Genomic DNA, 72,089 nt, shown 5'->3' with positions numbered 1-72,089 from the left:
GGTGTAGGCAAGGACTTTGAAAACAGAAGCCCAGTTCATAAGAAACAACACCAAAATTCAACAAATGGGATGACATAAAACTGAAAGGGTTCTTCCCAGTAAGGAAAACAGAGGAACACCAGCAGACTGAAGAAATAACGTAGAGGAGGAAAAAAAAATACTTTTGTCAGCTAGTTCTTGGACAGAGAGGACTAATGTCTAGACTTCCCAAAATAAAAGATTCAGTAAAAATGGGCAATTGAAATGAGTGGGCAGCTCCCAAAATAAGAAGTATAAATGGATCATGGAAGGAATAAATTATGAGTGATTATTCCAAATACAGAGAAGGTGAGCAAATATTTCCTTCCCCATACTTCCAAGCGCAAGTATAAATGGGTACATGAAAAAAAGTGTTCAGCATTTTCAGCCGAGATATACAAATAAATGATGGATTCCATCTTACGCTGTAAAAATGGCTGTAAAGAAACAGAAAAACACAAATGCTGGAGAAGTTGTGGGGAAAAAAATTCCCTTCTACATTGCTGGTGGGAATGTAAACTAGTGCAGCCAATATGAAATAAATATAGATATTCCATAAAAACCACAAAAATAGAAATTCCATTTAACCCAACTACACCTGTTCTCAGTATATTTCTACAAGAATAAAAGACATCATGCTACAATAGCTAACTGTTGAAAGTAGCTTATGTGTCCATCAACAGATGATTGAATTTTAGAAAATGCAGTCTATGTGCATGATGGAATATTACTCAGTGATAAAGAGTATAGTTTAAGGTCACATGTATAGAAATGGAATCACTCTGAGCCTATTAAATACTGCATAATTTCACTCATATGAGGAAACTGAAAGTATAAACAATTTAAAGAACAAAACCGAAGACAGAAAGTAGGGAAATAAACTTTGTGGAAATAGGAAAAAGGCTCTGGTGATAAAGAGAGTGGAATAAGAGTGGAAGTTAAAGGGACCAAGATGTGATATCCACATGCACCAATGCACCCAGGATGAACTTATTTATTGTACATTGCAAATATACATTTAAAACAAATAAAACATTTTTAGCAGAGTGTAAGACTCAAAGAGAATTAGCTTATGGTATAACTGGAATTCATTTCTTTCCTATTTCTTGGGTTGACCCACCTCTAATAGGTATTCCTTCTGTTCAGTGACACTTATTTAACTGCACTTACGTGTACTTGTGTTCAGCTGTTTGTGTGCATGTGCATTAAAGATTTTTATCTGTCTGAATTATTTTTATTTTGTTCATTGTGAGGAAAGTTTGGGATACAGAAGAGAAATATGGACATCCCATCTTACTCTTAGCATCTTACACTGACTATGACAGAAGAAAAAATGGAGCTAAAATACCTTAATACCACTCGTTGGATACATTTACACATTACACTCAGGATCCTAGAATTAGACTTGGGCTTTGATTATTGCTCAAATTAATAGTAACTCATTCAATCTATTCTTTAACTTTGAGTAATGAGTAAGATGAATTTCTTTACAAATCTGGAAAAATTGTCACTTATTCTCACATTTGACCTCAGTAAAATTTCCTAATTAAAAGTCCCAGCACTAGGAGGTCTGGGGATTTAGCTCAGCGGCACAAGTGCCCTCTTTCCAAGCGCATGATCCTGAGTTTGATCCTCGGTACCAATAAAAAAAAAAAAAGTCCAGCACTACGATTGATAATGTAATGTGAGAAGAGGGTAAATAGATTACCTGGATAATTTGATTAGTAGAGATAGCTGCTGCAGGTACTTAACTCAGCCTTCCATGTTTTGTGGTAAGTTTTATTTGCCTGCCTTGCCTGGTTAATTACATCAAATTTCCACATCACTTGGCTTTGTGGACATAGTGAAGTTTTTTAGCTCTTGCTCAGGAAATTAGGAAAGCCTGACTTGCATAATTGGTATTTTGTCATTAAAACATCTGTCCATGAGTGCTTAGTTGAATAATTTGTCTGAACTTGTCTTCTTATGTGGTTTATATTTGCCTTCTATGACTAGGTAATTTTATGAACTTATGACACAGAAATGCAAATCCTTGTCTCCTTTTTCCTCCTCTTTTTTTCTTTCCATATTTCTTCCCTTCTTTTTTATTCCTTCCACTTGTTTTTCACAAAATCCTATAATGCTAGACCTAAATGGGATTATAGCAATCATAATTAATCTTGTATTTCTCTAATTTATTCCTATACCAGACTCATAGGTTTTAAAATATCTATTATTTGATAATTTGAAAAGTACTTAACAGATTCTGTTTGGAAAAAAGATCTAAAATATTCGCTTTAGATACCTTCTGGAAAACTATATTTTTAATTTAGTATGCTAGTTATTGTTTCCTGCTAATACATGTATAATATATGAACTGTAGGTATGTACCACCTCAAATCATGCCACTTGCCTTTGAGCGAATATTTTTCTAATCTTAGAATGAGAAAGCTAGGGTTCAGAGAAGTGTAGTGATTTTTCCAGAAGGACACAACCAATTAGAAGTAGAATTAATAGTCGAAATCATGATTTTGGACTTTTAAATCCAAGCCTTTTGTACTAACTATACTGAATTATGTTAGAACTTACCTGGTAGGGCTATAAGAAATAGTTACTAACTAAATTATAGAAAACCATCAGTAGCAATGCAATGAAGTTTCTTCAAATTAATAACTATATTCAGTGTTATAGCAGGATACAAATAAAAACATAAAAATTGATAATCATGAATCCATTTTGAAAAATAACATTAGGGAAAAATACCATTCCTAATACTATGAAGAAAAATTAAATACCGAGAAATTAATCTAAGGAAATGAAAGAACACTACAATGAAAGCTATTGTACTTTGAAAAAGTAAATTTAAAAAGACATTAGAATATGGAAAGATATCCCATATTCTTGGATAGGCAGAACAAACATAGTCAAAATGGCCATATTTCCAAAACAGATACATAAACTTACCACAATCCCAATAAAAATTCCAACAGCATTCTTCATGGAACTGTAGAAAATGATCCTAAAACTCCTATGGAACCAGGAGAGATCCAAAATAATAAAGGCAATCTTGAATAAAAAGAGGCAAAGAGAAGCCAATCCTAGACTTGAAGTTACAAAGATACTATGATAAAACAGCATGGTACTAGCATAAAAACAAACCTGAGGGGAAAAAAGAGGAGGCAAGAACCAACCCCAAGTACATTAAACTGTTTGATATTTGACAAAGGGGCCAGCAAAACACACTGGAGGGAAGATAATCACCACGGGAAGCTATCCAGTTCAGAAAACTGGCTACCCATATGCAAGAGTGAATCCAGGTCCATCTATCTCACCATGCACTGATTCAAAATCAAAATAGATCAAAGAACTGCATGTCAAAACAGAAATGCTTAACCTACTGAAAATCAAAATATGTAAAACTCTTGAAGTCACAGGCTTAAGCAAGGACTTTCTGAACAGAATAACAGTTGCACAGGAAATAGTTCAAGAATCAACAAAGGAGATCACACTAAATTAAAAAACTTCTGCACAACCAAAGAAAGAATCAATAGAGTGAAAAGACAACCTACAGAATGAGAAAAAATTTTATCAGCGATCCTTCAGACAAAACTCATATCTAGAATATATAAAATACTAAAAAATGAGACTCTCCAAAACAAAAGATCCAATCAGAAAATTAGCAAGCAAAATGAATAGATACATCACAGAAGAAGTTCAAATGGCCAATAAATACATGAAATACTTAACACTGATCACCATTAGAGAAATTCAAATTAAAACAACACTGAGAGTCCATCTTACCCAAGAAATAATAGCCATCATCAAGAAATCAAATAATAGCAAATGCAGGAGAGGCTGTGGGGAGAAAGGAACCCTTCTACACTGTTGGTGGAAATATAAACTAGTTCAATCCCTATGGAAGTCAGTATTGAGATTCCTCAAAACTGAAACTAGGGATTCTATTAAATCCAGATATTCTCCTTCTAGGTGTTTTCCCGAAAGAAAGACATCATATTATAACAATACATGCAAAGCCATGCTTACAACAGTAGTACTCCGAATAGCTAAGTCTTGAAAGCAGCCTGTGTGTCCATCAACAGATGGATGGATAAAGAAAATGTGGTATTTACGCACAATGGAGTACTACTCTACCATAGAGAAAGACAAGTTTGAATCATTTGTAGGAAAATGGAAGCACTTTGAAACCATAATGTTAAATAAAATAACTTTAGACACACAAGCTTTCATAGCATATGGCTTTTCTTATATGGAAACCCACAGTAAAAGTAAGGAGGAAAATAAAAGATAACAGGAAATAGAAAGATAGATGTTTCTCAAAGGAAAGGGCCTCAAGAGATGGGAGGGCAAAGATGGAGGAAGAAAGAAAAGAATTGAGATGTGTTATGTACTGATATCAATGCCACACAAGGAATGGAAACATTGTACATAATAACTGCAAGCATGTAAAAAAATAAAAAAGTTAAAATGGAAGGACATCAGGAGATGGGGAGAGGAAGGGAGGGAAGGGAAAAAGGGTGAAAAAGGAATTAAGATGTGTGATGAATATGTACTAACCTCCCACCAGGACTGTAAATATTATGTACTATATACATGTAATAATAATCTAAATTTTTTTAATTTTTAAAAATAATAAACTAACTCATTCTAGCAATGACTAATATTTTTATGCACTTATAAGAAAATAAAACAGCCCTATCTATATCACTGAGCTCTTTTTCATTGCTTTTAATATATTTATCAATATTTTAACATTAACTTAATCATATTACGCATAGTTTATTTTGATAAAATCTTTACTGCTAATAATTATATTACTCAAGAGATATATATTTAAATATTTAGAATCAATTTTAGAAAATTTAGAATTTAAACTCAATTGATATTTTTACTGAAAATAGCATAATAACACAACTAATAAAAGATATTCAGGAAAAAAATAATACATTACACGAATAAAATTTTATGAAACTAAGAAAAATCTGGTGAGAAATATAATGAATTCAAGAGATACAAAAATAAAGAAAAATTCCTTTATCAATATTTTAAAAAACATTTTTGATAGAAAATCCAATCAATTTGGTACTTATATAGAATGCATTTAAAATCACAGAACAATTCTATTGTAAAAGGTTAATACTACTAGAATTATCTGGATTATAACCACAAAAACGGTAACTATGTGAGATAATGGATTCATTAGACTTAACCACTCCTTAGAGTGTATATACTTCCAAACACCACGTTGCACATGATGAAATATACATTATTATGCTTCAATTAAAAAATAAACAAAATATGTTGGAGATTCTCTACTTTGAGATTACTTACATTTTGGAAAATGTTAGGTGTTATTTGTCGCCATAAAGTATTACATAGAGACTTTCAAATTGCCTTGGGGAATATACAAAGTTTGAAAACTATTACCTTCAGGACTGAAATAAGTTTCCCTGCTTTGAATGCTTCACAGAGAACCTTAACCTGTATCAGTTTCGCAGGAATGAACTCACTATCTGAAGAGCGCACTCCTGTATGCATGCTGCAGGAACCCGGGACAGACTTCCAAATAATCAGGACCCTGGTGAGTCTGGGTGTTCTGTAGCCCTTTTGCCTGTCAGACTAACGTGGACAGGAAAATCCCAACTTTCTCAGGAAATACTGCAGTGGTTATAAAGAAAACTCTAGTTTTCCATACTACCATAGAATCTAGCTTTAATGTTTACCAGATAAATAAAATCATTGTTTTCTAACTTCTTATAAAAGTTAGAAAAATTTAAAGCCAATAACCAGTTTAGTACTTATCTGAATGAGAAAAAAGCAGCATACACTTAAAAGTAAAACAAGCATGCACTTTTAAAAATGTATAATCATGATATTCTTCTGAAAATTTCGATATTTAGTTTTGTAGTTTTAGTTCATGATGAGGTTGTTTTTAAAGAAAGATAATTAGGACTGTAACATTTCACTCTAGTATATATCAGTTTTCTCCCAAGTAATTATCAGTTATTTATTAATATGTTTTATATCACTAAAGCTCAAAACTACAGGATATACACAAAGAACCTTCAATTTTTTTCTTTTTAAATGAGAAAGCATGGGCAAAATTTCCTATGCTTGTTTTGTTTTGAGACAGAGACTCACTGTGTAATTCAGTCTAGTTTTGAACTGACTTTGTAGCCCAGGCTGTCCTCAGACTGGTGGTGTTCCTTCTGCCTCAGCCTCCTGAGTGATAGGATTACAGTGTGCACTACCATGTCTTGCATCCATGCATTTTAAATTATTGAAATTTTTTTTAAAAATTGTGAAAGCACAAAATTATTTAAAATGATCTTGTTCAAATGATTAATATTTTGATTGATACAACAAAAATATTACCACTCAGTTGTGTAGTAGAAGCAGCTTTTGGCTTCAACATTAAAGTGTTATAAAATATAAATTTTTCTTGGTTCTATTAAGTCTTGATTATATGCAAAAGTAGTTGACTTTCATTTTTAATAACATTTATTTTCATTTTGGAAGAAACAAAGCAAACAATCTTGAGCTCTAAAAGTACATGTGGACATTCATACTCAAAAATCTTCTACAGAGCTAAGAATCTGGAAATAAATTAAACATCAATGTTAATGCACTACTTTGTAATATCATTTTATTCTCCACAGTCACAATTTTGCTTTGTGTCACTCATATTTCACTCCTGAAATGTTTTAGAGACGCCCACAGAAACTATTATAATCAGAAGAAAAATAATAGAAAAAAATACTTCTATTTAGGAGAATTTGCTTCTGTGCTAGACTTGTAAGAGATTTATTATATATACCCTATTGCTTGGAAAATCAGAAACCTGGTAAATTCTTCCAAGCAATCAGAAAAATAAATCATGTGCAAGTATAAATTGTTTTTGCAAACTAAAACAAGTCATCAAATTCTGTCAATAGAAATACCGCCAAACCAGTCCATTGTTTCATTAATATACTTACCTAGGTGATGAGGAAAAAACCCCCAAACTGCACTCAACGTTTTTATTGCTGTCTCAATGATGAAACACTTTCAAGATTTGCCTCGATCCATTTAAAAATGTATAAAATCCATGCAAAAGATATAATAGAATGACTTGGTAGAGAAAATGGACTGCTAGGATGCTTTATTTTGGATTTAATCTTTGAGTGGGTGGAGCATGGTATTTGGGTCATTTACTTAAGAGGAAGGAAGAGATGAGTTGCACCTCGCCTTTGATAAAAATCATAGTTACTCATATTTTATTCAGTTTAACTCTGTACATTTATCTATTATATTTACAATAACTCTGTTTCAAGTTGATTAAGGTTTAATCACACCTGACTAAGCAAGAAAAAATGACAGTCATAATTGTTAGTCACTCATACATATTCTTACAATATTTAGAGACTCAGCCTCAATGCAATTTCTAGCCCTAATTTTAGCCTATATGGAAAGTAAATTAACTTTAAGACCAATAGAGAAATAGAAAGTGAAGAAAATATTTATTTTATCGTTTCTCAGGTGTGTTACCCAGTTCTCTGCTAAATTTTCACATAGGTTAGGAAGGTTGTATTGTCCCAATAAATTCTCTGATTTATGTATTTATGACTTCTCTATGTACATAACCATCCCAGAACCCACATCAAACCATGCCTTGCTGTGAAATTTTGGTCTAAGGTAAAAGCCCTTATCCCTGGTGAGTGTGGAAGCTGTACACACAACTGTGTCTCCTTCCTCCATTCCAACCAGAATAAAAGTGTGCCCTCGAGCATCCCTGTGGAATCTTCTGACTTCTGTGGATTTATGCAAGTCTAGTCTTGAACCCATAGTTACACAGGCTGTGGGATAAGGGAATTTAACAAACTTAGCTCTTACATAATGTGCAATGGAGTACTATCTCTGAGTATGAATAATAACTAGGTCACTCATTTGGATGTCTTGCAATGCAAATAAAATATTTGTTTAAATATCATTAACAACAATATATAATCTTCAGCTTATTTATAGCAAGGAAAAGAAGAAAACAGTCTTTTTACACTTTGATGCTTCACTTAAATTTCAAACAATTTTAAGTAAAGTACTGAAATGTGTGATCCTTTGTCCAATTCTCTTTTGCATACAATCAAAACAATGCCGTTTAATGTTGCTTTTCTCTGTAAAGTAGTGGTAAGTGGAAAGTGTCCCAAAGATTATATTCAGGGCACACAATGAAATGTATGAGAACACTTTCATCCAAAGTCACAACTGAGGGCTCAGCCTTATGAGTTTTCTGTAAGATCTGACTGGTTCGAACCCCTTATAGGAATGGATTCACAAATAACAGAAAAAGAAAAGTGTCACTTTTTTTGTAAAACAACAATAATATTAATACTAACTCATTCTAAGAGCTTTACTGGTTTAAGCACAAAGAAATTAACTTGCAAAGATCAGGTTCAACTAATCATAAAGGAGAAAATCCAAGTCGTTTGAAAACTGAATTCACAGGTAAGTAAGAGAGGGTAGAGGAAGGTGAAGGGAAAGGGAAGTAAAAAGAATCAGGACATGCGGTGCACACATACCAAGTTCCCAAGATGAATGCAGTCATTGTGGACTGCAAGCATGCACTAATGAAAACATTCATTTGTCTCTCTTCCACCCATCCATTCCTCTTTCTTTCCTCCTTCCTTCCTTCCTTCCTTCCTTCCTTCCTTCCTTCCTTCCTTCCTTCCTCTCTCTCTCTCTGTCTCTCTCTCTGTCTCTGTCTCTCTCTCTGTCTCTCTCTCTGTCTCTCTCTCTGTCTCTCTCTCTCTCTCTCTCTCTCTCTCTCTCTCTCTCTCTCTCTCTCTCTTTCTCTTTCCTTCCTTCCTCAAATATAAAGCCTATGTTCCCTTTATTCCTTGATTACATTGTGGACAGAATGTACTACAATTGTATCATTTTCTCATATATGAGAACTATGTATGACAATAAGTTTTGTTATGGTATTTAGTAAATGCCCACGTAGAGATTTGTTTAAAAGAGCAGTTGCTTCTCAAGTGTGTTTGATTTTATGTTTAGCATTCTATTTAAAAGTATTTCTCAATGTAGAAGCATTTCTAGAATCTTGCTGACCTTGGTGATGAGTGTTCTACCTCATTTATTCTGTTTGTGGTTCCATCTTTTTACCCAGTGATTGTATGGGAAATATTTTCATGAATACTTTCAGTCAAACTGCAAAGCACTGTACTAAAAGCAGGGAGCAAAAAAAATGATTTCTTTATGAATAGGCTTTATTGGTCAGTTAAAAGAACTGTGTCAGATTAGCAAACTGGTTAGTATTTATGAACTTCAATAACTGACATGTTTCATCACACTGTACAAGCTTTATTTTATTGCTAAGGACTCTTTTTTAGACACCTTGGAAAGAATAAATACCCAATGTTCATAATGCCTATTTGGATCATTCACACAGTAAATCTGAATTAACACCTTCCTATTACTTGAATTTGGGCATCTATTTTTCTTTTAATGTGAGACGATGATACTAAATTAGAAAGCAAACTGTGCCACAAAGTAAAGCACATGGGAAATTTTTATTTTCTATCTCTCAAAGGAAATCATATGCGTGTATATATATTACAGAGTTCTGAAGACTACAGGGACATCAGCAATTATTTGGCAGGATTCCTTCATTTTATACATGAGTTACCTGAAGTGCAGGGAGCCAGTATGATGTTGTATGAGGGCATGAGTTTATGATCAGATGAAATCCTATATGAATTTTGTTTTAGTAACCATGTAAGCTTGACTAAGTCACTTACATTGTCTGAACCTAGGTGTTCTCCTTTGTGGATTGGAAATTATAATTCTCAACTTGCTAGGAATGCAGTATAGAATTAAATGTCTATGTTTGCATGCCTGTTTGAATGGTACATCTCAGTCCTCTTGCCCTTGGAAGATATCAAAGTAAATCAGAAGCAAACTTGCTTTAGGTTTTGAGCAAAACAAACTTCCATTTTGTGCTGTCTCTATCACAATTTGCTAACAAGCTCCTAAGAAAGCTTTAGCCTCTGTGATTGAATCCCCCCACCCTACTCTATTTATAACATCTATCACTTGAGGCATCTCAATCTAGGGCTGTAGCCTTTTTAGTTTGTCCAAGTGGATGCAGGAGTTATATAAATCATTTTTCAGTTCCCAGTTCTCAATGGCTCAAGCTAATAATCTTAAGTAGTCTTAAACCAAAGGCGAATTTGATTGTATCAGTGACAATAGATTAATCATCAAGTGATCTATTCTAAGTTGATACACAAGCCTTCTTTACGGGCTTCACTATCTCAGATGTGTTTAACTCATATTCTCATTAGGCCACGTCTATAAACAATTTCCAAAGGTCACTTTCTAAGCCCAGTGGACCTTTATTTCTTTTCTCTACCAAATAGTTTGGAAGCCATATTTAATATCGTGATTCATTTATAAATAATTTATCCATATCCACTGTTTTAGTAGGTTTTTGTGTGAAGGTATTTTTGGAACCCCATTTTCTTCTCCCCAAAATTCAATTTTTCTGAGTTTTTCTTGGTTCTTTTATAGTATCTTAGCATGTAGGAACACCTTCTATCCTATTGCTTGGCTCAGAGGTTGAAAAACTGTAGCCCTACAGGCCAAATCTAACCTGTTTCTATGGTTTAAATATTATTAAATGTAAATGGTTTAAATATTATTAATGGTTTTATGGTTTAATTAATGGTTTAAATATTATTAATTTTTCTTTTGAAAAATAAAATTTTATGATAAATATTAAACAAAATGCAAACTTTCTTGTATATAGATTATTGGGAAGTGGATATTTTCCTCAGCTAACTATTGACAAAACCTGTTTAGCACTGCTACGGTGGAGAGTTAACGTAGTCATACCAATGCTTTCCCTTTATTCTCAGGTCTCATAAGAAGGGCTAAATTCTTACCCTTCTGCTGCCTTAAGACCATTTTCTCGATCATCTCTCAGTAAGTTACTCTCTTGTAAAGTTAATTCAAGGTGAGACTTTATATTTCAAAGAAAGCTGGAAGATACTTAGTTCAACACTTTTACATCAAGACTCGCACGGCTTTGATGCTACTTCTCATGCTAGTTTCCACCTTTTCTTGTCACAGCCAACCTTCGGCTCTATGTGGTGCCACTCTCCTCACTATGATACACGTGTTCCCAGTAGGGTGTTGAATTATTTACATTCCTCTACTTTAGGAAAATTGTCATTATTTTCCATGCCAGTGTCTTTCTAAATGTTTATTTTATACTTAACTATTTCAGTTCATGATTCCCAATCCTTTTCATTTCATCCCTAGTCAAGGTGATCACTGCTGTACTTGGTCTCATTATTTTCTCTTCCCAGAAGCATTCATCACCTTGAAGCTCTCAGGCTCTCACATCCCCCTCTGGAAGCCTTCTGTCTTTTCACCTGTCCATTGTTACTTCACTCTGATTAGTTCTTCAGCCTCACTGTAATTTTACTTTTGAACACTGCAAGTATCACTTAAATTCTCTAGTCTCATGGTGCCTGTATTGATATTTCATCCCAAATGACCATGTTTTATCAAGGAGCCACAGTGTAACCATGACCACAGCACCAGCCACGAGGTGGGGAAATTCAGGTGCCTTTGTTTCTACACAGCCCAGAGAGCCAAACTCTGAATGCATACAGATTCAGGTTCACTAATCTCAGCAGGGGATGCCTAGTGCTCAGAAAGGATATGGTGAATCACCATTTTTTTTAACCTTGAGGAGTTTTAATTTTCTCTATATGAACTCATAGTGCCAAGGGTTTGTCAACTCAACCTCTGCCTAGAAACCTCAGGCTTTTGTAAATTCCTTTAACATCTCTTCACTCCCCTTCAGAGATCTTTGGATCTATGTTTTCCATTGTCTCTACCTGATTCTTCCTCCATTTCTGACACAAATGAGGTGTTTGTTTGTTTGTTTGAATCAAGGTCTCATTATGTGGTTCAGGCTGGCTATGAACTCATTATATAGCCCAGACTGGCCTTGAACTCATGGAAATTCTCCAGTCTCAGCCTCCTGAATGCTGGGATTACAAGCATGTGCTGAAATTTCTTCTGCCATGGATTTCCTCCATCTTCACATAAAAAAGTATTAAGACTTTTTTCCTCTAATATTTACGTCTTCAAACTACTTCACCTAATTCTTTTCCTTTGTCTTCTAACATTTTTATTTTTCAACTTCACTACAGTATTTCCCTTAAATTCATTCTCTTAAACACTACTGCCTCACCTTTTCCTGTCTCATGTTTAGAAGAGAAGCCTGCTTTTCTCACTATCAAGGACCATACATGACTTCAGACTAACAGATAAGCAAAAGTACTCCATAAAAGAGTAACAATGGTCCCAAACTGCAGAGACATTTCCTGAATTCTAATTGTTTTCAGTCTCTCTGATGTGTTTGACATATCTAGCCTTCTTTAAATCATCTTCTTCCTTAGCATGGGTGACAAACAATAAATCATTCACTTTCTGTCTCATTGACTGCATTTTGCCATTTCTTGAGTGGACTGTGCCAAGTACCCTGCTGTGCTTAATATAGTAAGTTTTTTCCCCTCTCCCCAAATCTATGGCTTTTTCTAGTTGTAAATTTTGAAAGCAGAACTAAATTTTGTCTCACCACAGAGGAAATAAAATAAACAAACTTACACTAAGTTTTTATAGTATTGCATGAAAGCATGAAATTCTGACTTCTTTAAAGCAGAAGAATCTCTGGCACAAAGACATTATTTAGTAAAATAATTTGAGAATAAATAATAATTTGGATTAACTTTAATTTTTACTGTAAAAAGGAAAAATATTTTAATACATAACAGACATTATTTAAATCTTTATGTGTTACTTTCACTTTGCTATCTTTTCTGAAATACCAACTGATTTTTAAAATCTCCCTTAGTTTTATTAGATAAATAGATACATAAGTAGGTAGAGTTAGATATACGTGTCTATTTTCTGCTGCTTAACCATGTAATTCTCTGTCTCTGTCTCTGTCTCTGTCTCTGTCTCTCTCTCTGTCTCTGTCTCTCTCTCCTTCTCTCTGTGTGTGAACATTAAATAAATATTTAGCAAAGGTAGACAATCACAGCTCTAGATGGCAGAACACAGCTCTTATTCAAAATCACCCTTTTTCCTGATATATCCTTGTTCTCCAAAACTGAAATCTACCTATCCTCCAAACTTGTTCAATAAGGATCATCCTAAGGCTTTTTGTTTTTAAACAGTACCATGCATAAGTTATAATTGTCACAAAAATGAGAAGGCAGATGAAAAGTGAAGACCAAAAAGTACATACATAGCAGAACAGTTTTCAACAAATTGATGATAATCAACAAGTAATCAAAACTGATGACTCAAAGAAGAGTCCAGATGTATTAGCACAGTAAACTGAGACAAATGGCAAGAAATGCATTATTAGTAAAATATCAATGTTTGACATTTTCTTAGGATTTAAGATTGTCCAATAGCATTATTTGTCTAATAGCCTAATTTGTATTCTGTACATTTTCTTTGGGAAAGAAATAGGTTGGTTGAGAAATAGTTTTTAAGGTCAGTACATGGTACAGAAAATCTTCTGATATCACTTTGTTGAGGCCTATGAGAAACTTTGCTGATATACGAAAAATGGTTACCAACAGATTAATAAGCGCAGTGGACTCTGATATTTGGTAGTAAAGCAAGATTAAGAAAAGTCAGTTAATATAAACATCACTCTTTTACTAGAGGAAATATATTGTCGGGGCATCTGACTCATCTTCACATTCTTTCTTACACATATACTAAACACAGTGGTATGAACTTTGAGGTAAGGCGTGGTGACAAAAACCACATCCTTTTAACTTTCTCTGTTTTTCTTCCTGCCCAAACAGAACAGGGAGATGCTCAACTAGAGGCACAATGATGTAACATCTCAGGGTTTTGGACTAAAACCAAATAAGTGATACAAAATTGGGAAAATTCTTCATCAGACACAAGAATTGAATTTGGACCCTACAAAATTATAAAAGGCACTAATCAGAATCTTATTAATCCTGGTGTTTTCTTTCTCATCTGGGTAAATGTTACTCAAAGATCACCCTGTGTTCCTCCACTGTCCCTCGTCTTTCACACTAGACTAAAACATGAAGTAGTTAGCTCCAAGTCTGATTACTTGGTGGAATAAATGAGGAAGTCTCATTTGTTCTTAGTCATTAAACTTAATATTTTCTCCCACAAAATTATATATAATTAGATGGAAATAAAGAAATGGGAAATAAGTACTAGGGGTAAGAAGAATGCACATGTGGTAACCATGTGTTAACATAATACCTGATAAGCTGTAAAATTAGACTCTGCTATGCTTGGCTGATAAGATACCTGTAGCACTTGCAACTGTGAATTTCTCACACGAGTGTTAAAAATACACCTGTTCAGCATGGGCTCATGGAACACAGTAGAGCGCTCCTTCCATAGTTACAAATAGCACTACCATACAATCCAGCAAGCTCGCTACTACAGCTTTGTTACGTTCACTGAAGCCTGATTCACAACACCTGTGGTACGGAGACAACACAAGTGTCCATTAGCAGACGAATAGATAAACAAAACGTAGTGTTCATACTTAATAGAATACTATTCAACCTTAAACAAGATGGTAACCCTGTCATTTGTGAAAATTTGAACCTAAAGAGTATTATATGAGTGAGATAAACCAAGTAGAGAAAAACAAATACTATCTGATCTCATTTATATGCAATATCAAAAATTTTAAACTTAGTAAATAAAACATTTACTAATAAAATAAAACAAAATTAAATTTAAGGAGTAAAGTGATAATTTCCTAGGTAGAGTTCGAATAGATGGTCAAAGGAACATAAAAATCTCAGGAGGCTGACTGACAAGAGGGAGGTCAGGGAGTTCAATCCCCAGTACCAAATAAATCAATCATTCAATCAGTAAATAAATAAAAATAAAACTCTTGGATAAGAGGAATAAGTTCAAGGGATCTATTGAACACAGCATGATGACTATACTTAGTGACATTTTATTGTATTCTTTTTTGTATTGCATTCTTGAAAATTGCTCAGAGTAGATATTAAACGGTCTTATGACACAAATGAGATAGTGCATATTAATTTGCTTGACTGAATCATTCTGCTATATAAAATATTGTATATGACAAATATATGTATCTTTGTCAATTAAGAAAAATAAATAGGTCAGAGGAAAAAAATGCAGATTCTCAAACCCTGCTGTAGTCTGACTATATCAAAATCCTTGAGATTGAAGTCTAGTGTTTTTTATTTAACAAGTCCACCCATTACCTGTGATATATATTTAAGTATGAGAAGCCATGCTGTATTATAACCTGAAGTGGCAAATTAAGGAAATATCTTTTGGGGCAGCAACAAACCACCAGCAAAGTATTTCAGCTTTAATTGCTGAGTGAGCCAGAAAGCTCTCGATTGGGAAAAACCACTTAGAAGCCAGCTGGCAGACCCTGAGTGCGTTCAAATGATCTGGGCACAGGGACTTCACTGTGTGCCTGCCAGAGCCTACCTCGCAGAGAGGCACCAGGGGCGGCCAAAAAACAAATGCTATTTCTTTCACTTCTTTTCTTTCTCCTTCCTGACCCAGTGGCATTGGTGACCTGCCTGCCAGATTTAATTACAAGCTATGATACAAGACCTAGTATTTGTATTTGGTTCCCTAAGGAAAAAATGACTGACTTCAGCTGGTGAGATTTGTGCTTTCAGAAAGGCAGAGGAACTGTAAGAGAAGCCTGACAGTTTAGCAGAGCCTCCAGTAGTATCTGAATATGAGAAGAAAGTTGGCTAAAGAAATATAGCTTACCTTGCTGGGGTTTATGGTGCAGCCAGGACTATTTGGAGGAAACAGAGAAACTTGCCCAATTCCTGCATCAGCCCACACACAGACCTGGAGACTTGCTGCAGAAGTATTTCTGGTAGTTAGCAACATACAGTATGTGTATTAAATTCACAAATCTACACCCATATCGCCCACACATAAGCCGAGTACTTTGTCTTTATTCTCTTAACATCTCATTCCCTTTTGGGCACTTAAGGCAGACGAAAGGCAAGATTATGTCTCCCCAATGCATCATAAGTGCACACATGTGTACACAAAATTATGTGAGAAATGCTGTCTCCCTCATAGGTTTGAAACACAAATATTTCCTTTCATTGTGTTGAAACAATCTATTAGAACCTCAACTAGGTTGGTGAGTAAAAGATTATTAAAAACTTGATCTCCATTAAAATGTTTTTAAAAACAAAAAGTAAGCAGCCAAGAAAGAATCAGGCAAGTTTGCCCAAGTATCCCAGTTCAACCACCTCCTAGCTAATTAGCATTTGAGAAATTCACTTTAAAAATCTGAGTCCCATTTTACCCAGTTGTGAAAAAAATATCCTTTTCTAGTTGTATGGGATCAAAGGAAAAAATGTGTGTAAAGTATATATGCTAATGACTTCTAATAAGTATTCAGTATATATAATAATTATGACAATAATAGTTTTTTTTAAAATTCTAGTTTGGCATAGAGAGAAGACAAATATTTATGCACACACACTTTCCAGCAGTAGCTACATTTATTTTTAGGAGTATATCTTACAAAGATGTCACTTGTGATAAAAGAGAATCCTATTTGACTTCCAATAAATTTCATTTCAGATAGCTAAAGCAAATCATTGTCAAATATACACAAACAAAATCAAGACAGATATGAATAAGTATATTTACATAAAACAAGCGACCTCATTGACAAAGCAAAATATTGATCTTCTGTCTTAAACTCTCTATGCTTATGGATTTTTACATTATAAATGACGCCAGAAAGACACATAAAGAAATACTTACACATGCACATGGACAGTGGTGTTATTCAAATTAGCCAAGAGATGAAGCAACTCAAATTGCCATCAATAGAAGAAGGGATAAAGACACTGTGTGTACATGCAATGGCACATTACTCAGCTTTAAAAAAGAAGGAAGCCATGTCACAATGCTACAGTGTGGATGAATTTGGAGAACATTATACTGAGTGAACTGAACTAATCATGAAAAAACACACATGTATGACTTTCCTTATATGGGATCCTTAGAATACTCGAACCAATGGAGCCATAAACTAGAGTGACAACTACCAGGGGATTAGTGGAGGAGAAGATAGGATGTTATTCTCTAACAGGTACAAGAATTTTGTTTTTCAAGATAAAAAATTCTGAAAATTTGTTTCACAAAACAAATATACTTACCACTACTGAGATACACATTTAAAAATGGCCAAGACAGTAAATTTTGTTATGTACTTTTACTTTAATAAAATAAAAAAATATGGTTCAATTTGCTATTACATTAAATTTTATTATGAAAAGCTATAATTATACTATGTTCTTTTTTTGAAAATCAAGCCAAATTTTTACCTCGAGTCTGACATGCAGTGCTCATAACAAATTCCAACTTATTTTCCCATTTAGAGAAAGTTGTGACCATAAAACAAATAAAAATGAAATATGAAAAACTAGTATTAAATACTCCTTGTACTTTATATTAAAATAGAGTCCAATGAAATGAAGTCATAAAAATTTACTTAAACAAAGTTAATTTTCAGACAAAAAATTTCATTAGAACCTACAGGTGTAGATAATGAGAACCTTTTGTACTCAGTTTGGTCAATGCAATTACTAAGAAAGAAAATGTTCATCTCTCACAATCCGGTCCAGACTAGAAACCTACTTGGATGAGTGACCTATTATGATAAGGAGAAGTATCTGGTTACAGCTCTCACAAAACTTCAATTTTCTTTCAACACAACAAGCATCACTTTTGACAATCCTCCTCCACAGAAGACAGAAACTCTCACAAATTTGTTATCACTCAATCAGTCCCACTCTTTGCTTTAGAGGTCATAGATTCAAAGGTTAGAAAGTTGATGTGAACTTTGTGATAATCTAAAAGGGAAGAACTGCCTTTATTTGCAGAGAAAATTCTCTAAGAAAGAATTTGTTTTTAAAAATACTTCACTAATCTGACAGTGTTTTCTATAGAGATACAATGGGACAACCAGTATAGAGGTAAAACCTTGGATTTGATGTCAAAAGTCATCAGTTTTAAGTGTCATATCTTCTCACTAGTTTCTCCTGATGGCCATTTCCCGGCTCATCCTCTCTACTTACTGAGTAATCCTTAGACCTAAAAGTGGTCAGTGTGGATCTATCTGGATGGGATGTGAATTCTTAGTAATTGCAATGACCAAACTGAGTACAAAAGTTTCTCACCATTCTGTCTTTCACTTCTAATGAATTTCCTGTCTAACGATTAACTTTGGGTAAGTTTTTTTCTGACTGTTCATTTTGTTGGATTGTTTCTGTTTTTTAACATGATGAAGTACATGTCAAAATATGAGGAATGTTTAATACTAGTTTTTCATATTTAATTTTTATTTTCTTGTGGCTGTCATGGTTACTTTTCTCTCATTGCTGGAGCAAAACATCCAGCACTTAAAATGAAGAAAATAGAATTTTATTTAGCTCACTGTCTGTGGAAGTTTCAGTCCATGATCAGCTGGGTGGCATGGCACTAGGGATACTTCAAGGCAGTGGCAGAGCAAAAAGGGGACAAGCCTCTTTTCCTTTATACTATACATAGGCCATCCTTTGCCCCTTTAGGGCAGGTGCATCACTCACAAAATCTCTGTGCCTTCCTCTCTCACAGGATGAGGAGAGAAATAGTTGTTGCTTTCTGATCATTTAGAATTGATATTGACAAAGAGGAAATCTGAGAATAATTTCAGTTTAGCTCTTCCTACATTAAATTGTAATAGGTGATGTTTGTCCTTGGTGCTTGTAGATTTTATACAATATGAATGTTGGAGATTTCCAGAATCTGGAAAGGACAGAGCAAGAGAGAGATGGATGTAAGGATGGTTAATCAGCAAGGGGATTCAGTTGGATAGGAAAGATGACTTCTAATGTTCTCTAGCATAGTAGGATAACTATACTTGACAACCACTAATTTTATATTTCAAAGAAGCAAGTTGAGTATTTCCAACAGGAATAATTGATAAATGCATGCATATATCAGTTAGCCTGACCTGAAAATTACACATTCTATATGGGTAGTGAATATTACATTGTACCCCATAAATGTGTAGTTACTATATGTCAATTTATATTTTTTGTAACATTGTGCATCAGCATTAGTTATTTGGTGCTAATATTAACTTGATAAGTCTGTAATAAATAAATAGAGAGGGAGATTCAATCAAAGGTAAGAAAGTATCCATAGGAATAAGCCTAGATGGGGGCAGAAGGGCAAGCCTCTACTTAAGTGGAGGCTTGAAGAAAGTGGTTCAAGTTCCAAGCTATGCTACATTCTGGTACTACAGGATGAGTACCTGGGATTAACAGAAAAGTGACTGAGACAATGTTGCAATATCCTGCAAGATGGAGCAATAATGGAGAGTGTTAGTCCCAGTGGTCACTGATCAAAACGGATCAGGAGGCATCAGCAGGAGTGTCTAGAGCTCAGGAATAGTTGATATGTTAGCATTCTGCCACTGTGGTAAAATATTTGAGATAATCAAATTAATAAGCAAAAAGTTTAATTAATAAGTAATTAATAAGTTTAATTAATAAGCAAAAAGTTTGTTTTGACTAATAGTTTCAGAGGTTACAGTCCATGGTTGCTTGGTCCCATTGCTTTGCTCTTGAAGCAGCATAATGCAGCATGGTGGGAGCATATGGCAGAGGAAACTCATCACAAGAAGATAGAGACAGACAGACAGAGTGAGACAGAAACAGAGAAAGATGGATATTAATATTCTTAACAGGGGTAAGTGTACAATGCATGCGTATATCAGTTACTCTGAGAGAGGTGTCTGAAATCCCCATATCACCCTCAAAATCATACCCTCAATTGCCTAACTTCCTCTGACTACCCACAAAAGGTTCTACCATCACCCAGTAGCATCATAGGCTAGACAGTTCAGATCCAAACTATACAAGTAGTGTCTGGCGAGTTCCTGGGAAACTTGGTTAGATAAATAAATAACAGGAGATAGTGCAGGCTTATATAAACAATGGGAATCAGGACTGAATTTCAAGTTCAGCAACACTAATGCCCCACACCTACATGAACACCTAACTCCACTGACTGGTAAAGAAGGGACTAGACTTCAATGGGGGAGGCAAGAAATGGTGGCCTGCATACTTGGCTGGGATTGGCCAGAAGCTAAGGGAAATTTTGTTAGAAAAGTGAGAAGGTGTGGACAATTTTTAAGTAATGGTTCTCACAACCTCTTTATGAGACAGGATTCATAGCTCCATTTTAGAAATACAAAAGAAACAAATTTGAACTAAGCACCTAAAAATGTTACATAGCTTAGTACATACATATTCATCTCTTATTTATTGTTCTTGAGGATATTTTCACTTTCCAATGATTTGCTAAGCATTTTAGTGATATTTCTCTGAAAAAGACTCAAATACCTCTCTTTTTACCATCTTTATAGAAATCTCCATATACTTTTTTTGCAGAGTACACAATGAAGTCCATCTGGTCATCTCAGACAATGCTTCTTGAACTTTGCATAAAAGACACCCAGGGAGCTCGTAAAAAAGTGAAGAATCAGGGTAGGAGCCAGGTTAGAGCCCTGGTATCTGTATTTTAAACAAGCACCACAGATGAATTCACATAAAAATTGTCTAGAGTTACTTTTGAGACAGACCACAGTAAACCAGTATAAAACGATGCATTCATCTCCACATTGAACCCATGGTCACTGTTCCTCCAGCATCATTTCTTTTTTGTCTTTTTCTTTCTTTTTTCTTTTCATTTCTTTTCCTTTTTCTTTCTTTTTTTTTCTTTTGATACTGAGGAACAAACTTATGACCTCGCACTTGTCAGATAACTCCAGCATCATACTGTTACAGAATGTAAGTAGGTATAACAAAAAGGGGGTAAGCGGGAGGAGTATGACAGCTGGTGGACTAGGTTAAGGAAGGGCTTTGGGGCACACTTACACAATGAACACTGCTTTGATTCACAGATATTGGGCTATAGGTCAATGACAGAACTTCTGCATAGCAACTGAGACCAACTCTAGCAGGAAATGTTAGCAATTTAATGTTTTACATATTTTTCAAAAGTCATTCTGACACAAAGACTAATTTATTTTACATAAAAAGTTTGGTTTATTAGGAATTTTCTAATATTAAAATACTGTTGGGTTTGTGCCAGAAGGAAAAACCATATAACAATTTTGTTATACAGTGCTATACAAAAAATATGTAAATGTTTGTATTATATAAAATGATTAGATATTTGCTCCAAAATATTTTAATTGTTAACTGAACTGTACAGTTTAAATTGATGCCTTTTTAATAGCAGGTTTTTTGTTTCTAAATACAAACTCAAATTTTTTTAGATAAGATTTGTTTGAACTTCCACATCTACATAAGCTACCTTACTTCATGTAAGAGGTTACTTTCTGAAAATTGGTCAAAAAGTAGAAACCTTTGCAAACTGAAAACCTGCAACTTTCACAATTGTGTAATCAGTCTGGGGAAAAGAAAAAATAACCAACTATTAATTTATCAATCTTAGCAAATTGGACATAATTGAGTCTCCAGCAATTTAAACAAAATTTGGCAGGAATTAGAATAGTACAAAATAAATAGGAACATTAAAAAAGTATCTTTGCAAAGAAGAATTTTATAACAAGGGAGAGATGATACAAAATTTTTATTTGAATAAGCAACTATAAATAAATAATGTTAACTTTACAATAAATTGATATGCATAGTAAGAGGATAATTAATGTAAATTATAAAATCAAAGTACAAAAATCAGCATAGTAACTAATCCCATATTGCATTTCTCACTACAAAACAGTAAACTGCTACCTAAAGACCAGCACAATTCTACCAAAAAGAACATATCAAGGAGTGCCAGGTGTCAGATTAAGGAAGGACTTTCACTATCAAAGAAGGTAGGTTCTGTGCCACTACCGACTTCTCTTTCAGGGAAACTGGCAAAACATCAGTAGTCCCAATTGTACAAATGTAGACGTTTAAAACAGGTTGAGGCAGCGACATTTTATAGGCAAGCATGAAAAGAAAAACAATCACAGGAATGATATAATTACAGGGCAATAAAAACATAAACACCATTAATGCATTAATTTCACATTTGAGTTTTTTTCCAAGGTTGGCTTACCAATTTATGTGTACAAGCCTTTTTAAAAGTTACAAATTCATTTATATTTTTTCATTTGTCTATTCTAATACATTGGGTTATACTGGATTTGGTAATTTTTACAAGAGATTAGTAATAATTGGTCATTCCAAAGAGTAGAAGATTTAGAAGGATTTTTATCAAACTAGAGAGACAAAAAGAGAAGTAGCTGCCATTTTGGTTTTATATACTTACAAATTAATACATTTTCAGGTGGAACAGTTCCTTTTTATTATCCGCTCAGAGCCACTGGTATGTCTTTTTTCAGCTTCCATTAAAATGCAGGCTTATTGAGAATCCCCTGTATGATGTTGGCTCTCTGATTCAGATTCGTTCCCCATAAAGTGAAGACAATGGCTACTTCAGAGAGCTATTTAAAGGAAGAGATTATGCAAAAGTACTTTACACTGTCTCAGTAAATGAAAATTATGATTTTTAATGCCTGAAGAGAAAGCTGGAGTCAAAAAGGAGGCCTCATTTTGATCCTTTTATGCAGCTCGTAGTTACTATGGTTGAAAGCCAGCTCTTCATAGGAAAGTTGGCTTGCAAATTCGTAACATCAGCAACAGTAACAGAATGAGCTCAATTGTTGGGCACAGACTGAAAGTATGACTTCTTTGGAAGAGGTGTAAAGTCATATGTGTGCATTGTGTTTAAATTTGAAATAGGCATTTTAATAAACCATTTCTGACCCTCAGAGAAGCCAGTTCCAGGCTTCTGGGGTACCAGGAGGTCGAAATTGTGGAAGGGCCATTGAATGCTGCCTGTCTGCAGGGACGGGCACATTGGTGTCCCAGAGTTAGGCCCTGGTCCTCTCTTTTTACCTTCAGAAATCTGCTTCACTTTATCTCAGCTGAGCTACTGCATCTTTATGGTGGTTTTTGATGTATCACAGGCGAATCCAGGTCAACTTCACTTCTGTCAAATGTAACAATAAAATATTCATGGGTCAAATACACTTGGAAAAGTAATAGTCTGACCTCACTTTTCAGATAGACACACTCCAGTAAGACATTGCTTCAAGGGGTCCTGTTGAGCCTAATTTCTCTAAAATTATTGCTTACTAATTTCTTCATGTGATTTTTTAAATCCTCCATAATTATGGTCCTACAAAATAACTTTGGGAAAGATTAATTTAGCCTTAATTCCTTTGCTATCGTAGAGGTTAAATTGTTTTTAATGTAAGGTATTACTGTATCAGTATGATACTTTAACATACGCCCAGCATGTACAAAACTCATTTGAATGTTTCACACACATTCCCGTTTTGTCCTATCAAATGTTGCATAACAGTTCCATGGTATTTATGGCAATGGAAAAGAATGGGGTTTTTTTTGTTTTTGTTTTCCTGGCTTCTGTCTGTTTTCCTCTTTTTTTAGGACCCATAATTTGAGTTTCAGTGCATTAAATTCCTTGAGAAATTTGATCTGAAGTAGATAAAAGAAAATATCTTGGAAAATTGAAAACAGAACCTGATAGTACTGGTATTTTAAAATTTGGCTCTTTGCAAACATTATTTTATCCACCAGACATAAGAAAACACAGGTTCTCTCAGCATATAGCCCCAAACCACTATGCACCCTTTCCAAGATCACATAAATATTAAGGGTATAAAACTCCTATGCACTTACCCTCCTGCTTCTGAGCTGCAAAGAAATCAACAAATAACATAACTGAGCCCAACATGATGGTGCATGTATGTAACTGGGGTTAGAGGATAGCTGCAAGTTTGAGGCCAGCCTGGGCAACATAGTGAGTTTGACATAGTGAACTGCACAGCAAGACTGTTTTGGTTTTTTTTTTTTTTTTTTTTTTTTAAAAAAACAGACAAATACATGCCTACATAAATAACAGGACTAAAAATGTCAATACAAACAGAACCATCTGATGATCCACGATTCCATCCTGACAATGTCAAATTTTACAGTCAGTGTAGATAAAGTAAATATTACTGTTTCTCAGAAACAACATGCTGAACTTTTCCCCACAGTAGCCACTTACAATTTAATGGTAATCATGAGTCTAATAGAAGGCATTCTCTTTTCTGTCTCTTTTTCAATGGAAAGGGAAATAAAAATTTATTTACTATTCTCCAGGTCTTGGTCTAGATAAGGGAAAATTTTTCCTCACTGGTGGTATATTATAAAGGGATATTCTGTAGAAGTTGATATGTAGGATAAGAATTGCCAACCCCAAATACAAATTTTCATGTTTAGATTAATCTAAAATGGTCTCAACAGAATGCTAAAATCCTTAAAGCAGAGAAAGTGTATCTCAAGGAAAACCTAAAAGGAAAGTAGACACAAGATAATCCAACAAAATTGTTAAGAAGCATAGTGAGAACTATTGGCAATTTTTCCTTTGATCACCACTTTCCAATGGCATTCTATTGATCAGAGTAAAGGGAAAAGAAATTCTACTGAACGAACTCATCTCAGTGTTAAACAGAAAGTGGCACTTAAAACAAGACTCTGCTATCATTCCTTTATTAGTCAAACAATAAATTAATATATATTTTAGTATTCAGTCCAGGAAATTTCACACTGGTTCATTTAATAAATAGGGTATACAAATCATCGGCTCTTTTCTCAAACTTGTGAAACAGAATGAAAAAGACATCCAATTGTAGACAGATGAAATATAAATATATATATATATATATATATATATACATACATTTTTAACTGATGTCAGAGAATCAAGTGTTTTTTTAAAAGCATATAACTTCATTTCTCTGAATGTCAATTTTTCTATCTGTGAAGTACTAAAATTATACTAGACACTGTTTAAAGTTCTTTCCATCTTATATGGCATAATGTGATGACTATTTTCTATTCTATTTATTTTTGTTGAAAAGTAGTTTTTCTCAAACACAATGTTCAGATAGGCTGAGTAGAAATTTTCTGGTGAATTTTGTTAAAATACAGATCCTTATCTCATCCTACTGAAAAGCTTTTGCACAGCAAGAGAAACCACTAACAGAGTGAAGAGACAGCCCACAACGTAGGAGAAAATGTTTGCCAACTGTTCCTCAGACAAATGATTACTATCGAGAACATACAAAGAACTCAAAAAAATCCATCCTCTCAGATTTAAAGGCCCAATCCAAAAACAAGCATCTGAGATGAATAGATACTTCTCAGATGAAGAAATACAAATGTGAAGAAATATTTAACATCACTGGTCTTTTAAGAGATGTAAATTAAAACACAACTGAGATTCCATCTCATCGCAGAAAGAATGGCTATTGTCAAGAAGTGATGCAATAACAAATGCTGGAGGGGCTATGGAGAAAAAGGAACCCTTCTCCACTATGAATGAGTTTGCAGACTGGTGCAACCACTGTAGAAATCAGTGTGTAGATTCCTCAAAAGCTAGGATAGGAGGTCTCATTCAACCCAGCTATTGCCTTTCTGGGTATCTTCTCAGAATTAAAAGCATCATACCACAGTGATGTATGTGCACCCATGTTTATAGCAGCACAGTTAGTAATAGCCAGATCTTGGAAACAAACTAAATGCCCATTGACTGAGGAATGGATAAAAAAGAAGTGATGTTTTTATACAATTGAGTACTGCTCAGCCATAAAGAATGATAAACTGGACACTTACAGGTAAGTGAATGCACCTTCAGAACATACTCATTAGTGAAATAAGAAAGACAAAAATGTATAAACATCATATTGTTTCATTTGTGTAACAAGATGAAAAAAAACATGTATATGTTTGTAAAAATAGTCTAGATAGTTATACTACTGATTTCTCTGAGTCAACTGAAGAGAAATATTTGTGCTTGTGTTGTTCAGACAATCGAATGCAGATGTCCTGTGCACTGGGTGAATGATTTGGGGATGACAATGCGCAATGTATGTACCATGGTTGCTCCCTGATTGATGTGTTTTGAAATTTTGTTGTAGTTTTTTTCTTCTTTTCTTTCTTTTTATCCTTGAATAAATAGATTTGAAAAATACATAAATAAAATAGAGATTCTTAGTCTCTGCTTCCAGAGATTACAATTGAGTAAGTCTAGAGCAGGTTTCAAGGGTCAACATTTTTTCTAACGCTCTCCCAAGTGACCCCTTTTATAACACACAGCCAGGCTTGGCTTGGGAGCACCAACTTGAAATTGTAACTGCCGATAATAGAATCAGTGTTGCTCATTTAAAGGTAAGTCACTCAAGGTACTTCAGTTTCCAGTAGAAGAAGAACTATGAATATTGTCTATACATTAAGGACATTTCCCATTCAAGTAAATAGGAGGCTAGGTACACTACACATTTTGAATTCAAATTCCTCTGATTTGACAGCTCTGTCACTATAGGGTATTTACAATTTTGGATGTTTAGCGAGTCTGTATCTCTTGTGTTTCTTTTGGGGGGCGGGGGAGTCTCTAACACTATCCTAAAACCTTTGTTGTGAATTTTCTTGACCAGAAATGGATCATATTTGCATGAATTAAATATTTACTGGCAGAGGTCATGGTACCCAAGACTACTAGTTTTCAGCCTTAGTTATAGATTGGAGTTACCTAGGAGAATTTTAAAGCTATGAATATTTATGTACAACTTCCAGAGTTTGTGATTTAATTAGTTTGGAATGTGGCCAGGGCATCCAGAGTTCAAAAACTTTCCCAGATAATTCTTAATGTATGGCCAAACTTGAAAACCACTGTCTTAGATTAATCATCGAGGATGGAATGCTCCTGGGAAGTCAACTACCATGACCACTAAAATCTTCTAAATTCCCCTAAGCAAACGTGCCTTTACCTTTTATGGGGGTTACAATCTTACAATCACTTAAAAGACTTAGAGATTTACTCAAGGTAAGAAAAACAAGACAGTGCCAGAAACATGTTCTTTTTGACTATTAAACTAACATTCTGTGCCTTTTTAAATGAGATCTTTCTGTATCTGGAATGAGGGAGAGAGGAGATCAAGTCATGCAGAACCACTACAGTTTAGCCTTGGTGGTTTCAAACCATGTACATGAAATGATATCAAATCTAACTTCCTGGAACCAGTAAAGAGGAACCAGTAGCCAAATCAAACAGATACGATGAAAAGTAGTCACATCTTGGGGAGGTGTTAAATTTAAATCACAGTAAATTTTAATTTTTGCCAAGATATACTTTTGGATTATCACAATAACAGCATATACATTGATATAGTACAGAAACATTATCCTTTTAGAAAATCTTTCCTACAAAAATCTCATGTTAGTGAAACAATGTAGACTGGATAAAAAGAGCAAAAACCTTAGTAAAGAAAAAAACATTCACAATATTTTAAGTATTTAAAATATACACTGTCCCAAAATTATTCACAACATTTACCAAACTGTCAACTGAAAGAAAATAATTCTGGGGGTTCTACATGCTGGAAATCATCAAGTGGATTTTACTTAATAAATGTTCCTATTATGTATGAATTTTTCAGCTTGCATTTTGAAACAGTTCAAATTCTCATAAATGTAAGCTAGAAAAGGCTTGCTTTTCACTCTATTAAACATTATGGTAATGAAAATGTTGAAAATTTTCCTTTCAGATTCTAAAGGAAAAAATATCAAATAAAAACTAGAATTCCTAAAACCCATCCAAGAAGTGAAGAATAAAACTTAACAAGTTAGATACCCCCATAAAACTTGGATAAAGTTGATTTGGAACTTCCAGATTATATACCATTATGCAGCTCATATGCATGTTTGACTTTTTAATCTTAAAAAGTCTATGGGATAAACATACGGCACTTTTGTGTAGTGGGAGAAACAATTAAGGAAACCATCTGTGATAATTCAATGTGCTACTTCATATAATGAAGGTAAGCATGGAATACTACAGAAACACAGGTGGAGAAAAAATACCAAATTTAGCTAGGGATCCATTGGCGGACCGAAAAAAGAGGGCATGATGATTAATTTTATGTGTCAACATGACTGGCCTAAAAGATGCTCAGCTAGCTGGTAAAATATTGTTTCTAGATGTGTCTGTGAGCATGTTTCTGAAGGAGATTAACATTTGAATCAGCTATGTAAAGAAAGCCACCCTCCCCAGTGTGAACAGCAGGTATTATCCTTTCCATTGACAGCAGAAGTAGATTAAAGAAGACTGAGGAAAGGAAAATTTTATCTCCCTTCTAAAGCTGGGATATCCATTTTCTCCTGCCCTTGGTCACGGAAGCTCCTGGTTCTCGAACCTTACATCTCCAGACCTACACCATCAAACCCCCAACATCTGTCCCTGTCCTCAGGTATTTAGACTAAGAATGAATTGTACCATGAGCTTTCCTGATTAGTAACCTTGCAGATAGTAGATCAGACGACTTTTGGGCTTTCATAATCATTTGAGTCAATACCCATAATAAATCTATAGATCTACATTTAGATTTATATGTATAGATACTAGAAGATAAATATAGATATCCTATTGGAATTATATAGGTTCATACAGTCACATAATCACAGTAAAATATAATGCATATAAATAGAGTATATATGCACACACAGTTTATAGAGGATCCAATGTCTGCACAGGAATTAGGCAGAAAAAGAACAGATTCAATCCAGTATTATGAGGGAACATGATGTGTAGGGAAGATACAGTAGCTAAATTCACTTTGCAGATGGAAGACAGCATGTGAGACAGAATTTGTATCACAAAATCCTTGTAAGTCACAAAACTTTAGCCTCAATATGGTATCTTGAACTTTTATCGTTAGACTTTTGTAAATTTCCCCCCAAAAACCAAACTATTTGAAAATGTCGTAGTATAAGGACAAACTGTGTTACATACGCAACATTATACCAGTCTGTCACATAGAAGCTTACAAGAAGAAGTACTACAAGACAGGCACTATATTATGTGCCTTGTACGCAATACCACTAAAGTTCACACTCATCCTACAAGTTAAAGTTTACTATTCTTTTGCAGGAGAGAAAAATGGAGGCTCGCATAGATGGAAGGGTTTTCATGAACTCTATCTTCTTCCGGTGGAATGGAAAGAAGAAATAAAGAAATTCTTTGGGATTTTCTGTTGTTCAATATACATGTCAGAGAGTTGTAAAATAATAATGAAGAATGTATTTCCTCCAGGATCAGTGATCAAAGCACAGTAGAAATATCTTCTGTTCAGATAGCTGAGTCATCTTCTTTTCTCAGGCTGTAATCCAAAAACACATCTCATCATCTTAAAATGAGGAGGATGTCAGCCTGGGATTGAACTCTGCCCCTTTTCCCACATCAGTTAACTGCATGCAAGTCCAGCATCTGCTGACTCCAAGTTAGCTGATTAAAATCAAAATCTTCCAATCACTACACAGGGGGCAAATACCTCTGTCATAGAGTCATAAAGCTCTGCTCTAGTAACATCTTTATAGCAGATGTGTGGACAAGTGGTGCGATGTTCTCCTCATTTCTTATAAGACTATTATGTCAACACTGGGACAAAATGTTTAAGTACTTAACACTGCATTTGGAACACAGTGCATTTGTCGTAATATACGACAGTTATTGTAGGGAAACATTAGAACAACTTTTACCTCTGCAATCTCTACCCAGCTCCACCAACACATACATGTGAACAAACGCATACACATGTGTAGGACTTAGAGTTCCATTTTAGAGTATAGCCAATCAATATAATAACTGAGGTCTCAAATTGAAAGAATAAAGGGATCAATCACATCATAGTTTGGATCCATGAAGGCAGAAAACCTGTCAATAACCAGACAGTATGTCCTCAGTGTGTATATAACAGCTAAATCATGGTTTTATAAAAAAAGTCATTAAACTTCCACTTTGCTTCTAGATGAGGAATGCAATGCACAGAGAGGTTATACATTAATTCAAGGACATATAAGTAAAAGAGGTTGGGATTGAACTGATACTTTCTGACTGCAAGCTATTGACTAAACTTCATAAAACACAGATCTGAGATCATTACTATTTCCTTAATTATCTATTACTTGTCCATACAATTCAATATTCTTAATCAAGGAATCAACTTTTCCTTGATTATCTATTACTGGTCCAATACAATTCAATATTCTTAAATCAAGGAATCAACTTTTCCTTGATTATCTATTACTTGTCCAATACAATTCAATATTCTTAAGCTGGCAGCAAAAGTTCTTTTCAAACCAGTTCCAAGTTCTCTTTCCAGGTTGTCTGCTACTTTCTGTCCAAGCATCCAGAATCCAGCCAAACTCAATTAGGTAAATTCTGCATCACAACGTTTTCAGTGTCTGTAATCATTAATTTCCTTCTGCTGGAGATCTCCCATTTTCCTCACCTAACCAAATCATAATTGCTTTCCACATTACATCTACTTGTCGCCTTCTGCAACAAAACATGAAATCTAGCCAAATGGAAGTTATTATGGTTTATATCTGGTTGTTTGCTCAAAACCTCATGCATTCAGAGGATAGGCTTTTGTAGGTGACTAGCTTAAGGAGATAATACAGCTGGTGTGGTGTTAGGGGGCAGGTCTGACTGGAAGGAGCAAGCCAGTGGAGGCATGGCTTGGAAGAGTTTTTCTCTCTCCCTGAATCCACTCTTCCCCTCTGTCTGCTTCCTACTCACCTTGCCTTTGCCATACTGATTTTAGACTGAGTCATGAGCCCCTCCCCATCTCCCTCTTTTTCTCCTTCTCCTATCCCTCTCTTTCTCAAGTTTTGGGTATTGTGTCTCGGCATAAGAAAGTGACTAGGAAAGTGGTGATTTAAATCACCATATATAAATTCTCTAAATTGTTCAATGTTTAGCCTATTTTTACATACTTAAGTTTCCAAATATACTTCTCTGTTTCTTCATTGTCATTTCCTTATGGGCAAAGACTGTTGTTCAGTCCTCTCTACATTCCTGTGCCCTATACATCATAGATGAAAAAGAAATGTTTTGAATGAATGAAAGATGACATGAAAGTTCACTCAGATTTCCATTGCCATGTCTAAGTTATGCCAGTAAGGAAGGCTTGCTTATGTAGAGATATTTTGCTTCATGTTTCACGTTCAAACATCTCAGCTCTATCAAACGCCAGAACAGTGTGACATTTGCATTCTGTCAAAGATTTGAGTGCCAGAAGTTCAGTAAGGGGCTTCCCTGGAAAAATATTGGAGTAAAATCGGAAGAATTGATCAGAGAGGAGAGTTGAGCTGTGATGAGGTAACAAACAAGGCCTCTTTAGGGTTAGGTGATCCTTTCGAGTTGAAGTATGGGGTCTGCTTTTGTGCCCTACCAAGTACTGTACAGCCAGTGCCTGTGGCACAGCTGTATGCAGGAGGATCTTGGGCCAGACAGCTTCTTTTGACTGACATAACTCAAAGCTAAATTCCTTATTTGCCTTTACAGCTGCATCAAATGCCCTGGTGGGTCACAGAAGTGATGGTAAATGTGACCACGGATATTTTCACACATTTACTCTATTCCTGGAGAATGCAGTGGCACATAGAGGGCATTAATTTGGGGACTATCTTGGATGACAGTATCTATTTTGCAGAAAATCATCTCCCAGTTGGAGCCTCAGCTCTGTGCTCAGTTCGCTGCTTCCAGGTGATACAGATGTTAGAGGAGTAGTGGACACCATGACCACACGTCCACCACTACACCTTTTGCTCATACAGTGGGTTTCTTGACCTGATGTGACAAGCAGGATCCTGTGTCTGTACCAAATACTCTAAGATTTTAAATATTCATGCTTGTGAAGACATCCACTACCCACCATCCAATATATGAGTTGAGGACGATGCTAGCAAAACAGCGATTAATGACACAGGTTTCTGGGTTCAATATTTCATCTCCTGAAGAAATTCATTGTTTGATACTGTCCTCTTTCTTCTTCATCTGGAACTTACACTTTTATGTACCATTCCCTAGGCCTGGTATAGCAAACTTGCCTTGTTTTTGTTTTGAGTCAGGGTCTCATTATGCATTTCAGGCTGAACATGAGCACACTGTGTATCCCAGGCTGGCCTCAAACTCATGGCAATCTTCCTTTCTCAGCCTCCTCAGGGCTAGGATTAAAGGCATGTGCCATCACACCCATGTCATTTGTTGATGCTTCATGTGACTTTTTGTGTAATTGGAGTTTTGTTCGGAATCCTTGCCTACACCTATGACTTTTCTTCCAGTAGGTTCATTTTTTTCTGTTTCAGTGTTTAGATCTTTAATACACTTTAGTTTTAGTTTAGTACATGATGAGAGATATGGGTCTAGGTTTAATCATCAGCTTGTGAGAAATTAATTTTTCCAGCATTTATTAAAAGGTTATTTTTCTTCCAGTGAAGGTGTTTGGTCCCTTGGTCAAAAATAAGGTAGCTGAATGTGATTGCATTTTTTACTCTGTTCCATTGATCTTTGAGCATTTTGGCTTTTACTTTTCTTTCTTTCTTTCTTTCTTTCTTTCTTTCTTTCTTTCTTTCTTTCTTTTGTGTGTGGACCAGTGCCTTTGTTTTAATCACTGCTTTGCTCTTGTTGCCCAGAATTACTTTTCCTATTCTGAGGCTCTTCTGGTTCTATAGGAATTTTAGTAAAATGTGAAAGATTTCTATGATCTGAAAAGAAACCAGTATCTACAGGAATTTTAGGATTGTTTTTCTAGTTCTGTGAGGAATGCTATAGTTATTCTAATTAGGTTTGTATTGGATCTCTATCTCAGTTTTGGAAGTGTGATCATTTTGACAGTATTGGTTCTGCCTACCTAGAAACAGGGTACCTCTTTTCATTTGTTGACCTTTCGAATCTCCTTTTAAAGAATACTGTAGTTTCATTGTAGAAAGCTTTCACTTCCTTTTTTAGTCTAATTCCTAGGTGCGTGTATAGTTCTTTCCACTTTTTTGCTGGATTGAGATCAAATAAGATAAAGACAATTTGTAATAGATACGAAGATCTTTTTATTAAGGTACTGCCTTCCTCTGATGTTTCAGCTTTATTTATCCAGAGATAAATATTCACCTCTTCAGCTATTTAAGTGACTTCGGCTCTGTTGCCAAGGCTTTAGTGAATCTTCTTTGAGCATCTCTGATGTGATTCCTCTTCTAGTTCACCATGTTGGATCTCAGTGCTCCCCATCTCCAACTGCCACGGAGGTCCAGGAGTTTGAAAATCGCTCCCACACACTTGCAGCTTCTGGTGAAATGATGGCACTGTTGTGTGGAAGACTGCATACCACTCTGCTTCTTTCCTGTCTCCTGGGAAACCCCAGGTCAGTCTGTGCCTGGTGCTGTAATGGGGACTTAGGCTCCGCCTACTCCCTCTCTAGGTGGCAAACTTGGCAGCTGATGCTCTTAGGTCTGCTGTTCTGCTGCAGCCAAGGCTGGAGGTGGCAAGAAGAACTACTTGGGGACCTTTCCATTCCCTTCACCTCTGCAGCTGCTCTGCCTCTTCCTTTCCCTTGGAGGAGAGTCCCTCTCCTCACTCTCTGGGCTTCAACCTGGAGTTACTCACCCCACCCAGCGCCTCTCCAGGGTACCAGACTAAGCCCACTCTTCCCAACCCGTGGGTCTGGCTGCCCTGTGAGCATGGGCTTTGACTGCTCTTAGGAAAGCTGCTCCTCTGTCCTAAGTGTGTCTCCACACACATCCTTCTTCCACCCCAGCAATTCCCTTGAGGCTTCTTCTCTGCCTCTGTTGTGCCCTCAGTGCAGGTGTCCCACATTCCCCACTTCAAATCCTGCACTCCCTTCCTTGTGCTGCTATAAACATAGTTATGCTTGTGTAGCTTTCAGTATGCTGTCTTTAGTTGTTTGGGGAATATACCAAGCAGGGGTATACCTAGTCTAAATGGTGTATTATCTTTTAATCTTTTGAGAAATATCTCTATCAATTTCCATAATGATTGTACTAGTTTAAATCCCTGTCAATAGTGCGGGAACTTTTCTCCCCACTCCCAATCCCCCGTCCCCTCCACTGCCCGCAGCCCTGGCTAGTGTCCTTATTGGTCTTCATTATTTTTGAATTCTTGACAATAGCCATTCTAACTGGAATGAGTTAGAATCTCAGTGTAGTTTTGCTTTGCATTTACCTAATGACTACGTAGAACCCTTGTTTGTATATCTATTGGTCATTTGTATTTTTTTGTTTTAATCCATTTGTTCATTTATTTATTGGATTATTTGGCTTTTTGATGTTATTTTAGTTTTTCATATATCCTAGATATTATCCTTATTGGAAGAGTAGCTACAAAGATGTTCTCTGTTATTTGTTCCCTTTGCTCTACAGAAGGTTTTAAATTTGATATAGCTCTCTTTGTTGTAGAATCAGCCATTTCTAGAAGAAGTTCTGGGTACTTATGGACCCAAACTGGAGAGTGATATTAGAAATCATGATCTGCACATTGGGTGGATCTGTTGCTACTGGGATATTATAGTTTCCAGACCTTTCAGCTGACAAAAAAAAAAATATGTGTTTATGCAGATCATGTACTATATACATACACCAATAATTGTGTGTGTGTAGCTATCTGTGTCTGTATTAAGATCACTGAGTTCACACAAATGCCTATAACTCTTATTTCCTGTTAGAACCCTTCAACTTTACCTTTCACTTTTCCATTTTATTCTTTCTCTTAATTTTTAAGGATAAAGTTACATGAATATTATTGGATATAAAAATTTATCTGAATCAGAGTATTAATGATAAGGTTTTTTTTCCCTACATAATCTCTATTACCTCTAACTTTCTGGGCCTGCCACTCCCCCTGCCATCTGTATGTTCATTCTCTTTCTATGAGACCCTTTCTTAACCGCTAATTTTTAATAATAAAGTGCAAGATATTTACTTGTACACTCTGAACTTTGTGAGTGTGACTCGTCACTTGTGGGCATCACTCTACATCAAGAGCATCTAAGCTGTATGTCATTGTCACTGGCAGTGTAGCAAAGCTAATGGGCTATTCCTGAGCTTACATGTTTAAATACACAAAATAGAGTATGTATACAAAAAAATGATTTTTTCTTTAAAAAGGAGATGAATGCATCAAAGTAGAGTTATTAACTACAAAGAACAAATCTGTGACATATTAATATACATGCTTCTTTATTAATACACTAAATAATATCTACTGGCATATCTGATTACTTTCAAAAATGAATACAAATAAAATTTTGAGATCTGAAATACTTTGAATGTGACAGGCATCATTCAATTTATGTATCACTGGATTTATTTGCTAAATTTTCAGTTAAGATTTTTGCATATAGATTTATCAAAGGAGTTAGTTCACTTTTCATTTTTTCAATGTTTTTGTCAGATTTCAACCTCAAGGTCATTTTGACCTCATAAAATTATTTAGGAAGCCTTCATTTGTTTTCCTGTTTTCTTGAGGCAGTTTTTGAGAGATTAGTATATCGTTTTTTAACTGTTTAGAAGAACTGAATGATGAAGTGATTGGAGCCTAGAGTTCTCCATGAGAGCAGGTTTTTAAATTGTATACTCAGTTTCGTTAATAGGTACTAATTATTCTGATTTTCTGGTTCTTGTGAGGGTTTTGGTAAGTAGTATTTTTCTAGGAATTTGCCTATGTTATTGAAATGGTCTAATCCTTTGGTGTAATGTACATAAAACCTATGTTTTTTAAAAATTTTATTCCTGTAGAAACTAGAGAGATACGTTATTTCTATTTTTTCTTAATTTGCACTTTCTTTTGTTTTTGATCAGTTAAGATTTAACTAGTTGTATTAATCTTTTTCAAAACGCAAACTTCTAGCTTCAGTTCTTTCTCTGCAGTTTGTTTTCCATTTCTTTGAGTTTTCCCTCCTATCTTTACTGCTTCCTCTGCATTTTTAGTTTGTATTTGCTGTTTTTTTCCAGCTGCATAAGATGAAAATTTAGATAAGGAGATTTCATCTTTTCTTTTTAAAAAAATCTGTATATCTATGCCTACTAATTTCTCTCTGTGCCTCGCGTTAGTTTTGATATGAGGTATATTTATTATAATTTAATTCAAAATGTTTCCCAATGGCTCTTTGTGTATCTGTTAAATTCACTGAGATTTGTTTGTTAATTTGCAATGGGTTTCTGACATTCATTCTCTGACACTAACTAGATGACCTGTAATTCAATTCTAACTATGATAGAATCGGAGAGAGTTAGCACAAAACCCCTGATTTATGGGGTTCAATACTACATGACTGCCTCTACTTCAAATGCTGGTGCAACTCCCAGTGCCCTCAAGCTGCCACTCCTGCCCCCAATATAGCATCCTAAGTGCCATTCTGTGAATAATCTCTCGCATGAGATGCCAACACTTCTTGAAGCTCTGTACCAGGAAGCAAGAATAGGAAAAAGACCAGATATATCATATATTATGTCATTAATTAGTAAAAGTTTTCTAGGTAACTTTTTAAAACATGTTTTCCACTCTATTTTCATTGTGAAAATACTGTGAATAATCTCAATTATCTAAAATTTGTGGGCAATGATCTTTGACCTGGAATATGAATAATTTGATTAATATTTTATATGCCTCTGAAAATATGTAATGTACAATGGTTGTGTGTATTATTCTGTGTCATTAAGATTCCATTTGCTACAAGTATTTACTGATTTTTATATGAAAGTGTGGTTGTTCTAACATCTACCGGAAAAGAAATGAATGGTTTTCACTTTAGTTGTGGAGTTCTTTATTTCTCCTCTTATTTCTCAGAATTTTTGCTTTATGTACACAGCAAAGAGGTATAATTTACGGCACACCTTAGAAATATAATGTTTTACCACCAGATTGATTTCTTCATCTTAATAAAATGTCCCCTTTTTTGCTCTTGAGAGCTTCTTGCCTTAAAATCTATTTTGTTTGATGCTAGAAGAATAACATCTTTGCTTTCTTTCCTTTTTTTTAAATCAACTTTCAGCATAAGTACAATAGAGAACAATTTTATCACTCTGAGAAGTTCTGTGGTACCCTAGGAATCAACCCGCTGCCCTTAAATATCAGCCCTGGAAACAACTGATATGTTTCTGTCACTGCAGTTTTGTATTTTCCTATGTTTTATATAAAAGGAATTATATGGCATGCGGTCTTTCACGTCTCCTTTTGTTCACTTAATGTGATATATTTGAGATTTACCCCATTATTGGGGCATTTTGCAGTTTGTTCATTTGTGTCTCTGAGTAATGTCCCCTGGTATTCACTTGACAAGAAATGACCCAGATTTGGTCACGAGTCTTTGCAAAATGTCTTCATCGCTCTTTGATCATTTCCTTTCTTTCTGGTACAGTATGGTTTCTTAGGTTCATCTTATACCTTATCTGACCTAGCTCTAGACTTTTTAACCTAAAACTTACCCCAAAATTTTAACTTAATTTTTTTGCCTTGGAAAATACTTTTTAAAACATGTAATTTCAGTGCAGTCACAAGTAAACAAAGTTGAGAGCCACAGGTATTCTTAAAATCTCAGGAGATGTTTTTGTTGTGCTTTCTTTAACCTTTAGAACTAGAACGTACAATAAGCCAGACATGTTCTTCGATACTTACCTCTTTGTGTTTTCACTTGCTTTAACCCATGCTTATAAAAGCACTTAGCAGTGACCATGTGGGAATACAAGAGAAGCCTGATTTGTAGTCTATCAGATTTCTATAATGTAAATACTTCCAGCCATGACATATTAAAAGCCACCAGCATAAAGCTGATTAGTTTACAAAGTTTAACAACTGGTTTTCACACGCAAGAACAAGTCTTCTAACTTGTCTTTGTGTGAGTAAGACTCCGTGGACATTTATTCTGTATAACCCCATGCCTTCGATTAACTCCTTGCTGTGTATAGAACTTCTTGGTCACAGAATTCTATGCATGCACTCAAGACATATTGCAGTTTCAGTACTCATTTTCTTCAAAAATTTGTCTTGTTTTGTTATTAGTCTCAGAAGTTTTTGTAATCTTCCACTGATTTAAAAGCCTCAGTGTGTGCATGTCTGTCTCTGTGTGCATGTATGTGTGTGTGTCTGTGTGTGTACATGTGTGTGCATATTCCCATACTCTATATATCATGAGCACTTCAAGATGTATGTCTGTCATATTGCCTGAAATGGATATGTGTGGATAACTTTCTCATGAGATGCTAATCCATAGAGAACATAATTATATGTCTTAAGCAGCAATTAAAAAAAGGTTTTATTTAACAACTAAACATGTGGAAATATCTATAAAATATTTTCTTCCACATACATTACTAATAGAGCAGTTAGCAAATGAAAGCATTTATACTTAGCACCAAACCCAAAATAAAGCACTTAAAAAGATCAACTAGTACTAGGCCTATAATAGTCATTTTTCCCACTGGTGGGTTATACCACCTGTCTAGGACCCACTTAATGAGGGAGAGATTTAATTTGACTAGGGGATCCAGTCTACAGTTGGCTGGCTCCAAGGAAAAAACATCACAGAGGCATGTGGAGGGAAGCTGCTCATCTCATGGCACCCAAGAGGCAGAAGGAAAAGGAGGGGCTTGGGGTGAGGATATACCCTCCAAAAGTACACGTCCAGTGACACATCTTCCAATCAGATACCACCTCACAGCAGATTTACTGTTAGGAGTGTTAGGATGAATCCACTGATGATCCACTTAGATTGGTCCCCTCCTTCCTCCGTACAGGGTCTATTGGTCCAAGCATGATCCACTCACCTCCCACCAGCTCCAGTTCTGAACACGTGAGACTTTTGAGAGACATTTCAGTTCTAAACCAGAACAACCCTTGAATGAGTTTATTATGTAATATATACATAATTTGAATGAGTGGTTTACAAACTTTCTCAGTGGATGCCTTATAGTCCACTAATTTGTTTTGGATGCTACAAGGGACAAAGAAAACTGGAGGGGAAGTATATTCCAGTTTCAATTTGTATTGAATGTATACTATCAGACTTTGGTACAAGATTTTGTTTAGAGATCAATTTCACATGTAGTAAAAATTAGCGGTGCCCACCTACTCTCACTTTGTACATCATCTCCAGAATCCCAGAGATGGAACTCCTAGTAGGAATTGCAATTGAGTTTCTTAATTGTATATGTCTTTTTTCAGCCATGGTATATTCACTTGTACAAAGCCTGTCCCACCAGACAGGAAGAGCTGGTGAATATTGTGTAGGTCATGTGGTAAAATATTTCTGAGTCACCAAAATGCTTGGAATTTTGTATGGATGCCATGGATTTTGCTTTCTCAGAAGTCCTATTAAAAATCAGCTGATGGGCATTTTGAATATTTCATTTTTGTTACGACTTTTGTTGGAGTTTTTGGCAAACAGAGAAATCTTCAAAAGGAAGGTAACAAGGGAAACTGTTATCAGAAGAAAAAAGGGAGAAAAGCTAACTCCAAAAAATGACCTGTAGAAACTGAAGAGCTATCCCAGTTCCTTTCAGCAGTATGAGTAGCACACGCTGTACTGTGTGTGTGTGTGTGTGCGCACGCACTTTAAAACATCAGCATCTGATCTTTTAAGTGAAGTTAAGTGTGCAATTAAAAAATGGAATGTGGAAGGAGAAACTTAAAGACGTGGTTATCACCACTCTATCTAAAATTCCCTGGAGTCTTAGCATAATTGAGAAAGAATAAAATCTGTGTAATCTTCTTTCAGTCTTATACTCTCACCCTTACTAATATTAGCCTTTCTGGGGTTTTGTAATGATTTTTTATTCTTTTCTCAGTTGGTATAGTAAATATGCTATTTATATCAAAATTCATTCCATATATATATATATATATATATATATATATATATATATATATATCTTTAATAAATTTGTGCTTGGTTTTAAAGAGTGGGAATAGAAAACTTTGATCATCTGAAAACTGGAAGTTATGTTTTGTTTAGTTTTGACCTTTGCAGTTATAATACTGATCAGTGACTGATCTCCCCCAACATGTCTAAGTGCAAAACATAAAGTTGGTAGTTATCATTCCTCTCCCTTTGCTCCACCATTGCTTTCGTCAGGAATCTCCAGAGAACCAGTGCTTTTGTTCCAGTCCAAGTTCAAGGGTCTGAAACATAGGGACGCTGATGCTGTAAGTTTTAGCTTGACTATAGGAGACTGTTGTCCCAGATTGATGACAGGTAGATATAGAGAGGGACTTCATGCATGTACTATTTGGTCGCTGGGTAGATTCTATGATGCTCACTCTCTTTAGGGAGTGTGAGCGTCTTTATTCAGCCTCCCAATTTAAATGCTAATCTCATTCAAAAACACTTTCACAGATCCACTAAAAAGAAATGTTTAATCAAATATCTAGATACTCCATAGCCTGCTCAAATTTATACAAAATTAACTATCATAAGCATTTTATCAGGCACTAAGTTCTGCTATCTCTAATCCATCTGCTCTTCTCCATGCTGGTTTCTCTCTAGTCTAGTCAGTATCTTAGATCTCTCTCTCTCTCTCTCTCTCTCTCTCTCTCTCTCTCTCTCTCTCTGTCTCTCTCTCTCTTTCTCTGTCTCCATGTGTGATTCTGTCTCTCATAGTCGTGCCTTCATTTGGCTAACTTTGTGCAAGGCCTGTTAGAGAATATAATGTGGCACAGTGACTGCAATCTGAGACTCATAAGCTTTGTGAGTTGCTGAACTTGGAAATTCACCTGAATTTTCCCAGGCTCCAGTTTTCATTAAACTGTTTATCTGACAGTATTTTGTACATTTTAGAGAACTATACAAACATAAAATTACCAATGATATTACCATATGTAAATTATGTTTATTCTCCCAGAATAGAAACTACAAACTAAACACCTAGTTGGATATAGAATTTGAATCATTTTATTCTGTATTTCAGGGAAGGGGACATGCATTGAATCATCTTGGGAAGTCAGCATGGCAGATAGTTTACACTGCATTTGTTTTCTGAAGAAAAAAGAGTGCATCTACTGTGCCATCTGCCCTGATCTTACAGCAAACATTGTACTCTAGGGAAGCAGGAGGATATGCTGTTTGAAAAACAAGCTCAGAGGCCAGATTTCTTGGTTTTAAGCCACTAACAGACTATGTAATTTTGGGTTATTTCACTAATTATTCAAGTGTTTAATTTCTCCAGCTTTAAAATATGGATAAAACTTCTTTATGACTGCAATGATGGTTAAATGAAACCAGGCATGTACAACGGTTACAAACATCAGCCCCAAAATTCAGACATATGAGGAGCAAAATTTTATTTTAATAATTCAATTTAATTTGCTTTAACCCCCCCCACTCTATCTGACAATTGTGAAAATTAACCTCAAATCTCCAGATTGCCTGAGTACTCTGTTATTCCAGTTCAATCCAGTTAGCAGAAATATGTAAGTTGTATATACCGCTTTAAATTGTCTAGAAGCCACACTTTAAAGACTTAGAAGAAACATGAATTTAATTTTAAAAACGCATTTAACTCAATATATCTAAATATCACTTCAACATGTAATTAATAGAAAGCATTAATGAGCTATTTTACTTTAATTGCTTTGTACCAAGTTGTTGAAACCTGGTATATAGTGTACACTCATGGCAGTCTCAGTTCAGACCAGTCACTTCTCCAGTGCTCAGTAGCACGTGTGTCAGCTGGGTAACCTGTTGGACAGTGCTGCTGTAGACTCTCAGGCAGATTAGGGGTGTGGGATCACCCTAGTTACTGCAGAGATCGCCATTTCCCTGGCCCACAATTCTCCTTCTGTGCTGACCTTTAATTAAACAAAGGAAAAGGGAAGAGGGCCCATTGGGATAAAACCAAGATTATCTGAAAACATCGTAGTATCACATGAACTTCAGTTCCTGTGTTATGATACAAAGAATCATGATTATTATCACTAAAATCTTATGTCATATTTTATTATTTTCATCTCAGATTCATTTACTCATTAATAAATTTCTTTACATCTGTAGGTATGACTTCCCAGAACAAGAATTTTTTAAAAATTCTTAATCTAGGATAGCTTGGCCTTCATGAAACTTCTTTGTTCAGAGGAAATGACTGGAGAAAGAAACAATTTTATGCACGCAATGAGTCGTTGCTTGTTAGAAAAGCAAAGACATTGAAAAATAGCAGCCCTCACAAGTGTGCCTCTGAATACCTTCCACAGTTCATTTTCAAGGTTATTCCATGCTATTTTAAAATACACAGGAGAATTTGAATAGAATCCCTTTGACCTTAAAAGCCCAGATCTGTCATTGTATTTGTTGTTTCTACCTCAACCTTTCCTACAATTCCTTTGTGGGTCTCTAGCAAGGGAAAGTAAATGAATTAATTACATGTAAAGATATTAGAGGCCCTTAAAGGCATAGCTGGAACATGTTAAGTACCCAGTATTGATCAAATGCTTTTCTAGGTATTATCTTTTTTTAATTATTGAAATGATCCTACTGAATGTTATTAAAATCTCCATTTTATAGACAAGAAATCCATCTCTGAAAAAGTACAAAAAGACAATAAAGGCAAGAGATAGTGGGGCTGGGGATTTAGCTCAGTGGCATAAGCGCCTGCCTTGCAAGCAGTCAGTCGTGAGTTTGATCCCTGGTATCGATAAAAAGGAAAAAGACCAAAAAAAAAAAAAAAAAGAGAGAGAGAGAGAGAGAGAGAGAGAGAGATAGTGATCAAGCCAAGGTAGCCTGATTCTGAAGCCCACACTCCACACTATTCGGCTCTACATTTCCATGGTCTTTATAATCTTAAGCGTGAGGGGCAGACAGTTCTTATTAACTAGGAGACTGAATAAAAGACTTGAGTAGCACATATAGATAAAATTTTCATCTGAAAAATGACAAACTACACTCAGTTTGTTTACTGAGTACAGTTTCTTAAAGCTTAGCTTTCTGTAGTGCACTCCTATGCTATCTATCTATACTGTCTGTGTCTGCATAGGTGTCTACAATTTATGTATTTTCCTCTGCTCATGAAGAGACTGGGAAATGCAACCTCACTTCTACTTGTAATAAAGTAATTCAGATTAGCCTGTTCATACAATGGAATAATAAACAGCAAAAAATTTGCACACTGAAAGTATTTACGGGAACAAGGATGGATTGCTCAAACATAGGTTGAATAGAAGATTGCAGGCACAAAATTTTATAAATAGTATGATTCTGTCTGTTAGAACAAAACAATTGTGTTTTGGGATGTATATTTAGATGGAAAACAGTAACAAAAAAGAAGGATTTGAATACAAAAGTGGTATGAATTTTATTGTCTTCAGTGGATAGAGAAACTCAGGACCGGGAAGAGGCTTAAGGGGAAAGGACTTTTACAGAATAGTAATTTATTTTATTTGCTGACTTGAGTAATGATTATATAGGTGTTTGCCTTATAGCAATTTATGAAGTGATGCTCAAGTTTTTATTATGTGCATTATATTTAAAAATAAAAACGTGTGAAAAGTTAGGAAAACATTACTCCAACTAGACAGTGATGAACCTGGAACAGCGCTGGAATCCCCACTGTACAATGCTGAATAGCTGGAAAGTATATGTTTGTTTTGCCAGTTGTGTTTGCTCAGGAAATCTCTACAAAAGAAGCACCACTGGAAATTTTGAAAATGTGAATTGTCTTGATTCCCCCATCCTGGATTCTCACTCCTTCCTTAAGCAGTATTTATTGAGCAGGTGCTGTGTGCCAGGCACTGTAGGTGTGAGGACACTGAAGTGAACAAAGCAAACTGGTCCCTACTCCTATGGGGCTCACAGTCTAACAGAATTGCGAAAGATCTGAAAATCACATAGATACCTACCTGTGTGAGTCTTAATATAGAATCAATTTTCTTATATATGATACTTTTCCTTAAATACTTGGTCCATACTTACAGAAAGACATACACAAGGGAAGTTGCAATTTACAGAAAGTTAGTCTCTATTACATCACAGAAAATCCAAAGAATTTGTATAGTAATTGAAATTTTTAAGCTAATGCAAGTGAAAAGATAGATATCTGGGGAATAGAATTCCTGTTCTAATTGTCCAGTACACATTCAGATCCTATCACCGTCTGTCATTAATCTTTAAGGGTTAAATTATTTCACCATCAGCAACCACCAAGAAATCAGGCCTGGCAGCCCACACATGCCTTTGGCAGGCGGAGTAATCAGTGAGACTGCAATATGGCAGTGTCTGAAGAGCAGTGAGGAGCCAGTAGTTGGGCTCTGAAGGACCCCCCCAAAAGAAGGCCAGTGCCAGCCCCATATTTAGAAGCCAGGCTCAGCTCCAAACCCAGCGCGATTCCCACGGCAAACCTGCTGGAGAACACAGTGCATTTCTGGGATCTGACTTGAACACCACAATCACAAAACTGCGAACGCCAGAGGTATTTTATTACTTTTATTTTACCTTATTTGTCTAACTGCTATCTTTTTCCTATCTGGTTGTTTTTTTTTTTTATCTTGTTTTGGTTTGTCTTTTGTGGTTATTTTTCTTTTGTTTTGTTTCTCCTTTTTTCTCTGGTCTCCTTTTTTTTTGCTTTTTCTTTTTTCATCTCTTTCTTCCTTCTTTTTTCCTTCTTCTTTCCTTTTTTTTGAGTTTCATACTTTTCTTTTTGTTTTCATCTACTGATCCTCTTTCTTTTTTCCTCAATGAGTTCTCACATTTATACTTTTAAGTGAGTAAACATTGTCTCTTTCCTTTCTGATTAGTCCTTCACATTCTTTTTCATTCTTTCTCTTCTGTGTCCTCTAGTTTTCCTAAAATTTGGGTGATCATTTTTTGACCTTCCGCTTTGAACCTATTATATTTAATTTCTTCCATCACTTTATCTAATCCTCTACCTATCTTAACATCCCCAGCCACAGAACATGGTAAAATCACTCCACTAAGGGGTGTAACATTGCATAAAAGTACATGGTACACGTTTAAGTTTTCTATAAAACTTTAGACATTACTCCTGTGGTTAGAGGCATCAGGTTAATAGTTACCATAGTTTGTCAGTAGCTAAGATATACTTAAAACTATTGTTATTACTAACTATAGTGCTTTACCCAAGATGTCACACATGGTATAATCAGCTTTTCTCCCTTGTATGATAACACTGTGATTGTATGGGATCATAATTATCACCACAGGCCAGTACCAAAGGACCAGGTGCTGAATCAAATGGTAGCTTTGCAGCCTTTACAAATTGAGATGGCAGATTCTTGGCTGAGCTATAAAGAATCACCTATATTTGGAAGACATTCCTGAAATCTCCAGAATAGTGAAAAGAAAACCCACAAACTGGGAAAAAACCTTAGTGAACTGTCCCTCAGACAAAGGACTTCTGTCTAAAACATATAAAGAATTTTAAAAGATCAGACCCCCAAAATTCAAAGACCCAATCCAAAAATGGGCATCTGAGATGAATAAACAATTTTCAGATGAAGAAATACAAATGGCAAATAAATACATGAAAAAATGTTCACAATCACTGGTCAATAGAGAAATGCAAATTAAAACCACACTGAGATTTCATCTCACTCCTGAAAGAATGGCCAAGATCAAGAAAACCACCAACAACAAATGCTGGAGAGGCTGTGGGGAAAAAGGAACTCTCCTGCACTGTTGGTGGGATTGTAGACTAGTACAACCATTGTGGAGGTCAGTCTGGAGATTTCTCAGAAAGCTGGGACTGGAAGCCCCATTTGACCCAGCTATTCCACTTTTAGGCATATTCCCAGAAGAACTGAACGCATCATATCAGAGTGATATATGTGCACCTGTTTATAGCAGCACAATTTGTAATAGCCAGATCTTGGAAACAACCTAAGTGTCCATTAACTGAGGAATGGATAAAAAAGTTGTGGTATTTTTATACAATGGAGTACTGCTCAGCTATAAAGAATGATCACGTTGAGATATTTATAAATAAATGGATGCAGCTTGAGCCTATACTCATAAGTGAAATAAATCAAACTCACCTGTATAAATACCAAATAGTTTCCCTAGTGTAAGAAATGATAAGAATACGTGGTAATCATGATTCCCAATCATATTGGTTTGAAGCCATGTAATGTTTTCACTCATTAATTGCAAAGGTTTTAACCTGGGTTGTTCAATTTTAGTATCAGTGATAGTACAAATAGCTATAGCTAGTGCCAATTTAATATCATCTTGTTTTGAAGTCCCATCAAGCTGTTGTACATCAGTTTCCACTGGTTTTAACATGTTGTATCTTACTATATGCCATAGTATAAACAAAATTTTTTGTAGGCAAATAGATAATATAGAAACTGTTGTTCGTTTTCTGTTAACTGGTTCTAAATAGCCTGTAATTCTTTAATTCTCTTGAATGGCTTCACACTGTCTTGATATGCTTGATGCTATAGTATACGAAGTTATACTCAAATAATTCAAGGAAAGAGGCACTATGGTGAATACTATTAGTTAGATTATCTGGGAGTGAAACACAGTGATGCTTAAATTGTTCGGTTCTGACCTGTATTGTTCTGTTACAATGTCCTCTTTTATCTCAATCTCCACCCTTTTTTTTAAAAATTAATCTATTTTTTTCTTATTTTTTTTCAATTAAGGGAAAACTAAATTAAAAAATAGCGGGATATATTATAGTAACTTTTTTGTTTTCCTATTAACCTGATTTGAACACCAGTATTGCTCTCCCCACTTATTCTGTCTGGTTCTACTATATTCTATTTTGTTTGATAGTATCAAGTTTGAGGGTATAGGCAATCACTTTGAAGGCAATAAGACTTACTATGATGCCCATTATGGTTTGACTATTATCTTCTTTTGAAGTCCTATAAGGTCTCCAGTGTAGGTTTTATTGGTCTTGTACTGTACTGTTTTGATCAATTCTATTATGCCTGATGATATAGGCAACTCTTTTAAAAATAGCAAGGGGCACAATGGTAACCATTGTTAATCCCCTGATATTCTATTTTTACGTCATTTACTATGCCCATCCTTCTGTTCTAACTGACTCTGTTCTGTTTAGTCACATTAGGTTTTATTCTCTTCAAAAAAGTAATAAAAACTGTGGGAGTAAAAAAAAAACCAAAAAGTGTAATTGTTAATGTAAAAAAGAGAGGAAAGGAAGGTGGTCTAAGGGATATAACTGCATGTATGTTTGAGTGTGTAGGATGGAAAACCATATTACTGAGCTTTTGTTGGATCATTGAACAGAACTGTTTGCAGTCTCACTGTATGAATGTCCACTTTATATGCTTTAATTTTATAATTTGGACAACTGTTTCTAAGATGACAATGTGTAACCTATTAACTAAAGATTTCTTACTGTATATTTTTTCTTGAAATTCTGTATTATTTGTACCCTGTTACTGCTTTGTTTTTTATTTCCTTTCTTTTTTCTCTTTAAATAAATAAAAAAAGAAGAAGAAGACATTCCTGCAAACTTCTATGACAAATGAATAGCTAACATCAGGTTTCTCTGGTTTGAGAAGCCGAATGTGTAACTAAGAACAAAATACATAACAGATTTTGTGAAACCGAAAGAAAATGTTCGAATGGGAAGAGGAACTAGGGAGGGGGGAGGAGAAAGAAAGAAAGGAAAAAGAATAGAAGGAAAAAATGGAAATAACCTTTTGTAAATAATGATGGGAAGTAGGGTCTAAGGGAAGGGGACAGGGAGGAAGAATCAAGATATATTGTGTAAAGGTACAAATCCTCTGTGATGAAAATTACCATTGTGCATATCTAAAATGTACCAATAAAATTAATTTTGTAAATGTAGGGTACTGAGGACACTGGGCCTATGTTCCCCCAAGAGCAAAATGGAGGGAGAGAAGACCAGCAGACTGAAGGATATCTTTGCTTTTGCAGAAGGTGTACCTCCTGCTGGTCCACCTTCCCCACTCCTTTCTCATTATGCATATAGTAATCCCAACATATTCTTAAAAACAAGTTTTACATGCAAGTGCAGTTTCACATTTGTAGAATTATTGGAAGGATAGTAGAGAAGCCCCCCATACATCTTATAATCAGGTTTCTCTATTATTAACTTCTTATATTTATATGATACATTTGTCACGATTAATGAACCAATATTGATATACTGATATTAATTAAAGTCCTTCATTTAGATGTCCCAACTTCCTCCAAGTATCCTTTTTTTCTTTTCCAGAATCTCATCTTGGATTACATGTTCTGTTTAATAGTCATGTTCCCTTGGAAGCCTATTGGTTTTGACAATTTCTTACAGTTTTCTTATATTTGATGACCTTGACACTTTTGACCATTAGTCGTTAGTCTCCTCTCTTGGGACTTGTGTGAGGTTTTACTCATGACTAGACAGGGGTTATATGATTTGGAGAGGAAAACCACAGAGGTAACCATTTGAAACACATCACCTCAAGAGTATGTGCTGTCGGTATGACTCATTGCTGTTGATGTTAACCTTGCCCTCCGATAAAAACAGAGTAAGCTTTACGGAGATTCCCCAAACCTCTGTCCTCGCTTCACTTTTGTTTTTTCTCCTCTTCTCTGATGTCATTAGGAATGTTAACAAAAATAAAAATGAGATTAGAAATAACGGAAAGGAGAAGTATTTAAAACCAGACATTTTAAAACTGCATCATAAAATTTAAAAGAAATGCAGCTTATGCAAATCTCTGTACACAAAAGGACAGAAATATAACTGGGGAAATAATTTTGACCTTTTTTTCAAATTCCTCAACGTATTTCACATTAATTTTCCTGTTTTCCTCCAACATGTTACTCAAATAACTAATAGTAGATTTAAGAATTCAAGATTTAAAAAGAAAATTAAAATTTCGATGTTGAATAGAGACTATTTAGGATGATATACGCATGATTCACTAAGATTGGAATGGAAGTGATCCTTTCCTAGGAGTTAGCCAAAGCCTTTCAAATCAGCCTTGTAATTTCATTCAGTCTCATTGCTTCTATTTTCTCTTTCCATCACAAATCTACTTCCATAGGAACTTCAATTTACAACTGTCCTTTTTCCTACTTCATGAAACATTTTTTTTGAGACAAGGTCTCACTATGTAGTTCAGGCTGGTCTTAAACTCCCTATGTAACCCAGGCTGGCATCAAACTCATGGTGATCCACCTACCTCTGTGCCAAGATCATGGATATGCACCACCATGCCCTACCAAGTGTGATGAAACTTGAATGACTTTCTAAATAAGGCAAAAAAAAAACCCTAAAATTAAGCCTTTTTGTCTTATTCATATGATATTTATAGTAAATTTGGGAAACAGAGTGCTGCCTGTGTATTGTATTACAAATATTTATTCATATTGCTTTATGACTTTCTTAAATAACTATAATCATAAAACAATTATTTATCAGGAGAGAAAAATAAATATATAGTCATTAAAAAGAGCAAAGCCATACTTGAATGAATCTCAATCTACAATAAATATTTATGTCATGCACACTAGTCTTTATACTGTTAAAAACCCAAGTATTTTGTTTCTTGCAATGTTTTATAGAATATATAGTCATACATATATAAATATATATTTTTTGAATGTTTCACCACCAAGAAATGATGTCTGATGCTATGTTTAACCTCATCTCATATAAATTACTCAATATACACATGCATTGAAATATTGCATGAACCCCATAAATATGTACAGTATATATGTATCACCTTTTTAAAATTTTTTATTTAAAGAAAGACTAAACAAAACAGAATATGAGTAATAATAATAATACATACGTTCAAAGAAACAGTAAGAAATTGCTACTTAATGTTTACATACTGTCCTCTTACAAATAGTTGTTCAAGATACAAAAGTAGAACATATAAAGTGGGAATTCATATAGCAAGACTGCAAACAGTTCTGTTCAACTATCCAACAAAAACTTAGTAATATGGTTATCAATGTTATACACTTAAACATACATACAGTTATCCATATCTTCATTTATGTTGAGATTAAACAAGCTAAATCAGGTTAAAATCATTCTGAACAAAGAATAATAAATAGTATTGCTGGATTTCACATCATGACACCCCAGGATCAACACTGGGTACTGTAGTCTTTTTTTAAATTTTCTTTAAAGAAAGACTAAACGAAACAGAAGACGGGTAGAAATAATACAACATTCAAAGAAAAAAAGAAACAGTAAGAAATCACTAGTTGATGATTATAGATTGTCCTCTTACAAATAGTTATTCAAGATACTAAAGTGGAGCATATAAAGTGGGGATTCAGACAGTGAGACTACAACCAATTCTGTTCAACTATCCAACAAAAACTTAGAAATATGGTTACCAATCCTATGACTTAAACATACATGCAGCTATCCATATCTTCAATTATTTTGAGATTGAACAAGCCCAAGGAGGCTAATGTCACTCTGAACAAAGAATAATACTATTGCTGAGTTTCACATTATGACACTCCAGGATCTGCATTGGGTACTTTAGTGTCTCTTTTTCTTCAAAGTATTTGTTCATCATGTGCCATAAGATCAGTTCTCATAAACTGTTTGTAGATTCTACACATGCATGAGTCTTAACATGTATTTCTATCCTTTCTATATTAGAGGGAGAAATAAAACAAAGCAAGACAAAACAAAACATATTCCTATAAACACATGAAATGAAAAAGACATATAAGACATTTGTACAAGGAGCTCTACCACAGTTCCTGTGTTGTCTCTTGTTATTCAATAGACTTGGCTATATCATCAGACATAGTATAATCGAAATATCAGTACATAACAGTATTAATAAAAACACAACATTGTATTTAGTGTAAAACTCCAAAAACAGTTATCAAACCAGAATGTGTATCGTAGTGAGTCTTGTCTTCATTGTAGTTGCCTTATATTTTCAGACTTGATACTATCACTCATACCAGTTTTGAATAAAATCTGTCGATACCTAATAGCAATCAAACAAACCAGATTTCACTAATATCAGTCATGATAAACAGTATAAGTCATACAGGCTCCAGATTAAGATAATAGGAAATTAAAGATGATTACTGTGCTATATCCTGATGTTTTTGGGATAGCTCAAATCTAATCCAAGTAGACAAACTGGGACAGAATAAAATCTATCTAAGCAGACTGGTGCGAGTAATGTGGATTTTAAATCCTGATACACTATTAACAATATCTTCTGTCATCTGTTTAAGACTTTCCCTCCCCTTTCACTTCCCCAGGGTACACTGTGCATTTTTTGGTCAGACCAAGACCCTTGGTTTTAAATAGGGGGAGGGGGACAGCCTGCTATTTACCTAAGTGGTTCTGCACCTTCTCTCTCATGCACTTGATCTCTAGTTGTATTCCTTTACCTATTAAAACCTGTCTTTCCAACCTATCCACAAACACACTGGTCTAGTTGCCCCTATTACTGTCTGATTCTGTCACATAGAACATAGTTTCCTCATAGTTGATTTTCAGTCCATGTACTCTTTTTCATGTTAATTATATTTCCTATAAATAGCATCTCAGTGGGCCCTACCTCCTGATCTACTCCATGTGTGGTTCTTTTTTTTTTTCTTTTTTTAATTTAGTGTATCAAGGCCATCTATTTTAGAGATTATAACGAAACTTCTCTGTCTCATTTCTGTTATGCTCTTTTTTTGCCACCAGTTGTCTGCTTATCTTCTTCATTCTGTTTTCTGCTCCATTCATTAAGGCCTCTCTGCCACTGTTCATAGAATCCTAGTACTTTTCTCTCTCTCTAAAATGCCCTGCAGTATTCTCTGTAGAGTTGGATTGGTAGTTGCAAATTTTCCAAGTTCCTCTTTGTCTTCGAAGCATCTTGTTTCTACATTAATTTCTAGCGACATCTTAGCAGTGTATATCAATCTGGGATGGAGGTTATTTCCTTTCAAGGCTTGGAATATTTCACCCCAGGCTCTTCTTGACTTGATGGTTCGTGTCGAGAAGTCTGCCGTGATTCTGATGGTGATCTGTTTCCTGTATAGATGATCTGTTTCTTGTCCTTTATAGGTGATCTGTTTCTTGTCTCTAACAGCTTTTAATATTCTGTTCTTATATTGAATTTCTTGGATCTTGATTATTATATGCCTGAGTGTAGCTCTATTTTGGTTGTAGATGGCTGGAGTTGTGTATGCCTCATACATCTGAATATCATTTCCTTTTCCTATGTTTGGGAAGTTTTCCTTAATTATTTCTGTGAGTAGACTTTGTAGTTCCTTTATTTGTATCCCTGCTTCTTCATTAACATTCTTTATTCTCAAGTTGTAGATCTGCTTGTCGTCTTCTAGCCTTTATATTGTTATTGCTTCTTTGCTTGTTATTTTTAAAAAGTTTTCCGTTTCATAATCCCACATTTTAAAACTGTCTTCCAGTTTGAATAATCTATCCTTAGTTTCTTTCAAGCAGATTTGTCATATTTCCATAGAGTTTTTAATTACCAAGTAATCTCTTTGAATTTGCTTCCTGTATTCTATATTTTCTTTATATTCTTCATCAAATGGTTCTCTCCTTTGTTTGAGTTCCTCCCTTCTTCCGTCTGTGTCTTCTTGAGGGATACTTAGCATCTCTTTTATTAATCTTCTTATATCTTGCATTACTTGGCTAAATATTTCATTTTTGAACTCATCTATAATGTCCCAAAGATATCTCTTTACGTCCACTGGTGCCGTGTCTGATATCTCATGTTTGCTGTTCTCATTCTCCTTTGTATTTACCTGTCCTGGGTCCATGTTTTCAGGGTTGGGACCTGGGGATTTTTTGTTGTTGCCTCCTCTTCCCATCTTTTTTGCTTCTTCCAGGAGGCCCCAGTTTCTTTCTTTGTGGATTACAATTCTTCTGAAGCACTCTGGCTAGGTGACTCTTCCCACTACAGTGTACTAGTGAGTTGCAAACAAGGGCAGTGTATAATGACGCCTCCCCTAAATCAGTCAATCTGCCGAGGCCTTCACTGTGTTACTGTGTGCCACCTCCCCTCTGGGTTAGTCAAACTTCTGAGGCCTTCACTGGGTTAGTGTGCACTGCCGCTATAGGGAATTGATTTTGGATAACCTATTGGGTCTCAGCCAGGTTGTGTGACACAGGCCAAGCTCACTCCACCAATTCTGTTCAGGAAGGGAACAACTGATTCCTGCTGCCCCTCATACTTGCCAGTCCTGACCAGTCCCAGAATGTCGTGCACTGGAGCCCCCCTTTCTGAGGAATGGCTCCACTCCCGTCACTCACCACAGGTCGATGCAGCCCCCCCCACACCATCTCAGCTCTCCATTTGGCTGGCCAACCCCTGACTTCAGTGTGACTGCACCTCCAGTGAGTCAAAGCAGTGGGACCTCGGCAAGTCGCCCACTGTGGTGGGAGCACTGAATCTTTAGCTGTTCCAATAATAGCACCGGGACTGTATGTTTGATTGGTTCTTCTTGCCTTAGTTTCTTCTTGGGATGAGAGAATTCATCTCCCTCTGTTCGGGACTCCACACACTGTATTATGTGGAATTCTAAGTTGACTATCTCAGGGAGCCTCTGTAGCCAGCTGTTATCTATCCGCCAACTTTGCTCGCATCCCTGTATCACCTTTGTAAAAAAAAAAAAAAAAAAAAAAAACACTCTTGCTTAATGGAAAGCACACAAAGTCCAGCCCCATCCTCAGCCCTTAATAGGAGGAGTAGGCTAGCTTTATCCAGGAGCTGTCAAGCCTCAGTCCATGAGATGAGAGAGTGCACCAGGCAGTGGCTCGAGTCTCATCCTCTATCAACCATCTCTAGCTCCAGATCAACCCTTGAACCATTAACTACTAACTACACATTCTTCATAAACATTTCTGAATACACAGCCTTAGAAATTTCTTTTATACCTATAAAATACTCCTATATATTGAAAAATTAATACTTCATTACAATGATATTATCAAAACAATGCTGAATTAAATTTGATTGTGTCTATTAAAATATTTATCCATTTAGAATTATATCTTTCAAAGAAATATCTTACTCAATGCCAATTGAAAATATAACCAAATGAACAAGTCCGTCTCTAATATTTTTTGTTAACCAATTTTGTAGTTTGCATTTTTTAAAAATTTCAAAACTGTGCAAAATTGCTTCTGATGTAGTTTCCCTTGTAGCTAATATGAATTCATAGTCTTTTCCAATGGGCATACTAATAGTTACTCATTTAAGAAAAGAGAGCTGTGCATACCTGCACATCACAGAAAAACACCCACACATACAAAGGCCATACTTTTACCAAGTGCTGAAATGAGAAAATAAAAGAACTAGAATGCCTTCTTACCACCTCCACCCTAACCACACCTTCCTGCCCTAAGCTGTTGCCCAAACCTGGCTATACTCCAATGTATGCCTCTTTGAAATCAGAAGATGTTGAGAGGAAAAGGTGAGTGAAAGAATAAAGTCATCAAGAAAAACTTGTGAAAATATCTGAAGAGCAGGAAATTCTGTTGGGTGGAGCTTTCTGGAGTGAATTGCTATCATTTGAAAATGTAAGACGGCAATTGAGTTTGCTGAAATAACTAGAATCTTACTCATTTTCCTATTTCCTGAAGCTAAAAATTGGATGACGTTGTAACAATCCAGTTAAATTAAATAAGGGTTTTTTTAATGACTCTGAATGAATTTTTATCTCTTCAACAACCAGTACTAATTCAAAAACTTCACTGAAATTCTTTACTTTGATCATTTGGCATGGGCCTCTTGAGATAGATAACTAATTCAACTGAATTACCTTCTCCTTATGCTTTCTAGAGGGTACTTGATCTCTATAGAAATGTCAGTAGTACACTCCCATAGTGACCTCTCTTGGAAAAATCTTAATTCTTTTTTCTCTTCTCTCTGTCACTTTGAACTTTGCTTTTGGGTATAAATTTGCTGAGACATTTCAGCATTTAAATCTGATTCAGAGCCATGTAGCCTGATCAGTCCATTGAAAGGAGATAAGTTCAAAGACAGATCTAAAACAAAGAAAGGTAAGCTAGTACTAGAGAAAGTACTTCTCTCAAGATACAGGCAGTCAGAACTGCAGTCCTCTGATAAGTCTGTTTAGACAGGATAGGGAGTCAGCAAGCTGTGCTAATGTTCTATAGATCTTGAGGAGAAAACCTAAATGAGATGTTCACAGGCCTACAGCCAAGGCAGTTGCTTCTTCAATATTAAATCCAAAATTTGTCGAATTGAATGGGTAGACCAACCTGTTTTACAGCTATAAAGAACCTATGAAGCAGAATCTTCAGCAGTTATTTGGCATTAGTCATTGTTAATGAGATGGACAATAGTAATTAATTTTTCAAAATACTACTTGATTTGCAGCAGTATATAATCCCTTGATACAAATATGGCTCACTTTTTAATTTTTACTGAAAAGTTAAAAAAAGGCACAGATGAGGAACTTGCAGCTTGCAAAAATCTCGTCATCCTAGGGCGTTTGTAATTAATCAAGCTGCGATTTGTGCAAGAGCAAAAGGGCATTTATTACATTCACATGTGCAAATAGTTTGGCTTATTAAATCTGACCTGAGCCAAGATGTTTGTCACACTGTTGCAATGTCAGCACTGCAAAAGTAAAAAAAAGAAAATATGACCAGCATCAGCATTGATTCACTCACTCCTTATCTAGTCACTAAATTAATAAGTATCTCTAGCCCTAATAATTAAAGAGCGATTGCAACATTTGAAAAACATCTCGGGTAGAAATGTATGGAAAATAATTTGATTCAATTGTATCCCAACAAATATTTGTTGAAAACTTGCATATGAAACAGTGTAGGGACAATAAGGTTCTAAACTAAATAAAACTTGCTTTGATATGTATTTTGTGAATTTGTGGGTTTCCTCTGCATGAGGATTAATTGGATTAGTCAACTTGGGGCAATGTGCAAAATATTTCAACCTCCTCCCTCAGAAAACAGTTGCAGGATGAATTACTGTTTTCTTGATATTGGAGCAGTGGACTGGAAATTCACTTTAGAATTTGGATTTATATGTTTCATTACTGGGAATGACCCATATTAATTTAAGGTTTAGGACCACTTGAATAGTTGGAAGTTTCCACATTGCACCAGGAGGCTTCCATGTAGGTAATACCCAGGTAATACTGAAAGTATTGCTTTTGATAGAAATAAAAATTTCATAGGACACTGTTTAACTGGTCTTTGTCCTGTGGACTTTACAATTTCCATTTCACTGAAACGAAAGCAAGAGAATGATTCGGTACCAAAAGAGGAAGAGAAGGAGCAACAGGAAGAGCAAATGCAGTCATCCCTTCATTTTGGCCAGTTCTTAAAACAATCGAATTTGGTATGTGAAGTAAAAAAACATGTCACAGGTGACAGTCAGGTTTATCAGAGGTAACCATTGGATGGAGTTATCAACCAAGACAGAAAACCCCAGAGGAGGAGATTTTTTTTTTTTTTTCAGGAAGATAAAAAAGTTGAATTTAAGTGATCACAGAGATTTTCAAAAAGAGCTCTTCCACAGATGATCTGAGTTTGGTGCTCAAGGATAAAAACAAATCTGGCATATGGACTCCAGCATTTGTCTGTGTAAAAATAATAGTTACACCTGAGCAACGGAATTAGCTCACAAAGGAAGAGGTCACAGAATAGAGAGAAAGCATAAGGATTTTGTTCTTAATTTATCAATGTATATATTACTAAAATATTTTCTTCTGAAAATTAATGTAGGAAATGTTTGGATAATTAGTATCAAAAAGCATTGTTAAGGCAGCATTAAGGGCAGTAAGGACCACGTCTAATGCTATGGAAATTTTGGCATTAATTGACATTAAAAAGTATACTACATAAATTATGTATACAATATGCATTATGTTATCATTGACTGTCTCATCAGTTAAAAATCTTTCAAATATTTCAAACTATGTAGAACTTCAAGCTAGTGGATCCAAACTGTGCTAAAACATTGCCTTGATACTTTGTATATTTAGGACTTTTTTGTTTTTCATATTTTTAATTTAAATATGATAAAAAGAACCATCAATATAAGAACCGGAGACTACAAATGAGTCAATCCAACACTCTCCTTTCACAGGTTGGAAAACAGAGGACCCCTCCCCGCCAAAAGTTAACCAATGTGGCAAAGATGATCTAACATTGCACAGTAAGCCAAGTCTCTTTATCCCAGCTCTAATTCCCTTTGTTTTGAAGCATGGTCTTTACCCTCCAAGATACCCACTGCCCAACCCCAAAATCACCTCCCTCCACAGAGATTAGTCATTGAGCAAGCACATTCTCTCTCCTGATACACATTCTCTCTCCTAATGCTCTTTATTCTAAAACTTAAAGCCAAGGCAACCCTAGTCCAGAAGCAGTACATACATAAAGCATTTCCAGGACACGAGCTACATACATGAGATTTGGAGGTTTTCCCCAACATTCTAAATTGAAAAATGGAGACAGTAAATTGAAACTAAAAACTGTGATGAAAAAAATACCCTTTTTACTCAGCACTCTCCTCTTCCACTATAAAAATGTTTAGGTTGCCCCTGTACATAATGTGAATTTAAAAACTGAAGCCAACAAAGGATTATTTTGCAATAATGGCTCCAAACTGATTTGACCGATTCATTTTGTTTTCATATAGATGCCACTATAGATTATGTACGAGTACAGTCAATATGCATATATATTAAACAGCATGCATGAAATATGAGATGTGTGCATATAAGATAAATATATAGCCACAGGACAAACTTACATATATAAATTTATATATTTATATAGATATATATAAATACATGCATTCTCATTTCTTTCTTTCTCCTCTGAAACTAGTTTCTTAATAAATCCAGGGAAAAACAAAGAATCAAATCACTCTGATTCAGACACATCCTGAATTATTTAACACAGTGATAGAAAAATTAATAAGTTAAAAATACAAAAAACTTAAACGGCATACTCAGTTGCCCTTGCCAAGTGGGTAACTTTCAGATGAGCTCTTGGCATTACCAGTTTGCAGCTGGATTTCTATGTTAGGTTTGAATTCTGTCAGTAGGAATTGTTGCTGTGGCTAACTTGATAGTTCTGCTCTTTTGAAAGCTGTGATAGTTTTCAACAGCAGTGATTCCACAGTCTTCCAATAGCCCAGATTACTTAACAGGATTCATTCACATCAAGCCACAAGAAGTCAGAACCCTTAGCCTCTCCCTCACACCAGTTGTCTTCATTGTGTTCTCCAGTTTAATAGAGTTTGAACTCTATTTTATAGGGTGCAAAACCATATCCTCCTACAGCTACATCCTTTTCTCCTTCAAAGAGCCCCTTCATTCATTTCTTGTTTCTAGTTTCATTTTAAACTGACACATATGCAACGCAGATAGTGCCAGAAAATTCTTAAGTGGTGAGTACATTTGAAGATATTTCCATTCTAGGTCTTTAATATCTAAACAAAATGGGTAGATTTCTTTGAAAAGAATTATTTTACAAATTCTTTTATCTGTTCATTGAACTCAAAAACAACATATGTATGGACTTCACTATTAATAAAACTTGGGATTTCTGTGTGACTGAAACTTTAGTACTGTATTTCCAAATCAAATTTGTCTAAAAGTTTCTTTTCTGCAAGAACAAATCCATCATAAATCTTATAGATCTTCTCTTTTGGAATTTGGACCAGCCTGATTCAGTTCTTTAGGTTAATAATGTCTTCTACAACTTATGGAAGAAAAAAATTAAAAGGACTAACCTCTAATTACATGTCAAGAACAAGATATAAAATAAAACCTGAATCATCTTGATACATACCCACTTATTCAGAGAGTCATCAACATCAATGTCAATTTGGGTGAAATGGAGCAGAGGCAGGATTACCCACAGCCTGAATCCCCTTTCCCAACCGCTGAATCATTACCAGTTTCATCATCTTTAATCCAACTCAATTGGCTGCAAAAGGCTCATTAAGTTTTCTAAGCTCTGGACTTTTTGGTCTTCTTGGAGACTACACACAGGTTTCTGGATCCTAGGCTGTTGAGGGAGGTTCTATTAGTGAGTCATTTTCTATTGCTGGATGCAGCATTTTGTGCTTTAACAAGGATGCAAGAGAAGCCCTACTCATGAGTGTATGCACATGCTCAGTCAATTCCTTACTTCACATGAATGAGAAAATTTATACCTTCTTATGTCAAACTCTTTATACTAAATACAGGAGGAAAAGCTTGTTTTCTTTTGTTCTCCCCTTTTGTTCTATGCCTCTACATTTGGTCAAAAGCTAGAGTCAATTCATCTGAGTCAACGGCAATGAGTAAACTGCTCTATTAAAATGATTTTCTCTATGAATCACTTATGTATGAAGAGGTTTTATGCATGAAGATTATAACATTGACAGCTTCCAAATTAGTACAAGTCTGATAATTAGATAAAAGTCTGATAAACACCTGTTGGAGTTTAAACAAAAGTTTAACTTTTGCTCTTAATAGGAACAGCTCTGCATCAAATACAATTGTAGATGCCCTGCAATAAGAACTAGCTAACCAAAACGTTGTAAATGGTCTATACTGAATTCAAGAATAAATAAAGAGGGGTGCAAGTTGAACTTTGAAAAACTCTAAAGTGTGTTTTTGCATTAAGCAGATTCATGGCTTTGGTCATTTATGTGGTTTATGTGGTTTTTAATTTTTCTCAGGTATAATGCATTTATTTCCTGTTATCTTCTTATAATATGTCATAAACTATTTCTCTAGTTTATCTCTGACTATATCTCATATTGTGTTTTTGTAATTATAGATTGGTAGATAACTTTATAAAATTTACAAGAGAATTTATACCTGAATATTTTTTCTCCTCTCTGTTGTCCAGGTGAGAAGCTGGAGGTGTAAGAGCTCCAATGCTTTGTCATAGGAAGGAAGTGTGAAACTTTAGACTTCTAATGCTGGTCCCTTGCCTTTACACTACTACTCAGCCGCATCATGTACATTTCTTTTTCTAATCCTTTATCTGCACTAATATTTCTGCTTAACCTCTGCTTTCTAACTCTTCCATTCTCTAGGGTTCTGCACTGGGCAGGAAGGGATTGTGCTATGGGGTGAGGCTGTTTATCTACTTCAGTTCTCTTAAAGTTATGGCTCAGGCTTAGCTTCAAATGTATTAGAATAAGGTAGGGTGAACAGATGTGGCTCCCAGGAATGATGTGGAGGTGTGACCAGAACCGGTCAACATTAGACAATGGAACATGTCTTCCCATTGTACAATGTGAGCTCATTCCAGATCATTTTTGCAAGGTTGTCCTGTCATCTATTATACTTAACAGTATAGATCTATTCCTTTTCCGGCATGACTTCTGTGAAAATCTTTCTTTCTTTCTCTTTCTTTCCTTCCTTTCTTAATAAAGAAATACCTAGGTGGCTGTTCCTTTTTAAAGATAGCCTTAAACAATTTTCTGTCCCAACAAAAATTGTTGCTTATATTTCCTTTTCTTGAATGTAGGTTGGGCCTAACGACAATATAATGTGCTGAGAGTTCTCAGTCTAGATGTTAAAATGGCCTGGAAACTTTCTCTTCCTTCCCATTGGAGCCATGAGCTACCAGATAAGAAGTCCCCGCTACTCTGATACAGAGAGAAGCCTTGTAGAAAGACCCTCGAACATAAAAGGCCAGATGAGATGAAGTCTGTGGAGTAGCACCCACATGCACATCACCAGTTCCAGGAATCTGCAGCCCAATTACCATCTGACTGTGAGCTTAACAGTAACCCCAAGTGAGGCGAGGACTGAAGCCACATAGAAGATCCTAGCCAAACAAGGAAATTATGAAATAAAATAAAAATCATTGTCATTTTAGATGATTTGCTATGCAACATAATTGATCACTTACACCCTAGTCTGAATTTTTAGTAACCTTCAGCAGTTCTTTGAAAGATTTACACTGCAAATAAGGCATCTTACAATAGACCTGGATACTAAGGAAAAGAGAACTTCTTAAAATGAAACAGGAATAGGGCATTGTGAATAATTTTAGGGAACTCTTGTTTTTGTTGTTGTTGTTTTGGCACCCGGGATCAAGCTCACATCCTCGCTTTGCCAAGCAGGCACTTATACAACTAAGCTAAATCTCCAGCCCCATGAATCATTTTATAGTATAGATTTTGTTTAAAATAAGAGAAAAATATTACTCATTGCACAGGTTTACCTGGGCTGGACACTTCTAGGAGAACATCTAGCACATGGGGACGGGGTGTGTGTATGATCATTCCTGGGGTGAAGAATGTAAAAAGCAACTCAATGATAAAAATGCACTGAGTTGAGCTTTCAAACATTGGAGTAAAGCAAATGATCACCTTAAGACAGTGAATCTTTGTATTTCTGCGGAGAAAAAAGCACGCTGTTTGGCACATGGAAGCCATTTGGGACTTTCCCCACCTCCCTGTGTTAGCCCATATGGGGCTGGGTCAGATGCTGCAGCAGCGGTGGGTGCTGGCCCTGTCTTCCTTCCAAAGGAGAAAACTAGATCATTGCTTGTCTATCTATTATTATTTGGCATGTCTGTCTATCTAGATTTCCCACAAAACGTTGGATAAAACTGAAACTTGAAAGAAATATGTAAGGTAAAACGAACTCAAAGTCACTTGCTGCTTCTATGTATTTACTTGGTCTGAAATGATCCCCACATTCACTTACCATATGGCATTAAATCATTCTGGTCCTTGAGTTATTATTACATGATTCAAAGAGTATAATTTACAGAATTGCCAGCCCAGGTTGCACTCTGTCCCACACCAAAAAAAGACCACAAGCAGAGGAGAAGAAAAATGCCTGTTTCCTGGTAGCCCATATTTACGCAATTTTCTCCCACCACAGATTGTCTTGGCAGTCTAGACAGAGTCTTGTAAAATCCTTCCCTGATGTCATCCACATCCTTCCTTGATAAGTTCAAAACGAGTCCTGAGCAAGCATGGCTCCTCCAGGGATGTCATACAAATAATTAATGCAGTGCTCCTTTGGAGAAGCCTTTGGACTCTGGTGATGCCCACATGAGAGAAGCAGACAGATGAGCCGGCCCTGGCTCGTGTAAACATGTGGTGACGAGAGCAGTTGCTGAAGGGAAGGAAGGAACACACATATGGGCATTTCGCGTTTTAAAAGAACTTCAGGAAAAACAAAACAGATTAGAGAAAGAAGTAGACTACATTCAGGAAAGAAAGATTAAAGAAACGACTTTTTTATGGAAGCCAGCGAGACACTCTGAAATTAATGATTCCTTAAGAGGCAATTTAAATTTCTGTTCCTAAGGGAAAACATAGCATCATATTTTGTTTTATTTGTACAGAGGAAAATGTTTCCAGGTTAGAACTTCAAATTCAGGTTATGAAAGGTCAAATTTATTTTTTAAACACCCTAAATATTTATTATCAAGAGAGTAGAAATGAAACACACCAATATATGTATTAGGACAGAGGACAAAAACTCATTTAACATTCTCTCATACAGTGTGACAAAATTTATAAAATGTACTTAAACGGATATCAGGGTTATAGACTCATTGAAAATCAATTTCAGTTTGCTAGAAAAGGATTTGTTGATAAGCAAGCTGAAGCACAGACATATCCCCCTATTAAATATTCGGTACTTCATCCTAAATTTTTATTTTTTAGTACCTTCAGCCAGAAGTGGAAGAAAAGTGCTTTTTACATTGCTTTTTAATAGTCTCTTTGATTTAGTGAAATTCTCCAAAATAAGAGAAAAAATTGTACGAAAAGCAGGGAAAAACTCTCAATTTATTCTTCCTGCATGTGCTCACAACTGGTTATTTCAGGAAAAAAAGAACAAAAATCACATTGGTAGTGAGTTCCCCTGCATTTTAACAGGTTTCCTCTCTGCAGCCTCTCTCCTCTCTACCCTGTCTTCTTTAGGCTTTGTTTTCTCACTGGGAATTTTCAAAACTTTCCTAAGTATTCTCCTGCACAGATTTCACTTCTAACTAAAACATAGATTAATCATGTTTTGTCTTCACTGCAAACCCTTTGATGCCTTCTAAACTCCTTAGCATGCCCTGCCATCCACTTTGCCCAGTCCCACTCTGGGCTCCGCTTGACCTTTGTTAAAGCTACATCTCCCACCATTTCCTGGGTCTTCTAAACATCCAGTGCCTTGAATGGTTCCTGCCTCTCCTTCAGGAGTGCACTCCACCTGCTTGCAGATTGCTACTTCTCCTTTCAACAAAAAAACCTTCTTACACTCTTTCTGTCAGTCTGTGTGGTCACTCTGAGCTCCTTTAACTGACCGGTCTTGATTCCCAGAGCTGGCACCGTAGAGAAACAGCCTTGGTCTTTAGTATACTGGCCACAGCTTCTGGTTTAACTCATAATGAACATAATGTCTGAGTTTCTAAATAAAATAGAGAATAAGACATTTTTAAAAACAAAACTATTGTAGCCATGTCCTGCTCAGCTCAGCAGATGAAGTCAGCTGAGAGACTAAACTGGGAATACTTTCTTAATTTAAAATTTTTGAGTATATAGAACATGGTACTAAAATATTGTTCAGAAGAAAGATCAAAAAGACTCTCTGAACAGGTGCATTAGAAAAGCAGAGCTATTTTTGAGCTCTAAAGAAGTGTAGTTACCTACAGAGGAATACATTTAAACTATTTTTTAAATAGCTTATAAAAAGTAAAAATCACTTTTAAAAGATATAAATCTCCAGTAACATTTGTTGTGGTCGTATCATAAATATGCATGATAAATAATAAATTTAAAAGTCAACAAACTATCTTGTCAAGTTTCCATTTTTCCCTTTACTTATCATGTATAATTATTGCTTACTTATTTCTGTCATTCATTCACTCCATTAAGATGAACCAGTGCCATACCTGTGCCAATGACTGTTGCAGATGTGATGCACATCACATCTGGAAAGAAGGAATTCTGTTCCAGGCAAGAGTCCATAAAAGTCTGACCACCCAACTTAGCTTTCTCTAGGAGCCCAGCTCTTCAAATAACATGAAAAGGCTGTAATTCAGTTTTACTTATAACAAGAGTAATATGTATTAAAAGAACAGGGGGAGCCCACTTGCACCCATTAGTTGCAATACTTAAAGCATAGGAAAATAGCAGATTTTTGTGCTGGTATGGCACAAATGATACTTGTACACATTGTTGGCTAGGATTTAAAGTGCTCAAACCACTCTGAAGAACAATCTGATGAATGTATAGTAAAATCTAAATGTGTATTTTTATGATCCAACAGATCCTCTAGGGTATATGGGTATATTTATTTCTTAAAAACAAAAATTCTACCCTTCCCCCTACAGACATCTTCATATTTTTTCTCTCTTATTTTTGTATATTTTTATATATTAATGGAATTCAGTGTGATTTTTCATGCACATTCAAATTCAAGCACTTTTCTCCCACCTGTCCCTACTTCCCAATCTCTAGTAACATTCTGCTCTAATGTCAAAGTGTTTTAGCTTCTACATGTCTAATGAACATGCAGGACTTGTCTTTCTGTTTAGCTTGTTTCATTGAACTAATGCTTTCAAGGTCTACCTATTTTGCTTTAAACGACAGGAGTTTATTTTTTTTTCTGTTTAGTACTCTATTGTGTATATATACACAATTTTATACAAACAAAAAAATGATGGCCCCTTTAATGTCATCTATAAGTAAGAAAATAATGAAGTTGCGATAAATGTTAAAATCATCATGAGTATATCTAACAATAGTAATGTTGAGTAAAATACTGCAAAAGTATGTATTTACTTACATAAATTTAAATATACAAAATGACGAAAACAAATACAATTACATATGTGTGAAAAGATGAAGGTAGTGTGCAATCAAAACTCATTTTGGTCATAATCTCTGAGAAAATGGGGAGAGGAATGAGCCTCAGGCGTCATATTTAAGAGTGACTTAGAATTACCCATAATTACTCCTTAGAAACACAGGCTAGAATCTCCTATGCCAAAAAATTAACAGTTGTTTGTCCTATGTGATGAAAATATGGGTATTTAATATAATATCCTTGATCATTTTCTACATTCCTCTTATTTTTCCAAAAACATATACCTGGAGACAAGATCACAAAGTCTCGTGATCTCTGTGCAAGCTGAGGATCCTGTCTGAACATTAATGGGACCCTTGGGTTCTCCTTTGTCTGCAGGAGCAAGATTGTGCATGTCTGCCCACTGACACCTTAGGACATCTGCTGCCTGTGCTTTCTGGAACAGCGTTTCTCGGCTGCATACAGCTATTGAGTCCTCAAGACTGAGGACTTTTACTTTGAGCACAGTTCCTGAACATGTGTGGTGGGGTGTGGGATTCATGTGTGCCAGTGGAACCATCCTTCTCCAAGTTCTGTGACCTTCTTCAGCACCTGGGCCTTCCAGCGGTCTGTAAGCACTGAGAAACTCTTCCTCCAAGTGGCTGGCTAGATGAGATCTTCAAAGCCACAGCTCAGAGGAGAACCCAGGTATGTAGGAGTGGAGCACAGACCCTCCTGAGAAAAGAAAGGGTGGCACACAGAGATGTCATGCAGTGAGTTCAGGTTTGCTGAGTCCAAAAACATTCATAGCCATCTGGTGGCAGTACTGTGAGCACAGTGCACCCAATGTCACGTGGAACCAAAGCAGTGTCATCCAAGAGAGAAGCTAATCTGGGCAACACAAACCATGTCTTTTTAGCCACACTGATTATGGAAACTGCCTGTGGTAAGGAGGGTTAGAGGTAATTTTCTTTGGTTTTTGTTGTTGTTGTTGTTGTTTGTTTGTTTGTTTGTTTTTTGGTACCGGGGATCAAACTCACGACTTTGTGCTTGTCAGGCCACTGAGCTAAATCCTCAGCTTTAGAAGTCTCTTCTTAAACTCCTAGTATCATTTTTATATCTGTCACAAAAATATTCATGCTAAGCAGTATCGCCATTTGTCTTAGTATCTGCATTTGTCTTAGGTTTTCAGAGAAGTCCTCCAGCTGCTGCCACACTGAAAACTGTCCAGCTGAGCTTTTCAAAGAGTTGTTGTTGGCAGATTGCTCGGTTCTTTCCACAAACTGATACACTTGAGGTTTTATCTTTTTGTTTTGGCGCTACAGTACAAGAAGGAATTTATTTTTGCTATTTCCAATATTTCTTATCTTTCTGCTTGTCCTTCTTCAAATACTGAAGATCTGTCTTCCATTTGTATCCTTAAATGTAACCATGATCCTTTTGAAGAAATAATATAAGATATTCACTGGCTAGGACCTTCCTGTTTCCTTTCACTTACAAAATACACTCTAGTTCCCAACAGATTTGATAGCTGTTATGTGAGGAGAGAAAGGTAAGGCAAGAAGGCAGATTATTGCCCTCTAATAAATTTGATGGTCAGGGATTAAATGAAGTTTAAAAGTAGTATTAAAAGACCCATTTTACAGATGAAAGAAAAGAGACAGAAAAAGAGTGAGTAATTTGTCAATGTCCCATGAAAGGCAATTATAATTTAAATCAATTTGATTGCAAAGACAAGTGTCAATGTTACACTATTTTGGTTTGTTTTACTTTTGATAAATAATTAATGAATACTCATCTGCTTTATGTAAGGGTCACTAATTAAAATACTAAAATTGCTATGGTGATTGGTAATACACACCATCCTGACACTCTGGAGGGTGTCTATATTCTGGTAATCTTAGCCCCGAAATCTGGGATACATTCCTAGTGACATGTTTCATTAGGGAGCAGCACCGCATAAAGCTGGAATCACCATGGCTCCTGCTTCAGGTCTATGGCACCAGATAGCGTTGATGCATTGATATCTATGCAATTCTGAATGTTAACTATTTTAAATATTATCACTGTATAACAAAGTCAACTAATGGACCTCCGGCTATTAATTGTGGTAAGCCAGGAGAGGTCCCAGAACTTTGTTAAAATATGAGGAAAAAAACATAAATTTCCACCTGTCTACAGAAACATCAGTTCCTCTGAACAGAGCTTAGACTTTAGGTTAGATCAAAGTGGGTTTTCCCCTCAGCCTCACTATTTATTAACTATATGGCTTTGAGCCAATAATTGAACTGTATAGAGATCTTCGGGTCACTCATTTTGGGATTATGCTAATGTTTCATAAACACTCTGAGAGCTAAAATACTAGTATTTGGTACATAGCTGTTGTTCAGAAGGTGCAAGTTTTGCAAGATATTACCATTATATAAAATGGGCAAAGTATTAGTGTCTACTTTCTAAGACAGTTATAAGCATTATATGATAAAAGCAAGATTATCAGAGTCATACTTGATATAATAAATCTTTGATATGGATGGTTATAATTAGTATTTTGTTATAAGCCAATTCTATTTAAAATTTTTAATTTACATGGCTTCCTCTTTTAAACTTTTTTTTTCTTGAGACTTTGTTGACACTGAAACTCTACAAAAAATACTATAGATAATAGTTTTTGTGTTTTTTTTTTATCACTTGCTATAGTTTGAACTGGATCATCTCCCAAAGGCTCACGTGTTAAAACGCTTGGTAACTTGCTCATGCTGCTGTTAAGGATAGTGGAACATTTAGCAAAGGACACATAGTGGACAGATGTTATGTGACTGGAGCATCTCCTGGAGGGAAATATTGGAACCTCAGACTCTTCCTGTTCCTCTCTTTGTTTTCTAGCCACCATAATGTCAGGAGCTTTGCCGGCTACTCAGCCCTACCATGATTTTCTGCCTTATGCCAGGCCCTGAGGCAATGTGACCCGTTACCCATGGACAGAAATCACTGAAATCATGAACCAAAATAAATTTCCTTACCTTTTCAGCTAATAACAAGAGAGCAAGAGAAAGCTGTCTAACATACTGTGTTTGTGTTAGGATTCAAATCCTTATATAACATATAGCAGATTTAAGTAATGTTTTGCCTTCAGCTTGTAAGACTGAAAAACCATTTAGTTTAGGATAAGACAATAAAAACATCTCATAAGACTTATCACAAACGTGTACTAATATTTTGTTTTTAATATTTTGAAGCAATGTTGGGTAGACTCTAGATTTTAAAGAACATTACTCAAAAAGGTGAAGATGAACAACATTTGCTCAAATTTTGTTTTTAATTGACTTTGACAACATAAAATAAATATTCAAGTGGAAAGGCAGAATGACATCCTTTGGGAGAATCTTATTTTCTTTTTGAATATTTAAGGTAGGATTTTTAAGAGAAAGATGGAGAAATTAGGGTACAAGTCCTGTGTATTCCTACAAATGAGATGAAATCTCACTGAAACCTTAGTTGCCATAGACAACCAAGGGAAACACCAACACAGAAAGAATTTTATGGTTTTAAATGATGATTTATTGTGTGTCATCCAACAAAACTGAATGAGAACTCAGAGAGTAGATTTGTTTTGCCTGCGCCATCGTCAGAGCTATGAACTAGGAAATTTGCTTTAACCTCTCTGGCTCTCAGAATCACCATGTGTAATGCTTGCTGGATGGACTTGGTGTTTTCAACCCCCATTTTAAGCTTCTCTATATTTAAGCTTCAAATAAACAAATTCAAGAAACAAGTGACTAAGATGTTTCTAGCACTGTGCACACTGGGCTTTGTGTCGAGGAGGCTGTTTAACTCAGTTAACTCACATTTATTAAATATTCACCATGTGCTAGGTGATACAAATATTAAAAAGCAAAGGCAAGCCTTGTTCTCCTGGAATTCCTATTTTGGTAGAACACAGAGTAATGTAGATATCTACACCTCTGTAGGATTAAACATAATGAAAGATGATGTGGGGGATGTGGCTTGTGTCAGAGAAGATTCCAGGTAATGCTGAAATAGAATTTCAGGGATGAACTTTGAACATTTAAGCCACTTTAAAATCAACAGAGTTAATGTATAGATAAAGGTGCCATCTCTCTCAGTTGGTTATCTCATGAGTATCTGTGTGAAATGGCCCCTTACATGGCCAAGTAGCCCTTTAAGAATATTAGTCATTTAAGTACAGTTTACTACTAAGTAAGTAGTTTAGAATTCTCTCAAGTTAATTTTTTCAGGGCCATATATCTCATGTTTCGTAAACAGCACAACACATCTCCCACTTCCACCCTAACTTTCACTGCACAGGATTCAATTCCTGTCCATCCTCCTGGGAATAATGGTGAAATCTCAATTCTATTTTCAGATAGCCACTCCTCTCAGGTGAGGTTCATACCAAACTAGAGCATAGACATCAAAGGAAACAGAACAGTGAACAATTCTTATATAGCTTTCTATAAATAATAAAAATTGTTTCAAGGACTACCTCAGTGTCATTAAAAATGCCCAAAGACATTGTCTCTTATTCTGTCATTAGAATGATAATCTTATTTTATAGCAATTGAGTTTTTCAGCCCAGACTCCAGCTATTGACATTGATCTAAAGAAGTTACAAACAATAAATTGTTTATAAGAGAATTTTGCTTTCCAAGGAGTTTTTTGTCCTATCCTGAGAATAAAATTTGAATTCCAGGGGAATATACTATGTCCTGGTTCCTCCTAACTGGGAGACTATTAATAATAACCATATTGCTTTTGGAATCCTATTTTGAGCCAATATCTTTTACATACATTAGTCAACTTAATCTTCTCGATTATCTGCAATGGCAGGTACTGTTTTCCTTGAATTTTGAGGATCAGAGACACTAACTGACTCAATGGCAAAAATCTGGTCAGAAGACTTTAGCCAGTGCTCATTTTAATGCTGGTGGGATGTGTGAGGTTTTTTGTTTTCATATTTTTTTTCATATATTTCTGGGAATTTGAGCTGGAAATCCAAGATCACGCAGCAAAGAGCTTCTCTTCCCTTTGCAGAGGAGTCCTTTGTGATTCAGTTACCTAAAAGCTCGGGTGTAGGAAGATGTAGGCCAGGTAAGATTAGTAGCTTGGCAATACAGAAAATTCTTTGTGTATTCTTGATATAAATTTTATCAATCTTACCTTTACTATGGTTTATATTTACTAGTTAATAATGTCTCTTAACTAAGAATACTTTAAATAAAAACCAGTATTCTAGCAAAGACAGCTTTCAAGTGCATTTTCCCATTGCTAACGATCTTAATGTAGAAATGAGCTCTGATAGAGGGAAAAAATTTGGATTCTGGATGTAATCAAATGATGCTTCAGGTTACATTGTATTTTTGAAGAGCTTGCTTAAAAATAACTTACTTAAATAAACTACAAAATGTGTCACAGAAATAAAATAAAATGACATTTAAACTATCAACTTCTCTTATTTTAATTTTTTCTTATTGCATTTTCTGCTGTTGTAGCAATAGAGTGGTAAAATTTTCACTAGCTTCAAAACATCTCACTTTTCAAAACATTTACATGTATTTTAGAGAATTCCTGAGATCCGGCCATGGTGGGACTCAGGCAGCTTATTCACCGGCCCTCTTGGTAAGTGCCTGCGGCGCGGGCCTGGAGGAGAACCATTACCTATGAGCCTACTGCCACAAGGACTGAAAATCAAGCACCCTTCTCCCACCCTCCCCCAGCATAGCTACTGGGGATAGATGTCTTAGCATCTCTTGGGACGATGACCATTTGCAGAATAGCAAATATGGGGGATTTCCTTCTATCTTCTGTTTGAAGGCAAAGGTTGTTTTCACTGTTTTGTTTTGTTATGCTTCTTTTGCTCTATTCAGTACTCTCTATTGGTTTTATAATGTTCTATTTTTGGTTGAATTTTGCTATACCTAATTGACTGGACAACTATTGTGAAGTTAAAGAGATATACCATTATTACTACTATCCCAGTACCCTGCTGTGAAATCCTGTACCAATTTCATTGCATTGTCTTGATTGGCTTTGTTCTGTCTTGTGCTGTCATATTTTTACTAATTTCAAAATAAAATTTTAAAAATTCACATGTATTTTAATATTATTTTACTTAGTCTATACCTGCAACTGTATCCCTTGATTTTGTCAGTTATCTTTTCCCAAGAATTCTTTTTGTTTGTTTTCTTATAAGTCTTTATATTCTTCCTTTTTCTGAATACATAGCAGATTTACAATAGATACATAAAAGGATAAAGTACCATAAATTAAAAGATGGGATAAAGGGACAAAGAATAAACAAAAATAGAACAAAAAGTGTGCACAATTGTGACTCAAATATATCGAGATAAGTTATAACTGGGAGGCAATTTGGCAGTAAGTTATCAGTAGCTAAGTGGAGAAAATGTGGTCAGTTACAAAGTTCAGAGTCCATGAGATCAAAACAGAATGACTGCTCAACAACTCCGTCTCTTCTCAGCAGTGAAATCAGGCAGAATTTCTTTAAGGAGTCCTCATAAATAGGGCTATGTATGATTAGAAAGAACAATTCTTGATGACATTTGAATCAGAGGCACTTTCTTGTAGAGAACTTCAGTATAACCTGATGTGATCCCTCTGAAGATCATTTATCTAAGACTATTGCAGAGATCTTTGAGTTAGTTATAGTTATAGAAAGCATAAAATAAAAGAAAGAAATTCAAGAATAGAAAGTTTGGTCCTTTCCTGGCATTAAAGGCATTCTAATTAGTCTAGATCAAGACCAAAATTTTCTATATTCAAGAACAAAGTTTCCAAGGATCATGAAAAGATTTGTTTATGATTTCTGATTTTGTTGATGTGTACATCAGAAGTATGATTTTTAATGTAGACAGAATGAGGCATCCCTGGATATCAGTCACTGGTTATTAGAATCATGCTGCAAAGCACAGAATATTTGAAATGGACATTCTCAGCTACATCAGAATCTCTCACTCTTTTACAGGCTTCTTACAATGCTGGGACTGGCTTCCTGAAAACCACAATGTTCTAAGGAATCCCATGAGAGAGATGGAATAATTGGAAGAGGAAGAAGGGACTTTGTCATTCTTGTATATTGCTCCATGATTATTTGTCCACCAGCAATACCAGTTCTTTCCACAGCAAACTTGATTCCAATCTATAATTTTCCCTACCTTCCTAGACCCAGCTACCCCTAGAAATGCCAGTATGAGCATCTCAGTGATTTCTTCCCAGAGTTACCATTGTGCAATACCTTCTCAGAAGTTCAAGTCCTTCTTCCATGTTG

General features: G+C 35.5%; 1 long non-coding RNA gene across 1 annotated transcript; it reads left to right on the top strand.

Annotated features, from left to right (window-relative positions):
* The first annotated feature begins 44,352 nt into the window (after window positions 1-44,352).
* LOC111754286 (uncharacterized) lies at window positions 44,353-70,893 on the top strand. Its single transcript, XR_002788986.2, has 3 exons — window positions 44,353-44,495; window positions 65,186-65,494; window positions 70,366-70,893. It is a non-coding gene; the product is annotated as an uncharacterized LOC111754286 (long non-coding RNA).
* Window positions 70,894-72,089: the final 1,196 nt, after the last annotated feature.

Source organism: Cavia porcellus, unplaced genomic scaffold (assembly GCF_034190915.1).
Source record: "Cavia porcellus strain 051 isolate PalLab524CR breed Dunkin Hartley unplaced genomic scaffold, mCavPor4.1 scaffold_1, whole genome shotgun sequence".
Lineage (NCBI taxonomy): Eukaryota > Metazoa > Chordata > Mammalia > Rodentia > Caviidae > Cavia > Cavia porcellus.
This window is presented reverse-complemented; position numbering and strand designations above follow the sequence as displayed.